This window comes from Perissodus microlepis, chromosome 17 (genome assembly GCF_051167445.1).
Source record: "Perissodus microlepis isolate ML-2025 ecotype Zambia chromosome 17, ASM5116744v1, whole genome shotgun sequence".
NCBI lineage: Eukaryota > Metazoa > Chordata > Actinopteri > Cichliformes > Cichlidae > Perissodus > Perissodus microlepis.
The window spans coordinates 33,737,857-33,809,945 of record NC_140477.1 but is presented as its reverse complement, the minus strand read 5'-3'; the positions used below and the strand labels follow the sequence as shown (position 1 = coordinate 33,809,945).

General features: G+C 39.4%; 1 protein-coding gene and 1 pseudogene across 1 annotated transcript; both read left to right on the top strand.

The window, feature by feature from the left end:
* The first annotated feature begins 5,102 nt into the window (after window positions 1–5,102).
* LOC146369963 (uncharacterized) lies at window positions 5,103–8,829 on the top strand (annotated as a pseudogene).
* Window positions 8,830–33,313: 24,484 nt separating this feature from the next.
* ntf3 (neurotrophin 3) lies at window positions 33,314–70,864 on the top strand. The gene is made up of 2 exons (XM_084910157.1): window positions 33,314–33,434; window positions 68,952–70,864. Exons 1-2 carry the CDS (start codon window positions 33,417–33,419, stop codon window positions 69,813–69,815), a joined length of 882 nt encoding a protein of 293 aa, XP_084766283.1. The 5' UTR covers window positions 33,314–33,416; the 3' UTR covers window positions 69,816–70,864.
* The last annotated feature ends 1,225 nt before the right edge of the window (window positions 70,865–72,089 follow it).

The window sequence follows — 72,089 nt, the reverse complement described above, 5'->3', positions numbered from 1 at the left end:
TCAAACATGTCTGTGACTTAAAAGCTCACTGTTGTTGTTACTGGTGCCATATTTCCATTGTGGTTGCCCTTTGTTTCCAAGATGTGTAATAGGGCCAATTGTAGTTCTAAAGTCTAATGCTGGCTTTCTATGTGATTGGCCTTTTCTAACACCATTCATCCCACTAACACACCTCCGTTGAGGGTAATGCAACAGATCCCAGATAGCTAGTGTTAGCTGGATTGCTTAACTGGCACAAGAATCAGCTTGTGCAGGGATGGATTTGGGATTGCTGTCACTTTAAGTGTTTTGCTTATCTTCAGATGAAGCATGAAAGAAGGAGAATGTGTTTTTCCATGAGATTAGGAGGTGAATTACTGTGAATCACTATGTGACTCTTTAAGCCAATCACCTGCTTTATATAAATGACATTAGCTCTTTTTTGTCTCATATTCTGATGAAGACCACAAGGCCAGTTTTTGTTGACATGGCCAGAACAAATTGGTGATATTGAGATTTTTCAAATTATTCCTTAAACATTACTGTTTACTACTCAAAGAAATGAAACCTTTTTCTCAGGTTGTTGGGAGAGGAAATTTTAATATATCCCTTCCTGTCTGTCCTCAAGGGCCATGGCTACACAACATAATTTAACCTTGTACATTACACCCTTCCTTCTGCATTTACCTCTACTGTTGATTGCCTACTGTTTTGTCACTCTAAATTCCCATTTAATTCTCCACAGACTACACCCTTTTCCTTTCTATTGTATATTTCTCCTGTTCTCAGCAAGTGCTTTGTAGCCTGTTGCTTAATCTGACCCTTTGTGTGAAAGTATGCCTTATGCAGTTAATGCCGTTACAGACCAACGGAACAATTTTATAGTTCTCTTCCTTTTAGTTGCAAGCAGGACTCTGCTTGAATCACGCAGCCCTATCAACCCAGCTACAGCTGCTTTAAAAAAATGCTACTAATATTAAAATGAAAAATACAGCATTAATAATTATTTTTAAAACAACAAAACAATCCAACAGAGCCAGACCTGTTCTTCTATAATGACACAATCAAAATGAATCTGTGTTTGTGCATGTATTAAATGGTCAGCACTGAAGCTACTGTCAGCTACTGTGTTGAGCGTTTGTCACTTGCGTTATGCGAGTGTTAGGAGTCCAATGCAAAACTGGCAAAAGTAAACCAAAACATATTTTTCAGGTTGCAGCTCTGTATTTATAGTAAGTATGAGATGACAGCCACTACACTGATGGAACAGACAGCTGTACAAATACACTTTTTGATAAATCTTACAGTTATGGTTGGATCAGGTGACCCTGAACCCTCCCTTAGTTACATTACAATCGGCCTATGCTTCCCATGATGGACTGCATTTGTCTTCATCCCTCACCTCTTCTCACTCTCTACAGATCTGTACTCTGCATTCAGTCATTAATTATTATTAATCTCTGGCTCTCTTCCACAGAGTGTCCTGTCTTACTCCCCTCACCCCTAACCTAAGCCTGGTCCTGCTGGAGGTTTCGTTCTGTTTAAAGGGAGTTTTTTGTTCCCACTTTCACTAAGTGCTCGCTCATACGGGGTCATCTGATTTTTGAAATTTTCTCTTTGTTATTGTAGGGCCTTTACAATTTAAATCACCTTGAACAACTATCGTTATGATTTGGCATATATAAATAAAACTGAATTAACTGTGAAAAACAGGATTAAACACTCTGTGTATACATATAATTCTGAATACTGCAATTTTAGTTGCAGTAGACACTGGCGATGCCTTGGTGAAAAGACATGCCTATTCTTGAAACCACCAACATGAATTTTGACTATTGTATTTTGGAAATTCTTTTCTGTCAGTTACAGTAATTTGAGATATGTCTCTCAACTTTCACAATATAGTAAAGGTGACTGGAATTTAGTCTGTGTCTAAGCAATATAAAATTACAGGAAATTCAATAGTGATCTCTTTGTAGAAACAGGACTACTTTTCTTCTTTGATGTATTTCCAGAGAACACAATCTCTACAGTTTTTCTACATTATGCTGTCATTAGTGTAGTGGGACTCACCCCCTCACGAAACAAGTGCTCCAACTTATCACGAAATCTAATTAAACCAATGAAACTTGTGTTCACAGTAGATTCCTTGGAAATCCATCCAATAGTTGTTGAGATAATTTACCCAAAGCCACAATGTCATCCTTATGAAATGAGCTTCCAACATTTGAGGACCATGAATGCATCACAGATTTGTGTTGGAAAGCCAACGCTGGTGTATTTCAGTCTGGACTGAAAAGCCATGCAGTAAGAATCACTCTTTATGGCAGTTTTCTTTATGTACTGGTGGTTATCCAGAAATTGTCATGGCTGCTAAGCACAAAGTCACAGAGTCCAAAATTAATAAGTTTATTAGTTACATATTTACTTGGGCTTCTCTTATGAACTTTCATTGCATAACCTCATAAGGAAAAAGTATTTAGAACTCATGTTGCGGCTTGGCTCACATCTCAGAAAAACAAAAGTCATAGTGCTGTCTGACTAATGTATTGGTTACGGTGGCATACCTTTCTTGCCTGTCAGTGTTGGTGCAGTTTTTGCATGTTGTATGAAGCAACAGATCAGGGTTTTGCTTTCTGTTATCAGACTAACATCAGCCTGTCAAACAGTCACCTGAACAAATCTGTGACTTTGTTCTGAAGTATTAAATTTGATAGTTCAGTAAACTGAAACCAAGTGACAGTTTGCAGGTGCAGTACATTCTTTTCCAACATAACCATCATAAACAGGGAAACTGTTTCCATACATGAGAACATTAGAACTTCATTTTTTCATTTGTTTTTAAATGTAAAAACTTTTATATTAATAAAAAAATTAAACATGAATTTTATGTGTGTCTAATAAAAATGACCAGCTTTGATCTCCGTAGCTTTTTCTCAGTTGTTGTTACTTTCCCAGCAGTTCTTCCAGTCAACAATGTGTTTGCAATGTTACACAAGCTGTGATCCATATGTTAACTGAAGTGCCGCCCTGTGTGGGACAAATCGGTGAAATGCCTCAACGGAATAGAGACGACATCTGCACCATGTTAACTTTTTAGGGTCTGATTTTCCTTGTTCACTTTGTGTCACCTGCATGAACTCGAGTAGTCAATTAGTACATCATTTCTCTTTCCCACTAACAGTTAATCTAAATTTCAATCTAATTGTGCTCTTTAATAATGTCACGCATCCTTTGATTGCTTATAAGTTAATATGTGGTGGAGAGAAGGCTGAAATGCCGGACATGGAAGCAGACAATGTTTAAAAAGAGGGGGTAAGTTATTTATTGACTGAGGTAAATTTCACATAAACAGGAATCAAAACCACTAACCACTGGCAGCTAGGAAAACATGCGGAACAAACACAGAACATAAACAAATGGTCTGGCAAGAATAGGAGGGAAGAGAGCGCTATATATCATCCTAGGTGTACAGCAAGAGGAACTAAAGCTTAACATCAAAGTAATACTTAACAAATAAGATCTCTTAGGGGAGCTTTTTGATTAAACTGCATTCTGCACACCTACAGGACACCTGAAGCTTCGTTTGTAGTTACACATGACATTAACAATTGATCATGCATTGTATGGCAGGAAGCATTTTGTGTGTCAAAGACACACAAAAACATGTCATAAACTCTCATTCACTGCGATGTGTGTTGTCTCCATGATCGTATGACAAATGAAGTGCCCCATATTTTTTGACATCATCATTGGGCTCTGTTTTTCAGTGTACTCTGTGCGCATCACTTCAAAATTACTGGTCACCTTGTTGGGAGTATTTTTTAGCTTAGCGTCAAAATACTAAAACCTGCTGAAAGCTTCTTGTTTTTGCAATTTGACATCATCTGTCATCTTGGTGTATTGCACAATAGAGGGATTCTGTTTTTTATACTGGTCCCTTTTCCCAGGAGACCTTTTGTTTAAAGCATATCCAGTATTCCAGGTTCCTCTTGGAAAAGACTGTGACATCCGAGCAACTGCATTCCCTCAATTTCCCAGCCGGTGGTCAGTGAAGGTAATCTAGTCCTTGTAAATCATTGGGACTAGCGAGCAAGATTTGGTTTCCCTGGCACACCCTGCTGTACAGGAGACTGGCATGTACTGGGAATCATTTCCTCATCTACACAGGCATACAGTCTTGCCACATTGAGGGAGCCTTGTTGCAATCTGTTTAAGGTAGAGGTCTCACCTTCCAGAGGGTATCATTCTTTTTCTGCTCATCACAGATATCCCGATTGTTTGTTACTTTGATGGATTGCTTAGTCTCAAAGAAGCTGTCTCGACACATTGAATTAGCTATAACTAACACCCTTATCTTTGCCACCCAGTAGACCTGGATCCTGGAGACATACCTTGTACACAGATTTGCCAAAGAATGCTTTCAGCCCCTCTCAAGTGGTTTTAAGGCTGCTCTGACATTTTTTCAAAAACGTGTGGTGTAAAGTCATTAGAGAGCCTCCAGTCTTGATGATTGTTGCCAACACTGTCCTGAGCGTTGTAACAGGAAGCAGCATCGCTGAGTTTGTTAACCCTGAGAAGAGGGGGAAATTCTGTTGCAAAGTTAACTTAAACTCTGATTCAGTCACTGGGGTCAGAGACTCCTCTCCTGCTGCATCTGAACGAGCTTACTGACACTCCATTTCCATTTGCTCATTCATAAAGTTGCTATCAAAGAAAATCAAATGCAAAATGAGGATTCCAGCTTTATTTAATGAAAATTCAAGTTCGGTGAATGATGACCACAGATATGAAGAATATATAAATAATCTGTATATAAATGCAGCACTTTTGTTTTTGCTCCCATTTTTCATGAGCTGAACTCAAAGATCTGAAACATTTTCTACAGGACCCATTACTCTCAAATATTGTTCACAAATCTGTCTAAATCTGTGTTAGTAAACACACTTCTCCTTTGCCAAGATAATCCCACCTTACAGGTGTGGCATGTCAACGTGCTGATTAGACTGCATAAATATTGCTGTTTGGGGAGGGAGGGTCAGTATGGTATGGTCACCATTTGCCTAATGCAGTGCAACGCATCTTCGTCACATAGAGTTGATCAGGTTGTTGATTGTGGGGGAATGTTTGTCCACTCCTGTTCAATAGCTGTGCGAAGTTGCTGAATATTGGCAGGAACTGGAACACACTGTCATATACGCTAAACCAGAGCATCCCAGACATGCTCAATGAGTGACATGTCTGGTGAGTATGCTGGCCATGCAAGAACTGGGATGTTTTCAGCTTCCAGGAACTGTATACAGATCCTTGCAATATGCATTATCATGCTGCAACATGAGGTGACGGTTGTGGATGAATGGCACAACAGTGGGCCTCAGGATCTTGTCACGGTATCTCTGTGCATTCAAAAATGCCACGAATAAAATCCATCTGTGTTCATTCTCCATAACATACGCCTGCCCATACCAGAACCCCACCGCCACCATGGGCCACTCGATCCACAACGCTGACGTCAGCAAACCGCTCACCCACACGATGTCTGCGTCTCCAACGTGCCAGACGCCATCAAATACGAGCATTTGCCAACTCAAGTAGGTTATGATGACTGACCACACCAGGTCCTGGGCTGGTGTTGTTACATGTGGTCTGTGATTGTGAGGCCGATTGAATGTACTGCTAAATTCTCTGAATCACCTTTGGAGACGGCTTTTGGTAGCGGACATCTGTAGTGTTGTGCTGTGTGATCAAACTGCACATTTGAGAGTGGCCTTTTATTGTGGGCAGTCTAAGGCACACCTGTGCAATATTCATGCTGTCTAATCAGCACCTTGACATGCCACACCTGTGAGGTGGGATGGATTATCTCGGCAAAGGAGAAGTGTTTACTAACATAGATTTAGACAGATTTGTGAAGAGTATTTGAGAGTAATGGATTCTTTGTGTATGTAGAAAATGTTTCAGATCTTTGTGTTCAGCTCATGAAAAATGGGAGCAAAAACAAAAGTGTTGCATTTACATTTTTGTTCAGTGTATGATGATGACAGAATGGCCCAAAGTGATTAAAATGACTCTTCCCTCTTTCTTTAAGGTAAATATCATGTTAGGTGTTAACATGTGTTCTTACTCCCCCAGTCCACTGGATTAAAATGGAGACTGCTCTTGATTTACCCATTGCCATGGTGAGTAACAGCATTGGAGGTGAGCAACTGTTGTGGAACCTAAAACTCAGTTGCTGATCTTAGGGTTAATGAACTCAGTCTTATTTTATGCTTGGAGTTGCTTCTTGGAATGGAGCCCTACCAAATTTTCTCCTTCACAATAGTTGAAACTAAATTAATGAAGAAAGGAGATAGAGCTAGTTTAATAATGAATACACTTCTAGCAAATAATAATTATGTGAATCAACAGGGCAAAGTTTGAGGAAATCATTTTGTATGTCTGTGTTGACTAAAACATCCTTCTAAACTCTCAAACTCCAGAGCCTCATCTTACACACTGCTTCTTTTCTATGATGGGCAGTAGGTGTGATCACTTTGTCCCTGCTCAGACTACCTGAAAACTTAAATTACTCATGTCAGCTATGACCTGGCAAAACAGAACACAAATATTGATTGTGGCTCTATGTCTAAGATTGTTTTTTCTCATGTTTACAGCTGATACAAGCTCCCACATCAGATCACCTTGGCTCTGTAAATGTTTCAATTGCCTTCCCATTTTCCCTTCCCTTTTTATTGAAGAGAGGCCTTTATTTATTCCAGGAGGACCACTTATTCTAGTGTTACCTGTTACCTCCCTACTCCCATATGGGAACTGCAGACTTATCTGACTGGGCAATCTAACCCAACAACTCTGTAGCACTCTTGTACACTCACTCACACACACACACACACACACACACACACACACACACACACACACACACACACACACACGCACACACACTCTCTCTCTCTCTCTCTCTCTCTCTCTCTCTCACACACACACACACGAATAATTAAAAAAAAAAGAAAAACTCTCTCCGTCTCCTATCTGGCAGAGTGATCTAATGCAGCAGCTTTCCTGCCGTCTGGCTGCCATGACTGGTAAACTAAACCTGTGGCTTTGAATTACTCCTCTTTTTACTGTGCCCTCTTCCTTCTCCCTTCCTCCAACTGTCTTCTTTTCTATTTGGCTACAGGTCCCACACATAAATGTTAGCAAGCTGCTCTATTGGTATAGCTTAAACTTAAGCGTACTACTTTATAAGAAAATAAAAGTTTAATAAAAGGAACAAAAAGAGAAATATAGGATCAAGATAGCCACCATTCATAAGGTGCAATACTCAGAGCTACTTCTAGGGTGTGAAGGTTTTATGGGTTGATTTGACTGTGGAAATACAGTTACTGTTACTTTTTATTCACTGCAATTTATTAATTTCACGTAACATCAGAGCTACTGGGACATGCCTGCCCAGAGGACAAAAAAAGTGCTATGGTCCTTTGACCACCAGCAATCTACTGAATGTCTTCAAGTTTAACCAGATAGTTACTGTGCTATTTATCAAGGTTTATTTACAGCTACCAGTTGGTATAGAGCAGGGGTGTCGAACTCCAGGCCTCGAGGGCCGGTGTCCTGCAGGTTTTTGATCTCACCGTGGGTCAACACACCTGAATCAAATGATTAGTTCATTACTAGGCCTCTGGAGAACTTTAAGACATGTCGAGGAGGTCATTTAGCCATTTAAATCAGCTGTGTTGGATCAAGGACACATCTAAAACCTGCAGGAAACCGGCCCTCGAGGCCTGGAGTTCGACACCTGTGGTATAGAGTATGGCAACAGCATGTGAATACACCTCTCATAACTGAAAACTATGGATTATAGTGTCAGTCTTCAGGGAACCAGCTATGGCTGGTGCCTGATTGATAAGCCTGTGCTATAGCCCACTCTGTGCTGATAAAAGTGGCCCAAGCCACAGCCTGACGTAGACCTCTACGGAAATTTAACATCGCTATAGCAATAATTGGAACAACTGTTATTGAGTTGCTAGGAAAATGGGAAATAGGTGTGGTAATTTATTGCTATCTCAAGCTTGAAAGTCAATATTTATTATTCATTTATTATTCATTTATTTTATCCAGGTAATTTCAAGATTAGCCCTGGGTTTTCTGTACTATAGAGGTGGCACACGTCTTACAGTACAGCAGCATGGTCTCTTACACTGTGAACCTAACCTCCAAGTTAGGTTCACATCTGGAACAAGTTAGTTTTGTAGTGTCACCATTACTGAAGGATCCCTCAGACCTCTGTGTGCAGATAGCAGGATGGTCTGAAGCAGGAATGTCAAACTCATTTTGTACTGTGGGCCAGATACAGCCCACTTTGATCTTAATAAGCTGAGCTAAATAAAACTGTCACTTAAACATACATTGTATCAAATAATTGAGTATAATCTATCAGATTCTCCCGTGTCTTAATGATAGAACTGTAATATTGATAAGTCTGTTACCTACACGGTATGCACTCTTGCTGGTTTTCTTTCCAGGCTCCAAATTGGCTAAACCTCATTAATGAAGCTTATGTGTAAGTTCAGTAAGAAAGGTCTCATATCTGTCCACTCCCAGGTGCTGCTGGCTAAATCTGAGCTTTATCACTTCCACTTTCCCATGCTGTCAGGCTGTTTGTGACATCACTGGTCTAGTCCAATCACCTTCTTCCTGCCTTCTCCAGGCCAATCAGCATTCATGCCGCGTACTATAAATCTCACTGTGCTTCTGTCTTTCTCCTTCGCAGATGCCTTTGTGCAACCCATCTCCACCTCCCATCACACAAGCTCCATTCAAGCCACCATCATCTCCACCACCAGCTTCTAGGCTCCGGGTGGTCCTGCTCTAATCCGTTTCACAGCTGGGGTTCTGTCCTGGAAGTGCTGACATTACTGTGAGTTTGAGTCCATAAAAAGTGACAAAAACATTAGCGTGCGCTGTACACTCTGTATGGGAAGAAAACTTCTTTCTACAGCAATACATTTTACTTTAAAAACAGGAATGTGAAATTCACAGAGCAACCTCGGATCCCACCACTGACATAACTGCTCTGGCACCTCCACTGGCCCCACTCAACACACCAACACTAGCTGTGAGCCTGTAACTGCTCAGTTAGCCTGTTTTATTTGACTGCCGTCCCCTCTCCACTATAGAAAAGTCTTGCTAATGTACTGAAGGAGTTATTAATAACTTTTTCACGCTCCATCTTCTCTAAACATGTTGGCCAAAACACTTGTGTTATGGTGCTAAATCACTGAAGCTCATTTACTTGCTAATGCTAGCTATGTGTCCATATAAAGCGTGGCTAGTAACTGATCTCAGAACAGTGAAAGCCGGCCAGTGGCAGCTTGCCACTCTTGTCATTGTTAAGTGGAGACGGACACGGCCTCAGAAGCAGAAACGACTACTGTTTTCTATGAGATGAAATAAGCGCAGCTTTCAGTGACAATAGCTGACTGTGGCCACAAGATGGGAATAATGTAAAGGATACGTGCACATATTACATATTAATTGACAGACGAGGCGTTTCATGATATCGCAGTCTGAAGTGAAAGGAGAGAGATTGTAAGCAAGTAGTAAGTAAGTAAAAATGACTATACAGCACTTTATAAATAGCACTTTTTAAGACGAGAATCTGTTACAAAGTGTTTTACAAGGATATTAAAAATACCTCACACAGAAACATCATAATACACAAAAACATTATCCAAATGCATCTTTAAACAGATGTGTAAGTAAAAGTAAGAGTCATGATTTTAAACTGATATCTAAACCTAACCAGAAGCCAGTGCAAAGACTTTAACAATGGACTCATTTGTGAGAATTACTTTTGTATCTTTTATTTTATGGTTATTTTTAAGTTTCAAAATCAGCTTCTCTGCTGCCAATAATCATATCCATAATTGTGATTGGCCAATGTCACCCCTTAGTGAACGACCAGGAGAAACCCTTGGTTAATTTGCTCACCAGCTTTGTGTAATCCTTTGTTCTGATTGCCAGTGTTACAGTAAGTGAAACAAGATAACGGAGAGATATCCTTTGTATGTTGCTTTGTAGTACAGACCTCTGAACAGTGTTTCTTGTTATTTCTTTAAGCAGTCTTCAGGAATAGTTCTCCAGGGTTCTTGTAGGATGCTGGAAAGTTCTTCTTTGGATGTTGGTCTTTTGTCCTGTTCTTTGTAAGATGATCCTGCACTGCTTCAGTAATTTTGAGGTCCAAGCTCTGGGGAGGCATTGTGTGTTTTTCTATCCAGGTATCCTTTTAATGCCCTGGCAATGTGTTTGAGGTCACTGCCATGCTTAAAAATGTAATAAGACATTTTCCATTTTCTTAATTCATAACTCCATTTTAGTTTTAACAAGATCCCCAACACAAACTTATGTCCTTATGTTAAATATTGGTTCCTCACTCAATAAGCCCTGTTGCCAGTGATTCTTAGTCCAGTTCTTGTGTAATTTGGCATACCTCTGTCTTTTCTCCCCATTTCTCTTCTTTAAGAATTGCTTTGTGACAACATTTTCTCATCAGAAATTAGACTTCAGCAAACAGTAGATGGATCAAACTGAAGGACCAGATGCATCTGTCAAGTGATATTTAAAGTCTGTTTTTCCAAATGTGTCTTTCAGGAACTGTTAATCTCCTGTTAATAGTGTTTTAGGTTGGCCATGTCTCTTTTTGTCCTTTACTTGTCCAGTTTCCTTCATTTTTAAAGGACACATTGCACATTATGCCAAGATATGCCAAGGTTTCAGCTAAACGCTCTTTGGAAATCAGTTTGTGATTTCCATTCAGTGTTCTCAAAGTGCAGCCCTTTGTGTTTCCCACTAAAGGAGAAATGATGTACTACTGTACGTTTCCTTCACATAAATGTAGGGTCCAAAATATCACATAAAAACAATAAAAGTCAGGTGCCGATTTAGCTCAGTCGGATTAACAGGCAATATGTCGCATGGCTGAAAGTGGCCAGCCTGTGGCCCTTTGTCGCATGACTTTCCCTCTGCTTTCCTGTTGATCATTGCTGTTTATATCCAATAAAGCCAAGGATTTAAAAAATTTAAAGGACCAAAAAATATATTAAAAAAAAATAAAAGTGGTTATAGTTTGTATAATGTGTAACTGTAACACATGACCACAGTGATTACGTACTTCTAGGAAGTTCAGGAATCATTTCATAATGTAGGTTTATATTTTTTGAACCACAAGTTTTGATGATGAGTGTGCACAATGCCCAAGAGAGAGTGCTCTGTACAAATATGCTGATCTGAAAGCCACAAAACCCCCATGGGAATGGAAGATCCCTGTGAGAGGGTCATATGAGTAGGTGCCCATTGATGCTTTTGTATGTAGCTTGAAACAAAAAGCTATACAGTTAAAAAAAAAAAAAATTAATGAGTGCCACTGTGTGCTTGAACACTGTGTTCCAGTTCTGGCTTTGTGTGCACCTTCCTGTATAAGGTCGCTACATGATAGACATGCAAACAAAGAGCAAATGAATACATTCTCAGCCTTTGATGAGATCCCAAGTGTTAGCAAGCTAGTGTTTTTAGTCACAGAGTAAATGTTGCTCATGTAAGTGAGAGTATGTGTAGTTAAGTAAAAAAAAGAAAGACTGAGATAGAGAGATAAAGGCAGAGTGTGTTTGAAGAGTGTAAACATGAGACTGAGCCAACTAGTGAGCCAAGGAATTGAGAGGCCCCCGGGGAAAAGTCACAACCTTCTCACTGGGAAAACTTAAAACAGAGCAGCTGGGTCACATTGTATATGCATTTCATTATTGCCTTTTTTTCTTTTATTAATCTCTTTTTCTGCCTCTAATTAGATGAATGTGTTTATAAATTCAAACCATAAACCCGAAGGTCCTTTTAAGTCTTCATCATAATTGTTCTTCATCTTGTTCCTTTCTGCCCATTTTGGCTTGTTAGACATTTGCACAGCTTGTTTCCTCGGTTTCTTATTTATAGCTGACTGTTTTGTCTGCTTGTTTCATGTGAACACACACGTAAGCAATGACCCTTGAAACAAGGCAGAAATCTGACCCACACACCACTAAAATTCATTATCCTCCACTCTTTCCTTTTCTCACCTGTTTTTTGTTCCTTTCCTCTTTTAATGATAATCTTTTCTTTTTACGTTACATGACATTTTGAACCCCCCCGCCTCCCATCTCTTATTCTGTTTTCCCTACTAGCTTCATCCAAGGTTCTCTAACCAGCTTCTTCCTGTTATCTTCTTTATTCTCTCCTGCACGTCAACTCCTCCTGTCCCATTCAGCTCCAGGCTAAGGATCACTGTCACATACATGCACACAGAAGAATGCAGTAACAGGAGAAGAGGGCTGGGGGCAAATAATCTGTAAACTGCTACAAAAAAAGGGGGGAAAAAGCAAGCAATTTCTTCCCTCGGTGGAAAGACACACAATACAGCGTGTGAGGTAAGTCACAGAACTGGTTGTTCAAAGTGCACCCAGACAGCATGCTACTGAAACCAGCTGATAAGTTTAGCTTTGAATGTTGCAAGCCCACTAAATGGCTTTCAGTAGTTGTTCTAAGTAATACTACTATTACAAGTTGCTAGCAGACTGTCTCTAACACTTAATTGTAGACTAAGTGGGCTTTTATTACCTTGTTAAGTGGTGTTGATCATGCATTTGTCCCATGAGGCATGAGTGTGAACTCGAACAACATTTTAACTAACACACACTCAGTGGCTTCATCTCATCGTAGCTCTTTTCCATCCACCACCATCCAATTCCACAACAATCCAACAGGCTCAGTCTATCCATCAAAAATGGTCTGTTTTAGCTTGTTAACTGGTTACAGATGCTGACTGACACAGAACATCTACCGTATCTCTGTAAGTGCAAGATGTTTTCCACAGCACAGGAAGCAAAACACCTACACAAACTTGAAAAATCAGGTTGTGCAGAGCACAAAACTCTGTTCTTGGCTGTTACAGTATAAACACACAAACAGAAACCCATCTGGGCCTATGTGACCCAAACATCCAACCCGTAATTACATACAGAAGAAATGTTTGACAAGAGTTAATCTGGATGAAATTCACAACAACTGGACGATTCCATCACTAAACGAATAGAATTTATTATAATGTCATTCACCCTCGCACCATCTTTGCGATTGCTTACTGAATGTTTATTGGACTAAACAATTTGTATTTTTTCCCTTTCTCATGGGGTAAAAGAGGAACGTATATCAACTGTCAGAGGTATGATCTTTACATTTTCTGCAATACAGCATGATTCAATAAACATGTTAACATCAACAACCACTGATGACATCCAGTTCTACAAAAAAAGGGAAAGGTAAATGAAGATGTAAATATTGTCCAGCTACTTCCTCTCAGACTGAACTGAGTTACTTTTAATATCATTATGAAATTTAGTTTATTTTCTCATTGTAGTCAGACAACTTGGCAGCATTTTATAATAGTACCACACTATTAAGCATTGTTAAGGTATTAATAAGGTATTAGCAAGTTCTTAATTCATCATTTACTCCTCCTTTGTATGCCATTTATAAATACACATATGCTATTGTGACTATGATTATTACTGTAATTATGATTATGATTGTTACTTGCCAGTAGCAGTAGTAGCAGTGATAGCTCTACATGGTATAACAGTAACGGGTAGATAAACATATCAGTATTTATAAATGACATATTAAAAAGGAGTGAAGCTATATACATTATTAATTACGCACTTGCTAATACCTTACACTGCTTAATAGCGTAACATTTTTATAAAGTGCTAGCAAAACCTTTTATTTATTCCAGTGGAGCCTGTGACAGATCGGCGACCAGTACCCCGCCTCTGGACCCAGGGCCTCTTCATAATGTGACAAATATAAATATGAACAGCTGGTGGCTGTTCGGGACTAGAAGGCCTGGACTCTGTTACTCTGAAATTAATTGGCTAACAAAATTAATTGGCTAACAAAAACAACAACAACAACAAAAACATAAGTATTTGTTGGGAGATGTTTTGGAGCACATTTTCGTCTTGTTGTCCTTGGTCCAGCCTTTTTGAAACATCTTTTGTGAACTCTACCAGGTCTCTTCTGTGACTAGAAGGTAAAATTTATCCAAGGAAAAAATTCCTGTGCACAGACACCTTGAAACCCAGGAAGAACCATTAACCAAAAACTATTTCGAGGCTGATAAACAGATCTTACTAAGAAGCAAAGTTTTGTTTTTTTCCTTTGCAAAGAGTGTCTTAAACGAACTTGTCTGACTGGACAAAAGGAGAGGCGGAGCAAGGAGAATGATCTTCCCTTTTTGTTCATCTTTTGTTGCTTCTGAATTGCAGATTAGCTTCAGCATTGAACATGTCTTTTCCTATTGTACAAGGGAAAAAAACACTCCTCTGACACTGGTCTGGATCATCTTGTTTATTTGCATAATTGCAAAGTAACATGAGAGTTTGAAAAAAATGACTTTGAACTCAGCTTTTTCCACCTCACATACTCAGAATTTATGAATTTGTGTTTGAGGGTATGTTGAATTTTTATTTTTTATTCACAGTTACAGGCATTCTTGGGGATACGAGGTGTTTCAGTGGGATATAATAAAACATATGTATTTGAATTTTGCAGCCTATTTAGATTTTAATTTTTTCAAGATGTTTTTTTTTTTTATTTTAATTTAATTTTAATTTTTAACAACTGTGGAGAAATGTTCTGATATAACTGTGAAAAAATTCACTTTAAAACTTTTGATCAGATTGATAGAGTTACTGGCAGAAATTCAAACTCAAATTCAAGTATATTGGAACTGCTTGTTCACTCATTTAGTCTCTGGTTATTCCTGTTGGAGCCTCTCCCAGTATGAACTATAGGTGAAAGGCAGGGGAACACCTTTGGCAGGATTTCAGTTTGCAGAAGGCCATGTTTAATAAGAATCAAGTATGTCAAATGCTTGTATTCAGTTTCACCTGATTACCAATACGCAGACGTGCACATCCACCCAGCCCACCACAATATATATACAGTTGCATTTTGTCGTTTATAGAGGTTTTCAGGACAAAAGTAGCCTTTCCTTTGATTTCTGGTTCACTCTTTGTGTACTCTATATGTGCGTGTGTGTATTTGCATATCTATATTGCATTAAATTAACCTGTATTTACTCAGGGAAGGTTTGTTCAGCACCGATGCCTTTTAGCAACGCCCTGTTTTACATTTGTACATACAGGATGACTAGTGTGACATAACTCTATATAACTGGAGAAACTTCTATGAAGCATTTATAGTGCCTTGTTCATTTGCAGAGATTTTTTTTTTGTATTCATACAGTCACAGTGTAGTTCAAACATAAATAAATATTATAAGTTGTTTATTTCCCAGTTATGAAAAGCCTGATTAAACCAGCTAATAGCACAGTCAGATTCTTACACATTTCTACAAAAGCTTGATGGTGGTGATGGTGGGGCTGTAGTCAATGAGCAGTTCTAGATAAAAGGTTAACAGCTAACCTCGCATAACTGGGCTTCTTTGTAGAGTGTTTGTTAGCATATCCCAGTTTTGCACAACAAGTGGGCTAAAAAAAAGTTATTTGTTTGTTTGTTCAAAGTTTATTCAAAGGCAATTTACATACCACATGCTCACTGCATTATAGCATTATATTTTTTACCAAAGAGTGGTTTAAGTTTTGCATTACATTTGCATTGCATTGAAGTTATATTTCTTTTAGGTATCTTAGCTTAGCTACTTAAGCAGCTATTTCTACGACAACATCTGTTACTACATAAAACTAAACTTTGGACAATACAATTATTTATTATTGATGGAAACTTTAATAACGGCATTGCACAACAGAGGATCTGTCTTAATGTTTTATGTTATAACTGTTTAAAAAAATATTTTAGGAGAAATATAATATACACAGATGAGGACAAAATTATTAGCCCTCTGATAAAATATAATGTTGCTGTCAAAATGATCCTAGGGATTTTCAGCATTTCTAAACATACTCATTTTTTATTTCTATTTACACACAACAACATTTATGACCCCAGGACGAATAGCTGCTGCATTACTGCAGCTACTGGGGATCTTACTAAACTCCAGTGAAACTTTTAATTCCAGAAAAAAATCTGACTATTCAGACTAAAATCTGACTAAAAAAATCTGTATTAATTACATTCAGATTCACTTAAAATATGTAAAAGACCCTGCTGCTTTTGTTTAATATTTATTGGCTCCATTGTATATGACATTGTTTCCTCACATTACTCGTCTACCTTTAACATTCCGTCCTTATGACATTCTTTGGATTTCATGTCAACTGTCATTACAGTCATTACAGTCTAACAGCTGTTAGTGACTCAAGCGGTGACCAGCTGTCCTTATATGCAAATCTAAGGTAGGGCCTTGGAATGCAAAATAAACCAACAGGATTATTTCAGTATTTTCACAATCATCTGTCATTTGAAAGCTGGCATGAGCTGAAACCTAGAAACATTTTAAATACTCCTTAACTTGAGGCCATTTGAAGTCAGTGGCCAAAACGAAATAAACTAGATTCCCATAGACTCCCATATTAAAATGTCCAACTGTACCGCTATATAGCTGTATATAGTTGTTAACAAAAAAAAAAAAAAAAAGGTTTTGGCCAATGCACAGATTCCGCCTAGCTTCCACCACCTACCGTATTTTTCGGACCATAATGCACACTGGAATTATAAGGCGCATTAAGTGAAACAAAACAACTCATTCTTCTTGCTTCCTCCACTTACGTACCATTGATTCATTAATGTTAAATTCTCTCACAGCTGCTCTATTCCCATGTTGCTGCAGTATATTAATGACTAACCTCGTATTGTGGATGGATTATCTCAGTTGTTCTCCTGACTGAAGTTTACAAGCATTTACAAGCATTGGGAACCCTCACGTTAACTTTTATTGAGTGGAAACAAGTTAGCATTAATCCTCCAGCTTCACTGTATTTGTTATGCTAACATAGCTGTGCCGCTAGCGATCACGTAGCACATCATTATATACCAGCTACTCCAACTTCAGCAACCCTACAAATGTCACTACTGTTTAGTTTTCTGTCTTCCTTTATGTTGGAAGTGATAGCAGACTTTTTAATTTTTTTCAGAAATCTCTCTGTCAGAACATGGTCTATCATGTTTAGGTGGAAACTAGCAAGCTAACTTCCTGCTAAGTTCTAACTCTGTTAAATGTAATAAATTCTGTTTTCATGGATGCCTGGATGTTAAACTTAATTTTTGCACCTGGTAAAGCAGCAACACTGATCATTTTATCAAATATGAAAGAATTTAGACATGGAAAATTTTGTCAGGCATCACACCAACCAAGCTGAGTAGGTATGCGAGTCAACACATGATGAAAAGGGCATTGGAAATATTACCAGAGGACCAAAGAACCAGCTACGTGTTGACAAGGACTCTCTAGGTTAACTCTAGGTTAACTACATGAAAGCCTACAACTCAATTCCCACACACGGATACTGGAGTGCTTGATACAGTACAAGGCTAATAGCGGACTAATTGTCTTCATCAGGAATTCAGTGGAGAAGACAATATTGGATGCCAACTCCAAGGCAATCACACAAATCAGCATCAAATGCTGATTTGTCCCTGCTGCTTAGCCCTTAATCCCCATAGCCAGCTTTTCACTAACAGTTATTATGGATATAAATTAAGGAGTGGAGTAACAAGATGACAAAGGAAAGATGCAAAGGTGCCCTGGATACAGACATAACTGTCACGACCCTGGGTCTTATGACCCAGTGTTTTGAGTTTTAGTTCATTTTGATGTTTATAGAATGTTTAAGCTCATTAGGTCTCCTATGTTCATTTGCTTATTAGTTCCCCCTTGTGTTTCCAACCCATGTTAAGGCTCCCCTGCTCTTCATGTGTTTCATGTCTGTGTCTTACGTTGTCAAGTTCTGGTTGTCATGTCTGCGTCTCATTATGTTTCCTATTTTATTTTGAAGAGATCTTGTGTTTTTATATTATGGTTTATGTTTTGAGTCCTTTGTTGTACTGTTTCTTGTTTCCCTAGGTCTCAGTTATGGTTATCATAGGTTTAGTTCTTTGGCTTTGTAATATGGCTTCCCTGTGTTCCATGTTGTGTCTACTGTGACGTTTTTGTATCCATGTTTCAGGTTCCTATGTTCTGTCTCCCCAGTTGCTGTTAAGTTTACATGTCTAGAGTTCAGTCAGTGTGTTTCCTGTTTTACTTTGAAGGTCCGTGTCTCATGTCAGTGTTTCTAGCTTTGCTTCCCTTGTCTCGTCCAGCTTGATTACTCCCAGCTGTGCTCTCCTTCTGTGTCTTGTTCCCTCGTTATCCCTCTGTGTATTTGAGCCCTGTGTTTCTCTTTGTCAGTGTCGTAGTCTCCCTCATGGCTGTGTTTCCCTGTGTGTTAGTCATCCATGTCCCAGTTTAGTTTTCCATGCCATTCTGCAATAAAGCAGCTTTTTGAGTTTAATTTCGTTGTCGTGAGTTTTGCGTTTGGGTCCTTCTCCTGCCTGTACACAGCCGAAACATGACACATAACAGCAAGATGTAAGACCCAAGCTGGGGCTACATGCATTGAAAGGCCCATCTAAGTGGCTTTAATAGTGTACAGGAACATGTGTGCCACATATGGATTTGAAGTTCCCAACTCTATATGGGAGTGGCTTCTCAACCACCACCAATGGTGGTTGAGAAGACAGGGGTAAGGTCCTGTGGGACCTCAAGTTCCAGACAGACAAGCAGGTGCAAGCAAACTAACAAGACACTGTGGTGGCTGACAATGAGCAGAAGACCACAGTTCTGACAGATGTGGCAATCCCAGTAGACAGAAACATCTGGAAAAGGGAGCAAGACAAAACTGAGAAGTGCCAGGAGCTGAAGGAACAATTGAAGCTGATGTGGGAGGTAAAGTCCAAGGTATTCCTAGTGGTAACAGGAGCATTAGGAACTTTACCCCAAAAGTAGAAGATTGACTCCAGCAGATTCCAGGCACAATATCAAAGGTCTCTTTCCAGAAGAGTATAGTCCTAAGAACAGCTAAACAGCCCCATTAAAAGTCTCCAGTCATAATTGTTTTTCAATATCCATCCCATGTTCTTCCTAATGTACAATATGACAGCCTATTTAAATAGAAGTGCCTCCCATATCTCATTTCAGGAAAGCTAGGCTATGTCAGATAGTAGGAATAAATGACCTACATTTAAAGCAGAACAAAGCTTTTATATTGCGACATTAAGCATTAAACTCTATTATCACTGTTGTTTTCTTCTCATCTTTATTTACTTTAGTTTTTGTCTCACCTTCTGCCTCTGTCGTCTGGAACCCCTGACAATCCCTTCTTCTTCCTTGGTGTTCACATTCCTCATTCACTTCAATTTGCCTGCTTCTGCCTCTCTCAGAGCAAGATGTTGTGTTCTGCTCGTATTATCATCATCATGGTATTTCTTTAAGAACTAAAAAACTAAAGCTTGCTTTATAAGTTTGGATTTTCAAGTTGTTAAGTCTACAATTACTAAAGATGGGAAAAAAAGACGGCAGACCATGATGATGTAAAGGTGAATTAATATGAAAGGTAAATTTGTGGTACATATATTTAGATACTTATATACTTATTTATTGTTATATAAGTATTTTTTATGTGTGCTTTTATGGTGCAAGTGTATTTCCCAAGATTTTCTTTTTATATTTCTGTAAAAACAAATGAATATCTTTAAATGCTGTGAGCATCTCAAACTAAATGTCAGTGCCTCTGTCTTGTATTTGGGTTAAGGTGGAAATGGCATGAGTGAACAAAAGGCAGGTCCTTAGCTTTCTGTTCTATTGGCTAACTTCATCAGGTGGTAATCAGTGCCATCCAATCGCTTCTACCTCCCAGTGCTCTTGATTCCCAAAGGTTTAGTAATCTTCCCAAAAGAATTTAAGAAGTGGTTCATTTGCTGATATCTTTGGGTAGCACAGCAGGACAAACATAGTTAGCATGTGCTTTCCATGTGTGGAACCTTCTGGCTAAGCTGGATCCTGAGCATGCTGCCAGTTATGCTTGTTGTGCTTATTCTACTCATTGGGGAACCTTGTACAGCCTTCCTGAATTTCCCAATTGGCTTGCAGCCGTGTGTCATTTGGTGATCATACAAGTTAATAAATGCAACAGATATCTTTCAATCTTTCAGTGTGAACGCAGCAAACCAAAATCCACAGTTCAATACTCTGACAACAAAAAACACAACTTAACTGTATACCCTGAATTCCTCAGCTAACCCCTGCAGGCATGACAAATTGGAATCTCACCAATAACTTTTAATTGCAGTTTGCTTGTGAGCAAAGTGCAGTACACGCCAACTGCAAGTCGCTTACCTCATCTTCTCTGCCTGAAGCTCTAAACCCCTCCAAAAACTGTGTAATTCTACAGAGGTAATGAGCTTGGACTTGAAATCAACACTATCCCAAAGAACAGTGCTACTGGTCCTCACCTTTAGCTTGATGGAGTAGTATTTCCTTGTTGTACAAACTGTCTGCAAAGAGACTGAAACCTTTAACATCTTATCTGCTCTAAACCTTTAAATAAATTCCTTATCAAGGAAGCCTTCACTTCCACTCATCTTGGTTTGGCTAAGCAAACATGTCTTGCTCAGTTATTTTGCTGCTTCCTCTTTAAGCTCCAGAGTACCTACTGTCTTTATTTTAAACCCTTAGACTTCCCAGTCTTTGACTTTTTCCTTATGGAGTACATCATTTATGTGCTATGAACACTACCGTTCAGACCAAGGAGGTTTTCACCCATCTTGACTCATTTGGTGACGTGCGAGGCCACACTCCTTCCCATAATTGTTAATTTAAAAAATTGAAATTATTGTGTTTAGAATGGTGTAAGAAAAATAAAACTAGTTAAATAAATATTTTCTTGTCCATATTTCCTTTACCACACCAAAGACTTCTGATATATTGACATAAAGGGTGGCAAATTCAAACCGCTTACTCACTGACATCACAGTCAGTAAACAGCACCATAGCAACTTTAAAAATGAAACTAAAACATGAAGCTGTACCAAGAATGAGGGTGCAGCAAGCTTTCTTCTATCTCTGCACAGTTGTGCAACAATCTGAGAAGAGAGGACAGGAGTGCATTTTACAGTAACCTTCATAAAGAATTCCTGCCATCTGCCATAATAAGTACAGGGTGGGCCATTTATATGGATACACCGTAATAAAATAGGAATGGTTGGTGATATTAAAGTCCTGTTTGTGGCACAAGAGTATATGTGAGGGGGCAAACTCCTCAAGATGGGTGGTGACCATGGTGTCCATTTAGAAGTCGGCCATCTTGGATACAACTTTTGTTTTTTCAATAGGAAGAGGGCCATGTGACACATCAAACTTATTGGTAATGTCACAAGAAAAACAATGGTGTGCTTGGTTTCAACGTAACTTTATTTTTTCATGAGTTATTTACAAGTTTCTGACCACTTATAAAATGTGTTCAATGTGCTGCCCATTGTGTTGGATTGTCAATGCAACCGTCTTCTCCCACTCTTCACACACTGATAGCAACACCGCAGGAGACATGCCAGCACAGGCATCCAGTATCCGTAGTTTCAGGTGCTGCACATCTCGTATCTTCACACCATAGACAATTGCCTTCAGATGACCCCAAAAATAAAAGTCTAAGGGGGCCATTCAACTGGCCCACGACGACCAATCCACTTTCCAGGAAACTGTTCATCTAGGAATGCTCAGACCTGGCACCCATAATGTGGTGGTGCACCATCTTGCTGGAAAAACTCAGGGAACGTGCCAGCTTCAGTGCATAAAGAGGGAAACACATCATCATGTAGCAATTTCAAATATCCAGTGGCCTTGAGGTTTCCATTGATGAAGAATGGACCCACTATCGTTGTACCCCATATACCACACCAAACCATGACTTTTGTTGTTCCAACCATCTTGGAGGGATCCATCCAATGTGGGTTAGTGTCAGACCAATAGCGGTGGTTTTGTTTGTTAACTTCACCATTCACATAAAAGTTTGCCTCATCACTGAACAAAATCTTCTGCGTGAACTGAGGGTCCTGTTCCAATTTTTGTTTTCGTTGAGATGCTGCAGTAGCTGGAGTTTGTAAGGGTGCCATTTGTGAGTAGCTAATATCCGCCGAAGGGATGTTCGACTAATGCCACTCTCCAGTGACATGCGGCGAGTGCTATGCTGTGGGCTCTTGCTGAATGAAGCTAGGACAGCCACTGATGTTTCTTCATTAGTGACAGTTTTCTTGCGTCCACATTTTGGCAAATCCAGCACTGAACCAGTTTCACAAAACTTAGCAAGCAGTTTGCTAACTGTAGCATGGGAGATGGGTGGTCTCGTAGGGTGTCTTGAATTGAAATCTGCTGCAATAACCCGGTTACTGTGTTCACCAGATATCAACACAATTTCGATCCGCTCCTCACGTGTTAACCTCTTCGACATGTCAATGGCTGTGAACAAAGAGAAACTTGTAAATAACTCATGAAAGAATAAAGTTATGTTGAAACCAAGCACACCATTGTTTTTCTTGTGACATTACCAATAAGTTTGATGTGTCACATGGCCCTCTTCCTATTGAAAAAACAAAAGTTGTATCCAAGATGGCCGACTTCTAAATGGCCACCATGGTCACCACCCATCTTGAGGAGTTTGCCCCCTCACATATACTAATGTGCCACAAACAGGACTTTAATATTACCAACCATTCCCATGTTATTATGGTGTATCCATATAAATGGCCCACCCTGTAATGAAGAGAAATCAAATACAAGGAATATACCGGCACTCATAGTCATGTGATCAGTACATTGATATTGATTGTGACACTTTACAATTACTCATAATTTATGCTATCTAAAGCTCCAACAGTATAAAATTTACCTAAGACAGTTAATTCCATAATCTATGTCAAGTATTAACAAGAGGCTTGTTGAGCCTCACACACTCTACTTTGGAAAGGTGTAGAAGAAGGGTATGAGCAATCAAAACTGCTGTTTGCATAGTCCCTGCAGGTGAAACTACTGCCGATCGAGTACTGAGGACCGTGCAAAGTCACTTTGATGTGTGCCATCTGACATTTCTGACCCAGATCTAGTCATCTGTACTCTCTTTTTCAACAGCTGGACTTGTCCTTAGAGCCATAATGAGACACGGAACCTCCAAACCAAATGGCACCACAGTGAGTGTAGTGTATACTGAATAGTACTAATCGCTGTTCTGTCACACAAAAAATGCATTGAAATTGATTCACTGACACCCCCAACCTTGCAATGTTCAAGATTTTTATGGTATGCTCATATAAATTACAGAGAAACTGTTTAATCAGAGTATATCATCAAATCATTTATCCTTTTAGCATATTGATCTGGTCAGTTATGTATCAGGGGAGGATTTTAATCAGTTTCTGCTGCTGTGGTGTAAATGAAATTAACAACAGGTGCAGTAGGAGAAGCAGCAATGAGACAACCCCCAAAACAGGAATGGTTTTACAGGTGAAGGATGCTGACTTTTTTCCCCTCATCATCTTTTCTGAGTGTTCTCTCACAAGTGTTGCATTCTGCTAGGGTCAGTGTCAATACTGGTAGAAGGTTTGCTGTGTCTCCCAGCACAGTCTCAAGAGCATGGAGTAGACTCCAGGAGACATGCAATTACTCTAGCAGAGCTGGACAGGGCTGTAGAAGGTCCTTAACTCATCAGCAGGACTGGTACCTGCTGTTTTGTGCGAGGAGAAAACAGCATGAGCACTGCCAGAGGTACAAAATTACCTCCAGCAGGTCACTGGTGTGAATGTCTGTGACCAAAAAAGACCAACACCCTCTGGTGGGCCTTGTGCTTACTGCCTTGCACCATGGAGCCTGATTGGCATTTGCCATAGAATATCAGAATTGCCAGGTTCCCTCTGAGCACACGTGACAGACGTGAAAGGGTCTGCAGAAGCAGTGGAGAACGTTGTGCTGCCTTGTTTAGCATGACAGGTTTAATTGTTGGCTCAGATATGGTTTGAGGAGGCATATCCATTGAGGTCCGTGCAGACCTGTACAGTCTAAATGGCACTCAATCAAAAAAACAAACAAAAAACCCCAAACCAAAACAAGCACAGGTTGTTGTGTGCCTTCACTATCTAGCCATCTATAACCTGTCTTCATAAAGACAAACATTAAAGCCACAGCTGGGTCAAATTTGATTCTCTGCTGTTATTTTCCATGAACGCATACACATATTACCTTTTATAGTCCTTAATAGCATGTATTTTACAGGAAATAATGGAGGCATGCTCTTTGTAAACTGCACAACCTTACACACTAAACATGCATTCTTTTCACTTGTCCCTCAAGACCACAATCAGCAGAGACATTATGTCAACACAAATACACTCAGTGTGGGGTCTGTGTTCAAAGTGTTCCACTTTGTCAAAGCCACAGGTTTTATGAAGATTAGTATACACACACATTTTGTGTCGGTAACCTAAAGCCATCACTGTCTTCTTCTGCTGTTTTATTTGTCTACATGTCTGGGAAGCTGTAGAACTCAGTATTACAGTAACTCTCTTCACCTTCTCTTCAGTTCCCTCGCTCCCTTTCCACCTTACCTCTTCTCTCCATTCTGTGCTCAATTTCGTTACTGCCTCCTTTCTGTCATTTAGCTTTCTTCCTCCATCCTATCCCAAACTTGCTCCTTACACTACTTTCAGCTCTTCATCCTCATGCGTTTTCATGTTGTGTTTGCCCTGTCCGCCTGCAGACATCTTTCTGTGTTAATTATGTGCGTGTTTGTCGTCCTATTTTGTTTAAATAAGCTTGCATGTGCTGAATTTATCCCTTTCCATAAATGCATTCATCAGCACTGCTGTTTAATTTTCCATGAAGCAAAGGGTGGCATGTTACCCAGAAGGCTGTGATGAAACCACTGTCCCATCAATTACCTGTTGTTGATATTTTTCAACAGGAGAAGTGTTTGTTGTTGGTGATCAGGACTGTTCGCTGATGCCCTAGCACACTCCAAACAAAAACAAACGCACTGCGCTTAAGAACAGGCTTTCTTGGAGAATTAACTGTGCAAAAAAACTAATCAAGATCATGTAATTTAGGACATTGCTCATGATTGTGTCCGGATTTAGCCTGTCAGATAAGACTGACAGGCATCCCAAAACAGGATTGTGTTTCACCCTCCATGTAGCAGCTTCACAACTAATATCTGGATTCCAGTCAGGTTACAGTTTTTCTCAAATGTTAAAACACAATAACCAATCCTGTAACCCAAATGACCAGTAGTCTAAACACATTTACTAAATGTAGCCACCATATTCCAGTACCATAAACACATGTCACATGAAGACACAATTCACAAAACACAACCCTCTGTACTCATAAATCTAAACACATTTTTCCTTGCTAAAACACATGTTGCAAAACAACTCTGCTCATATTCTCAAATGAAAGCCCATGTGATGCAAAATGCTTGCCACAGTCACCAATCTTTGAACACAGGGAACACACCTGGCGTCAGTCACTACACACAACGACTCAAAATTGAAGACACCTGTTGCTAATGATGTGACCCCACCTATAAAAGCATAGTTTGGTGAAGATGCCAAACAATCACAATGGATGAAGGCATTCGAGCGTGCGGAAGGAGAAGAGCTGCAGGCCAAAGAGGAAGAGGGGTTGAGATCAGAGGAGGAAGAGGTGAAGGCCTAAGAAGAAGAGGAGTTCGGCGTAGAGGAGGAAGAGAAGGAGGCCAACAAGAGAGAGGAGAAGGTCCAGGTGGGAGAAGAAGACAACCTCGCACCATCATAACAGATGATATGCGAGCAACAGTAATTGATCATGTCATTGGCCATGGCATGACAATGGCTGAAGCGGGACGAAGAGTACATCCAAACCTGAGTAGGTTCACCGTGGCCACCATTATCAAGGCATTTAGACAACACAACAGGTATAGTACGCTATTGCTTTCTTTGTCACACTAGTTTTACAGGCCTGTGAAAGTGGTCTGTTACTTTACATGTAGTTTTACATATAAATCAGTCAATTGACAACACATGTTTCTTTCTTTAGAGCTGAAAGGATGCCACATAGAGGTGGGAGGGTTGCCATATTCACAGCGGCACAAGAAACCCTCATTGCAGATATGGTCCGTGAGAACAACTGCATTAGACTCTGAGAGATCAGAGACAAAGTCATTGCAGATAATGTAAACTTTGAGAACATTGATGCTGTCAGCGTGTCCACAATAGACCGAGTTCTCCGGCGCCAACAGATGAGGATGAAACAGGTCTACAGGGTTCCCTTTGAGCGCAACTCTGCGCGACACATAGAACAACGTTACGAGTATGTGCAAGTACGTATACATCCATGTCCACAGTACAGTTAGTGGACATACTGTGTTGCTTAGTGGCCTACATTACTTCTGGACAATACTGTGCTACCTGATTGACCGTTCTGAACACCTGTACGCTTTTCCATGTTCACAGAGGATAATGCAGTTGGACGCGATGGCCAGACCCCATGAGTACCTCTTCCTGGATGAGGCTGGCTTCAACCTCCAGAAACGAAGGCGAAGAGGCCGTAACATCATTGGCCAAAGAGCCATCACTGAGGTTCCTGGCCAACGGGGGGGTAATATTACTCTTTGTGCAGCTATGGTTACGGAGGGGCTTGTCCACCGGCATGCTGTCCTTGGGTCTTACAACACCCAACGTCTCCTCACCTTCCTAGAGGAGCTAAAAGACATCCTCCTGGACCGTCAACACCATCCTAGGCTAGCACATCACATGTATGTGATCATTTGGGACAACGTCCGCTTCCACAAAACACACCAAATCAGAGAGTGGTTCACCACCAACAGTGACCACTTTTTAAACGTCTGTCTGCCACCCTACTCCCCTTTCCTGAACCTTATAGAGGAGTTCTTCTCATCATGGAGATGGAAGGTGTATGACAGACAGCCATACACAAGAGAGAACCTCGTACGGGCAATGGAGCTGGCCTGTGCTGACATCCCAGTGGAGGCCTTCCAGGGATGGATTCGCCATTCCAGGGCGTTTTTCCCGCGGTGCCTAGCAAGGGACAATATAGCCTGTGATGTGGATGAGGTGATGTGGCCCAATGCAGCTCGGCGACATGATGCCGCACAGTGACTGTGTGTAATACTGTAAAAAGACCGTGTAGACAATAAAAAAGACTTCACACCCTGATCATGTTTCCGAGAGTACTGTTGTGTGCGACTCTGTTTTTGCATTGAGTTGTGTTACAGTAGTGTACGTACATGCAGGATGTTTTTATAGATTTAGTCTTTATGTGAAACTCACAAATCTAAATGCCTAATCCTCTGCAGGGTTCTATGACGATCCGTTACTGTACAGTTTATAAAAATATGCATTGGCAGTTATGAACCAAAGAACCTTCTCACAAATTGAGCATTGTGTTTTCAATTGTTTTGCTGTAGTGTGTAATGCTGTGTATAGTGTTTACAGTTTTGACAGCTTCGAGCTGCTCTCTTGGTGTGGGAGTTTGAGTTTTGCAGTGGGAAGGTGTGGTTGTGTTTATGTAGCTTTAGAGAAGGGTGTTGTGTTTGGACATTGGGGGACCTGGTGGTAACGTTTGTGACATGTGTTTTAGCATTTGAGAAAAACTGTAATAATAATAATGAGCAAATGTGAACTAACATTAACACAGAGGAGAGGGTGGAAACTTCCTCTCCTGCTGCAATAGTGGATAATTTGTGCAGGTCAGATGACGATCTTTTACGACATCACACAAATGTCTGACAGACATTTCTGAAAATATCTCAAGGTTACTTTTCACTCTGTGCCTCATCTACTTCTCCTCCACTTTCACATAATTCCTCTTCAATAGATTCTACTTTCACTCAACCCTTTCTTCCTCTCACCTCCTGTCCTCACTTGTGCTTTTCCTCTTTTTCATCAGCCCCTCTTTTCTCTACTGACTCCTTTTCTACTCTCCATCCATGTCACTCTTCCAAATCACCCAACTTTGTGCATATTTGATGATTTCACTGCCATCCAGGATAATTATTACACAGTTTTCATGTCACGTGGTGGGGCCTGTGGGACCTGCAGGAGATGTGTGTTGCCACCGTTCTGATTAAAAATTTACAGACTGCTTTACAGTGATGATGCTGAACAAAAGGGACTTCTTGTGATGTATGACTAGTGCTTAGTCATACAAAGGAAAAGCACACACACACACAGTATAGTCATAATTTTGCTACAGCTCTCAATTGTGTTATAAAATCTTTAATTTTGCTGACATGTAATTGTTTTAACTTAAAATAAGTAGAGACCTATTTTTCCCTATTATCCTCAACAAAAATGTTGTTGCGTGACATAAAACATACACGTGGTTTAAAGAAGTTATTACATCACCTGTCATAAAAACAAAAAATATTAGGAATTGCGCTTAAAACTAAAACTGACATAGTTATGTATCGGGCAAATAACAAAGTGAAGTCATGTTTTATGCACCAGTTTGAGCCGGCACACTGGACTAATTTTTCTCTCCAGGAATACAAGTAAATGTGTTTTTACTATTTCTTCTGCTTTCTTTGTGAAGCAGAAAATAAACATAAAAAATGTCTTTGGTATTCACCAATCCTGTTACAGTAAGTAGAGCAGCTGTGTGTCATCATCTACAAGGTTATCAAATCGCAGGTTTTATTATTTATTTTCTGCTTTAATATTAAGTAAAAAGATCATCAGTTTTAAAACATATATATGTTGGCATCATTATGAAAGTGGTGTGGATATCTAATGCGTATTTAAAAGAAAGATTTTCAAATTTAAACTTTAACATGTTACAAATTTGCCTGTGTACAAGTCAAGGGTCAAACTCCAGGGCTGAAAAATGAAGACACGGTGTAAGTCTGAACATTTGCATTTCCTTAGGTGGACACTAGAGGCTAACTCCACAAATGACTTAATTCCCCCAAAATCTTATGTTAAAACACCCCAATTTATAGGAAAATAAACAGGTTTATGAAGCGGTACAAAAATTGTTTTGCTATTTATCATTTCTGTTTTTTCTCAGCAAAACAACTGTACACATTTTGATGTAACTCAGTCATTCTTAAGTCTTAACAATAGACCTACTGCTGCTTTGAGTGACAGGTGGATATGCTAGCTGTTTCCTCGAACTGGACCTCTCAATCAATGGTGCCTTTTGAACATTTTGATGTAAATATCTAAAAAATAACTTGGATGTACAGTCACCAACCAACTCTAGAGTTTACACATAGTCCAAAAAAGAGAAAATATTCAATGAGTGGAAGTTGGAAGTGTTTTGTTGATCAGGGTCACAGGTAGGCTGAAACCTATCCCAGCTGTCGCAAGTCAAGAGATGCTCTATGCACTCTCTGTACAGCTCAGCAGGGCTAACACAAAGATAACCACTAAAACACACATTTACACCAATTATTCTAACCCAATCCATGTCTTTGGATGCACTGTTCCAAAAAATAGTAATGTCAAAGTATCTTACTGTATATTTTACAGTTTTGTACTGTCTTTCTAGAATATCAATAAATTTACATAAGTAGACTGTGATTTTACATGTCAAAGGTAAAATAACATAACATCACTGTAAATATAGTAAAACACAATTTACTTGTTTTTTAAATATTTTTTTTGTACATATGCATATTTAGATTGTAAAAATACATTCAGAAATGTATCATAATTTCACAAATATTTGTCTGTTATGTGAGAGAATGATCTGTTAAATCCAAATGTAATACTATGGAAAAATATATAAAATGATCGAAAATTAATGAGAATAATCAATAATTAAAGGAGTATTTGAATCATAATTTTGCTGAAAATTTCATGTCATCTAGGTCTGATTCAATAATTCAGAGGTAACAAGTGAAAATATAATTAATAGGAATAAAAACTACAAAAAACATATAAAACATTGCACGGCCACGCTGTGCTAATTATATATTTTAAAAAATAAATGTAGAGGTAGGAATTGCAATTAATATAAATCTCAGAGTATTCACAACATTCCTGAACAGAAATAGGCCTCTGCACCCGGGGTGAGGGTGTGGCCATGAAAACAATGTGACATGCCATTGGATGTTGGGACACATAATAACATGACGCTAAGCATCGGCCAATGAATGTGAACTAACAACCACAAGGTTGCGGGTATGGCAGCACTGTAGGAAAAAATCCTAATATAAAAGTATTTTACTGTGCATTTTACAGTTTTGTTCTGTTCTTCTAGAATATCATTAAAGTTACGTAAATAGACTGTGATTTCACATTTCAAATGTAAATTAACGTTAAATCACTGTAATGTAATAAAACATAACTTTCATGATTATTAAATGTATCTGTCTGTACATATGCATATTTAGATTGTTAAAATACATTCACAAATGTATCATGATTTCACAAATATCTGTCCGTTATTTGAAAGATTGAACTGTTGAATTCAAATGTAATGCTATGGAAAAGTATATAACATGATTCCTATAAGCTTGTGTTACATCACATAAGTATTATTATCATTGCTGTTTAGGGCGATCGTGGCTCAAGAGTTGGCAGTTCGCCTTGTGATCAGAAGGTTGCCGGTTCGAGCCCCGGCTCTGACACTCTCTGTATTGTGTCCGTGGTCAAGACTCTTCGCCTACTGGTGATGGCCAGAGGGGCCGATGGTGCAATATGGCAGCCTCTGTCAGTCTGTCCCAGGGCATGCAATCCATTATTATTTAAACCAACTGTTAACTGTATATTTCTGTACATTTATGTATTATGATTCATATTGCCACATTCATTGACCTGGTTTATAGGTAATTTCATTGTTTGATCACGTTAAAATGTTCCTAATTTAATGTCTAAACGCACTTGGAAAAGGCAGAATCCCATGTAAAATTAGCACAACAAACTCTATTTTCATTACTGAAAATGACTGTATTTTCATGAGAAAGTTATTTTGTTATTTTACGGTCGTATTTTGGTGCCCCAGCTGCCGGAATATTACCGTTTTTTTAAGATGTTTTTTTTTAACAGTGTGGTGGAATAAAGTTGGAGTACCCGGAGAGAACCTGTAAGCTACAGAAAGGCCTCAGACTGGATTGAAAACCATGGACCTTTTTGCTGTGACGTGGCAATGCCGCCATAACTAAATATGCTGTAATGTATCTCTATTTATTCATTTCTATTCATCTCCTAGTTTTTGTTAATGTGTTATTATTATTTCCTAAACAACCCGATGTTATTGGTCTGGTCCTTTAGGATGAGGATGATGTACACAAACTCCTTGAAGACAAAATTACGCTTAGTTAGCTTGCTGGCTAAAGCTGAAGATAATTTACCTGTTCTGGGGTTAAAATAATCTTGAGCGATATTATCCTTCTTTGCCAAAATGGAGAGCAAAACAGGTGTAGCACCAGTTACTGGGTGGGGCAGGGCATTGTGAATGGTTGCTTGAATTAAATTACAAAGTAATAGTGTAGTCTACAGCCTATTTGGTTACAGTCAAACATCCACTGAGATCCTTTGGTGTCATTGCTGGCAATGCAGGGTAGCATCTTGTCGAATGAGGTTGAATCTATGCAGGTGCAAGTTTGATTAACTTTGTAGTAGACTGGTGGACACAGAAACTACAACAAGCCTTTAAGTAGAATGCCTTATCCTACAGACACTGAAGCTAGGAGATAGCCAAGGCCTAATCCAACTCTGAGTTTTATTATTTTCCTCATTTAAGAATTATTTTTATTTATATTAAGCTGATCTCTACAAATGCATAGCAAAAATGCTGAAAGCTATCATATTATACTGATAATATTATACCGTGTTCACTCAAGGTAAACATGACAATGATATAACAATAATATGTGCAGTATATGAACAAAACTTCACACCTACAGCAGCTGTTCAGCAGTGCCATCAATGAAGCTCCTGGCACACAGTTTTTGAATTGATGTTTGGCGGTTTGGAACTCTGGAGTTATTGACTTTTATACACAATGTGCTACAGCACTCTGTAACTTGGTGGTGGTCTGCCACTTCATGGGTGAGCTCCTGTGGTTCCAAAAGGTTCCAATAATAGCACTTACAGTTGATCATTCTATATCTATGAGGGAAGAAATTTTGTAAACTGACTTGTTATAGAGCTGGCATGCTAATGCTGTACCACGCTCAAATTCAGTGAGCTCTGTAGAGCGGCCCATTTGTTTCTTTAGAAATGTTTGTAAAGGCAGACTGCATAGCTAGATGTTTGGTGATTTCTTTTTTTAGATTTACTTTTAGGCTTGTTGCCTTTATTTCATAGGTCAGCAGTGGAGAAAAGAGGGGGAGAAAGAGCAGGAGAACACACGGCGAAGGCCCACAGGTCAACTTTAAACTGCATTTTAGCCACAGGACATATGAGTGATGCTAAGCCAGTAAGCTAAACTGGCAGCTCTGGTGATTTATTTCATAAATCTGTGGCAGTGGTACTGAAAACACTTGAATTTCAAGATTAAGCATTGTGTCCCGATATCGTTATCCATGGTGTCAGGAGCCTATCCCAGCTGCCACAGGATGAGAAGCGGGGTACACCTTGGACAGGCGGCCAACAATAATTCTCCTGTGAGGACTGACAGGACTTTGTCCTCTTTAGCAGAGTCTGATGTGTTTTAAAATTAAATAAAGTGCTTGAAACTGACTCTTACAAGAAGCTGAGTCAGATTTTTTAGGAACTTGCAAATAAAAGTTTGACACACTAATGTTGCCCAAATTACAATGATTTACCAGTTTGTATAGACTATAAAACAATCTGAATGAAATTTTCTGTCTAAAACTTGTACTGTTACTCAGACTGCAGTTTAATCTTAGTTTTAGGCTTTGAAGAATTTGACCAATAAAAGCCAGAACTACATACAGACAAACTGAAAGAGAGCATTAATCACACGCGCGCGACACGCACACACATACACTCACACGCTCCTAATTCTGTGTCCTAATTCATGTCAGTAGGCTTGCTTCGCTGACAGACAGTGGCCGCATGCATGCATGCAGGTCTTTGCTCTTTGCTGCTGCATGCGCCAAGAGCCATCTGTCCTGTAACAGAAAGAGCGGCGTAGATTATGTTGTCCAAAGAGAGAGAGAGAGAGAGAGAGAGAGGGAGAGAGTGTGTTTGTGTGTGTGTGAGAGAGAGAGGGGGGGAGAGAGAAAGAAGGAGATAGAGCGAGAGTCTGTGTGTGTGAGAGAGAGAGAGCGAGAGAGAGAGAGAGAGAGCATTACGCACACCCTGATCTTGTCCACACAGAACTAGTGTGGCGCACAGACAAGCGGCAGCCCTCACAAAGTGGGAAGTTTTCGCCGAAGGATTCAGTGTAAAATTAATCACCTTCATGTCGACTCTGTTGGATACTAACCCGCCGATGCTATGGTTACCTTTATTACGGTAGGAACAACTGATTTCATTTAACTGGGAACTTAGTGGAGTATTTTTGTCGCTGCAAAACTCTTTGGTTCTTTGACACCAGGTATAAGCCAAAGTGTGCGACTTGCTCAACATTATTTAAACGATGGTAACAGACTCAGATGATTTCTTATGAAGTGGATTGGGTAAACGGCTCTAGAGCTGCTGGATTTACAACTTGTACAAATGGCTTTAAAAAGTTTCAGAAATCCTGAATTTGGTAGAGAATCGCGTATAAATATGTGCTGAAGATTTCGTATTTAGTTAAAAAAAACTGTAATCTATTATTCAGTAAAACCAAGTAAAAAGGGAAACTACCCAGAATGGACAAAGTAACGTATGTTGCACGTTTTCCTCGGAGTTTGGAACAGGTAGACTTGAAGGTTGGCTATTTACAAAGTTGGTTTACGCATACAAATGTTTGGAACTCCTGTTGTTTAGTCACACGCGGGAGTTTTACCAGCGGATCTGGCCGAATGCGCACGAGAACGATGTGCCTCTGGATTACCCACGCGCTAATTGCTCCTCAGATCGCGGTTAGTGGCTGTGAAAGTTGATGTGTCACGGATGACTCCTACAATAAAGGTGTCCTGTGCGCACTGCTCTCCCTCTTTGCTTTTTGCTCGTTCCGTGTGTGTGCGTGCCCGTTGTTTGTATACGCATGCAGACTAAAACCTGTTAGACCTAAGAAGAAAAAAAAAGAAAAGAAAAAGTGAGAGCTCTCCGGGCGCAAAGATACCATCTCCAGAATCTTCTTACGTACTGAACTTGAGTACTGTAAATTAGTATTTTGTTAAAAATGCGCATGCAAGAAACATTCCCAACTCGTTTAAAATGAATGTGAAAACATACTTAAAATATTTGAATTGGAGTTGGAGTAGGTGCACGTGGGTACATTGTATAACCTTGTTCCCTTCCATCAAACCACCTCAGACTTCAGATTTCACTGTTGGCAGGTGTTAAATGAGTCGCATAATCCTCCCAGAAATACTGATGCTGTTAGCGGGTGCGTGGACTAACACGATGGCTTGATGAGGCGTGTGTATTGTAGGATCTGTGGTCTGGGCAGCTTTGTGTAATGGCGCGCATCTGTGGGCGTATTCAGCCTTTTTGGTGGATGAGTCCCTGCTGCTGCTTCTCGTACACTTTTCTGAGTACGTGCGTGCGTGCGTCGAAGTGTGTATGCACGCCAAGAGGCCGCCGGAGCAGCTGTTGCGGTGGCGGATTTGAGCCTTTCCTGACATCCAGACACACAGCAGGACGGGGAAATTAGGACACATGGAAGGAGGCGAGAGAGGGAGACACCGGCTCAATTCCGTAACTTTATGGGCACTTGAGTCAATGATGGCCTCCCAGGAATCCTGAGAGAAGCTGCTGCTCCAGCTGTGAGCTGTTGCGTGCGGGCATGCCATGCAGCTGCAGTTTAACAGCGTTCATTTTGTGCTTAACTGCAGGAAGAATGGAGAAAAAATAAGGAGTTAGGGTTGTGAACAGCGTAGGGGCGGTGCTCAGTGTAAGAACATGAAGTACAGTAGATATGGTTAAAAACACTATAATTTTATTGTGGACAGTTTAACTTCTTTCTCTTGTTTATGCATCTCATCTCATAACTTGCTTGTATAGTTTTTGTTCTGCTTTCATTTCTTGTGGCAGTTTTTCTTTTAAATTACCTTGGTTTAAATTCCAAGAGTAGCTTGAGAAAACATGTCGGGAAATTATGAATGCGCAGCTATCAAAGGACTGCCGCCAAAAACACAAGAACCAAAGATCAAAATCAGAGCGAGCTTATTTCAACAGAAACAAACGTAATGAGGCATAAAATCAACTTTAACGAATATGCAGAGTGAAAATGGCAGAGATCGTGCCAAGAAGCTTGGAGGTGTAAAAATGTGCGACTGTAACCTTATACAACACCAAAAAGTGTGCTTAGTACATTTTCCCTCACCAGAAACTTAAATAAAGAAACAGATGCAATCACTTGTTCTGTTTAACTGGTCTCTTGTTGACCAATGGAGTTGGATTGGAGCATCAGCCAGGAAAAGGCAGTCTGGGTGGGTCACCAGTGTTATCCCATCACAGATGTTTTGTGACATTTCCAGATGGACTGACCAGAAGCTGTAGTGTCCCCGAACCCCCTTCCTCTTCTGGAAATCTGTTCCCCTCAACATGCGATGTTTTTTCACCTCTCCTCGTGCTGCAGCATTATGTATAATTCACTTTACAACTGACATTTTTCCACATATCCAGAAACTGTACAATTAAATCTTCCCAAAAATGGCAAATTAGTTTTATTAGATCACAGAAAACAAAAAATCCAACAGATGTATGAGGGAAGGATAAAGCGAAAACGTATATATCAAAAAATGCAACCCTCTCAGGCTCAGATTAAACTTTTTGTTGCTAATGCACAACCAAGTCCTGCAGTGGTACTTCTGAGTAAAAAAAACCTCATAAAATATGTATGTGGGGTAATCAGGTTGTTAGTTTTTAACTGTTGCAAATCGGCAATGCCTGCCTTGAGAGGGTTAACAACTTTTACCATGGAAATGAAAGTAGTACATTACCTTTTAAACGCAAGCAGGCTTTTACAGAATCAGTGTTGGGATATTTTTAGTGGGACAAACCCAGAGAATCAATCTTGGATCCCAATCTCAGCTTTTTGTGGCTGTAACAAATTTCAAAATCAAGTCCTGTGCTATTAACATACTTTGGCTAAAAAAAAAAAAAATTTTAAAAACATGTATAGTGTGCTCATTTGGTATATTTTCCTGAAAAAAACTTGTTTTAATTCAGTTATTATTAACTAACAGTGATGAGGGTATTCTTTCAGGATAGGCCTACTGCTCGTACTCAGCTTAAGGTCCATGCAAAATCCACAAAGGGTGATGGGCAGCAGGAAAAAAAGTAATCATTATATCCATCATGTTTCTTTTCAGTACATTCACATGTGAGCTGAGAGCACAGAAGCCAAAATGCCTTGATGTTCAAATATTCTTGTTGTGAAGTTAGTTAGTTTAAAGCAGTGGTTTTTAAACTGTGGGTCCCACTAGTGGGACATAGAGGACCAAAAAGGAATATCAACAGGTATCTGCTTCTGTACTCGGATACGCCACTTTTCTGATATCTAGCGTTGGAAAATGTGCTAATTACCAATATATTCACAAAGGCATTTATGTGTGCAGCACAACCTCCCACACTGAGGGGGAAAAACAATTAAACAATTAAATCATGAGGGTACAAAGCCTGTAATATGCGATGGTGCCTGTGGAAAAACTAGCAAAAGTCGGCTAGCTTATCTAGCATGGGACAGCTTCCTATCTTAGAACTTTGTGGGATTATGGAAACGGAGATTTCTACACTAGCGCTTTGTTCTCCAGTACTCAACTTCTACCACACAATAGGAGGCCATTACGACATACGCTTCGTCAGTGTCTGTGTACAACTAAAAACTCTTGTTTGGGCAGCAAATAGGAAAATGGCACCACCTTATGGAGCTGTTCAGCAACTGCATTTTACAAGTTAATTATTAATTGAGATAAATTCCAAATAAGGCAGACCCCTAAATCCGATAGATGAAACAACAAATAAAGTCACAAAAAATCATGCAAAGTCCTTGCTCAGGTTTCTGACTGTTTTTTCCAGTTTCTGGTTCTGTACTAAAAAAAAACATCTGAAAAGGTTCTGTTTGGTCTGTTTGAGCCTGTTACTGTTCGTAAATTAAACTTTCAAAATAAAAAAAGATGCAACAAGAAGCTGCAAATTAAAACAAATGAAAAATATTCAGAAATTATGAATTTAATTTCTCATTTATTTTCATTACATCGTGTTCTGTAATCATCTTTTCTACATTTTTGGTCAACCATTGAAACTTTAATGCAGTATTATGGACTTGGATTAAACAGAAAGTTGGCAGAACATGTTCAATCTAGCATTATTATTCCATAAAATACTTGGAGAAGTGAAAGTGAAGAAATGTCACCTTCACAAGGACCAGTAGTAACTTTTCTGGTCCCAGAGGTCCATCTATAATGCCGACATCCCCAAAAGCCCTCGACTATGTTTCTAGGTTTGAGATGCTTTTTGAGTGTTTTGTAATTAAAGTCAAGTACTCGAGACTTCAAGCACTTTTCTTAAAAAAAATAGAAAAGATTTCTGGTCAGCGAAGACCCATCAACATGCAGTTAAAGCCTAAATGTCAAGCAAATGAATCAAGAGCAATCTTAATACCAAAAGGGTGAGGAAAGCAAAGTATTAGTGGGTTTACCACGATCTTTAATTTTCCTCCTGTCTTCCCTTGCTCTTTGGTGTGGACCAAGCTGATTCTTTCATCCTATGGTCACAGATTCTCAGCCTCGCCTGCTCTGACATGGTTTACACATTTAGCAGAGTGTTTACGCTGCACATTCTTATGGCTAGTTAGAGCAAAACATACTGTAAGGATGGGGATTAGGCAGCTCTGCTCTGTAGAACAGAAACGACACAAAGCAGGGGAGTTGCAGACGCATGCACGTATACATCCTCCACAATTCATTTAAGACGTTCATTACTTTGACCTGTAACCTTGAGTCTTGCTGTGATATAAAAGGCTCTAAATGGAAATCCTCATTAGCACAGTTATGTTTGCTTGTCTATTTTTTTCCTTCATTTTCTTTAACGGTAATTCCCACAATTCCCAGAGAGTCAGAGTAGATAGAGATCATGAGGTTTCAAGGTGAGGCTTGGCCTTCCTTGCAGTGCAGTCATATGACAGTCCAGCTGTCCTCTTTCTGTTAGTTTTGAGACGGTAATCTTCCTCCCTGTCTCAACGATTTTCTTTATCTCCCTCACCTCCACTGTCTAGATCGTTATGTCCTTCATTCTTCACTCTTTACGTCTCCTTCCCAGACATTTTTCTTTCCACTCACACTATTCCAAATTAAGAGGGAAACTCTGTGATGAATTCCCATAAAAAGCTTTTTAAGTGGTTATTTATGTATATACATAAAACCTGCCTGGCTAAACATAAGAGAGCCAGTATTCTGCTTTGCTGTCTTATGACCTTTCAAAATGTCAGTTTTTCCAGAACAAATTAATATCTATTTAATGGAGTTAAAACAGTAGCAGAAGTACCTAAATACCTCACTTTTTTGTCACTAAATTTAGAGACTGTGGCTGACTGAAAGCACTAAATGAAATCCTTTCAAACATCTCCTAACGCTCCTAATCTGACCTTGCACACAGAACATTTATGGGAAGTAGGTAACTAATCACAACGACTGCTTCCCGTTGGACTTGCAAGGTTAATTATTTGACTTGTTTATTTATTTCTGGCTATGCAAATTTGAGACATAAATCTGAAACACAATCTTAGCTAATATAGCTTAGCTCCTCTCTGGAGGTCAATGCCAGCACCAGGGTGACTAGATCCCCAAAAAACAAATGTGGGCCAAAAACTGTTTCTGTGGAACAATGTGGGGCCTGTTACTAATGCTGGGAGGTAGTCTGAAATTTTCTTATCTGACTTAGAAATAAAAATAGAACTAAACTGTGCAGACGCACATCACACAGAGCCAGTCAAAATGTGGGACATCGACTCAGTTTGTGGGACAGGGGCAAAAGGCCGTATAGTCCCACATAAAGAGGGACATCAGGTCACCCTAGTCAGCACTGAGGGGTAACATTTGCATCCATATTTTTTAATTTTTGTTTAACTTTTAGTGTTCCTTATTAAACAGAAAAGATTATGAGCTTTTCAAGTAAAAATTCATATCATGTGGAGATATGCTCTGCTGAATAGCTTAGATTTACCAGAAGCACAGATATATCGGCATCTGTAGTAAAAGTACTCAATAGGGGATGCAGGGGTCGGATTGAGGGGCAACCACACAAACACAAACATTGGTTAACCAGTGACTTTTTTTAAATGCCAGATTGTTTTATGAAACCATTTGTCAGTGTTGTTTATCTCACAGGGTCAAAATAAATAAATAAGACTAAAAAAATGAACTAAACTAAAAATAACAATTCTATGCTATATTCTATATCTTTTGTATTTAGCTACTCAACTATTCCCTTCGTCAAAAGGAGTCTGACGGTCAGATGGTGTCTAAAAAGATTATGTACACGTTTTCATTATTTTTGGTCACACTAATCCAATTTGCAACCTGATTTCATTTAGTTGTTATATCAGATTAAGATCTGGGGTCTTTCACCATTAAGATGATTATGGTTTCCCCGCTAAAACTATAAAACTGCAGGCAAAGTCGGGTCACATTCTCTTCCAATCTGTCAGTTTCAGCAGAGATTTACAGCACCCAAGTGGCCCATGCGTAATCTATGGTGCTTCTCACATCTGCTAAATTAACAGTCATTATCTGATTTGCCAAGACATGACATGGAGGTGCTGCTTTTACTACAGATTATGCTGTCTTTCATTTCTTAACGTCACTTCCATGAAAAATGACTCCCTTGGAGGAAGAGTTTTGTGTTTTTCTCTACTTTTTAGCAGCAATGGGATCCCACTCAACTTTAATGCTTCATTGAAAAAATGAAAAAACAAAAAGCACACATGTCCAATGTGTCTAAGATGATGTGCAATCTTCTTTTTCTCCGTATAGAATGAAATGCCTATAGGTGACGTCTGTGTGGACTGATGTGGCCACCTTTGATATTTGAGCTGGCAGTTGTTCAGATGGCCTCGGGGAGAAACCTGCTGCCTGGTGTTTTTAAAACAGACTCATAGTCATTGCACACAAACTCAGTCCCCTATACATGTCCCCTCATATGGTTTAACTCTAAACCAAACATAATACTAATCCCAACTAATGTTTATCTCAAAGCCCAGAAACCCCAAATTTGGGGTAATCATCAAAGAAATGTTTCCAGTGGTGTGAAACACATTGGCACTAACACTAACATGTTTTGCCATCTTTCTTTCTTTCTTTCTTTTTAAAATTCTAGGTAGCCATCATTAGTGTATGACATAATATGAGTTTTGTCACATTTAAGCTAAAACTAAGTAACAGACTAACAAAAAGATAGAAATTAAGTCAACAAAATTTATGCACAGAATTCTGGGGTGGTCTATACCAAAACAGTAAGCCATAATGTTAGTCAAATAATCCATTAAAATGCTCCTGAAGGTACCAACACTACGTACAATTAGTGAAGAGGTCTAATTCAATGTCTGAGGCCTAGCAGACGTTGGCCTGGCTTCCAGCTGCCTGTGACAGGACTCCCGTAATCAGTTTGGCCACACCTCTAACTCAATAATCTAGGTGGATGACTTAAAAACATGCAACTTCCTCAGAGTTAAAGTGAAGCTGTTCATAGAGGCTGAAAATGAATACTGTCTCAAGTGGCTCAAGAGGAACTGGAGTTTTTACCACTTCCACAGTGGCTTCATTTTTCAGCATTCTTCAGCTGTCCCTGGATTCCATTGTTGGCCTATCCATGCTTTTATCACTCAGGAATAAAGGACTGATTTTACAGATCTCTCTATTGCATTAGTGACATTGGCTGGGGGCAAACACACCGTGTGGATACATTTCTGACTGTATGCTAAATTAGTAATTCAAGTTCCTGTTTACAGGGTACGCCTGAATGTACAGGCAACTATGATTTGATTACTTGATAGGGAAGAAAAAACAAAAGCATAATCATTCTCAGCCAAGTACTGAACTATGTTTTGTTTCTGTGATTTCCAAGTGAAGTGCATTTTTGATGCAAACTATAACTCACACTGAATGCGATGTGTTTCCTGTCTGTGTGTCAAGATTTGACTGAGTTATGATGAATGAGGGAGAAGAAGAAGCTTGGATTTATGACTTGGGTTTACCACACACATTATGTTTGACTCCCCAGTATAACTGGTCAGTAGGTTCATATTTGTGTAGCATTAAATCCATCATTCAAACATCTGAGTGAAGTAACAATAATCAAAGCACACTTTAAGTGAAAGGAGGCTTGTATAAATGTGGGGTGGTAATGCACTGGAAAGGCTGTTTGAATGATGTGTTTATGTGGCAGTTGGAAACATGAGAGCAATGCACGCTAACCCTATCACCAGACAAGGACGCTACAATTGGACTATTCTTCAAAAATCTGCATTACATATTTATGAAATATATGGAGCTTGGAACTATGGTGCTGTTTGTATTAAATCAGAATGAAACCAGCCTCCATACCCTTGTCTTCCACCGTATTACTTCCACTGATGGCTGGCCTCTTATGGTCCAATGTAGTCATAATTCTAGTACTAGTTGCACAGGCTTTGCATGCTATAAAGGTGACTTACTCTTCGTCTGTGCTTTGCCTGGTGGTTTGCCTGACAGTAAGTTTATTTCCTGAGAGTCCTGTGCAGTGTTGGGGAGTAACGGAATACATGTACTGCTGTTACATATTTAAAATACAAAATATGAGTAACTGTATTCCGTTACAGTTACCATTTAAAAAGGTGGGATGTAAAGGGATTACTCGGCGGTATTTTCCTGTTTCATATGTTAGGCTATGCCCTCTCTATTTTTGGTTTCCACGCCCCAAACAAAACACGCATTAAGAGGCTCTAAATTAGAGGCTCTAATGCCTGTGTCTCAATCTCGCGGCCCATGTCACCTCTACTTGCCGCCCGCATAATGATGTGAAGAAATATTTTAAAATAATTATTCACAAAAATTTTTTAATATGAAGACAATAGCAGAGTGTTACAGGCATCGCCCTAAAGAATGTAGCCTCATGGGCAGTATAGTCCGTGCTGCAGGGAGAATGGACCGCCATACCCGTTATGTGTCTGTGAGCGGGAGGAGGGAGAAAAAGGAAATGTACGAGTTGTCACCGAGCAGAAACAGGAGGTGGACGCATGTAAATACAATAATAACCACTGCAGCCAAAAAGAGTGCCTGATGAGCCCAGTTGTAAGTAAGCTATTAAGACTCGACTGTACACTGTGTTTGTGTTTTCCTCCGAAACAAAAAGTTCCGTTGGAGCAGCCTTTCAACGCCTCTCTCTGTCTCTCGCTAGCAAAGTTGACCCAGACAACAAAGTAAAGCTAGTTTTCAGCTACGAGCCCGACACGAACCCGACGTATTAGCCAGAGGTCCCTTTATATACACGCGGAATAGTTTTCTATACAAGATCGCTGCAAAAAGTGCAGCCTTACCTAATGTCCACACTACTGTTACTCATTTATATTAAAATGTAAACATCTAGTTGGTATTGGTATGGCAAGTAACCTTCAGTAATAGTAATAAATCACACAGCAATAGTACAATCATGTAGTTGTAAAAAGCATGATAATATATTAAGTAATCCAAAGTATTCAGAATACGTTACTCTCATTGAGTAAAGTAACGGAATATGTTACAAAATACATTTTGGGGCATGTATTCTGTAATCGGTAGTGGAATACATTTTAAAAGTAACCTTCCCAACACTGGTCCTGTGTTCCTTTTCAAGACTGTCTGGATGCTTAATCTGTAATCTGCACTATATCTGCTGCAAGTATTTGAGGCCTTTAATCTCACTTGTATTTCTATTCCAAGACCATTTAGTGATTTTACAAGCTACTTCACTTTTCAGTTGTTTCAGTTTAAGATCTGAAACACAACATGACCTGAACTGATTCTGCAATACTATTCATTTTTTCACATTTAAACATGAACAGTCTGAGTCATGTCTGGATAATGAAAGATAAACACATTAAAGGAGTTGCACTTACCCATCTCAGTTTTTGGGTTTAGTAAAACCAAAGGGAAAGACAGCCCAGCTGATATACCGTATATCATTTGGTATCTAATATCATGACTTCTTGCTGCAAGCATGTGGAAGGACAATAGTGGTTAATTTGCCTGCATCTAATAAGCATTGCAAAACTAATGATAAAACAGAGGTTAGGCAATGCCTAACTTCCCCGAGAAACATGTTGCAAGTGATGTGGTGTGCTGCAACCCAACAGTCAATAGATGTGTGAAGGCAAATTAAAGCTTCATGGGATATTCAAATGACTCAAATCTTTCAAATGATAAAAAACAGTCATTTGTCATAGTGTTTTCCCTGAGTGTAAAGGTCTTTATATGACTCTCAAACTCTTTTTCTTAATGTCAGTAACTTGTACAATTAGTGGCACTATGCTTTTTGCATGCCAGGTGTGACCATATTTGACAGGAGTTATCATTTAAACACCACTGTTGGGTGTAACACGTTACAAAGTAACACATTACTGTAGCACGTTCTAGAGCTGATATATATACATTGCATTTATTTTTTATTACACATTAGGTTAAGAGCAGATGGCAAATGCAAAGTGTGTCCAGGACAGAAACAGCGTCATTATACCGCTAACGCAACTTCAACTCTTTGCTGAGATCTGTATAGACAGGATGCTAATGCTAATCTAGCCCAAAGACAAGCGTGAGTCTTAAACTGAAGAGGTAACAAAGGCAGTGATCAGTGGTCAGGCTTGCAGACTCTGTTTGGGCTGGTTTTCATCTTTTCTTTGTGTCATCAAGTTCTTGTTCATATGTAAAAACTAAAAGAAAGATCATACGTGTGTCCTTATTAGGATAGGGATTAGTGTTGGTTTGTGGGATTGTAGCCCCAGGGTTATATTGTTAACTGGTTATTATGAGATGCGTTTTGGGCCAATGTACAGAACAACAAGAAAATAGTGTAACGAGTAGTGTAACAAATTATTTCCTCTGGAGAGTAATTAACTAATGTGCCTCATTACTAATGTGTAATACAGTACTTTTTTTGAACAATGATCCCAGCACTGATTAACATGAGCCAAGCCTGGTTTTTGCAAGCTCCATCCATAAACATCATGGGTGAAATGCACACACACACACACACACACACACACACAAAGACCATGCGGTAAACGTGCTTTCTAACACTGCTAAGCTGAGAATTAATGCAAATAAATGGTGAGTAACTCACTTTTGAAACCAGGTTCCCGTAATCTCTGAAGGAAATGCAGCTTGTTTGTTTTTTTGGCACTTCTACACTGGCTTCATCTTTCTGCCCCAGTGGTTTCCTCTTGCAAGAATCACACCAAAAATCAGTTGGCAGCAGCAGTGTTTTCCCCTGGTACAGTATTACCATTGTGCTTACAAAAATGTAGTTTATCTCAGTTATTTGCATTTGGAACGTGATAACTAATGTGACAGAACCACAAGGTAGAATGTGTTAGATTTGGCAGCATGCAAAATTCAGTCAGCTCAGACCAAGAGAGAAGAGAAAAATGAGTAAGGCTTACTCTTATTTTACATAAATCTGATAGTTTTTTAAAAATATATATAGTGTTTGAAATGTTTTGTTTTAAAACAATTAACTGGAACAAGCAAATGATGAAATTTTCCACTGTAACATTTCTGAAAATAAGTTATTACTGTTGTTGTCAATTAATTTTCCTACCGAGCTGAATATTTCAGTGGGTAGTCTGAGTGTGTGTTATATATCCAGAGCATCAAACACTATCATTTTATCAAATGCCATTGGCACAAGGTGTTGTTTGGTGTTCTGGTCATATCGTAATTGGACACCAACGGATAATGATTCTGTTTTAAAGAAACATTCACAGCAAAGTCACTGTCAGAAGTTTGTTTTTTAAACATTTATTTTTCTGTTTTGCTTTACTTCATCTTTTCTGTTGCTCTTAGTTAGGTTTCTGAATTAAATTATGTGGTTTGATTTATGTAAAAATACATTTCACTTACACATCCTCAGTAAGCACTGATAACAGTCCCGAAGCGGTAATGGCACCAAGAGAGTACTTTTGACTGCTCAAGGCATCTGTTTCAAATGTTTATCTACTCCTATTGGTGCTATCAGAATACCGCTATATTGAAAAATTATCCTAACGGGTTACGAAGTGTGTTGCAATGTGACACTCAGGAGTCCTGAAGAAGCATCCATATGTGGTGACTTGGGAATACAAACAGGTTGAGGAGACCAAGGTTAGAATTTTTTTCACATTCACCAAAAACCACATGGTTTGCAGAATACGTTTACATTGCATGTAAATGTGACTTTTTTCCCTAAACCACATTTAAGCAACTGCTTTGCCATTCTTAGTGGTGTTCAGGTTGTGTGTCAGGTTTCAGCTCATCAGCACTTTTCATTCAGCACAATTTTTTTGGCAGAATGAAAGAATTCAAAAATAAAGAAAGACAGAAAATAATGTGATGAGCAATTAGAAATTCTACAGTCCGGTTAGATTGCCAAACCACACCAAATCCACACCCAAAATATTGACAGGAGGTAGTTAATCATTCAGTATGTGGTGGTTTCTGCTGTCCTAGAACAACAGCAGTCTTATTTGGGCAAGAAGAGGCATTATTAGGCATGTGTCTTTAACATTTCAAATCCTTTGAGCCAATATTACTTTGTTGGAAACTGTAACCTCTTGGAATACTAATAAAATGATTTTTTCTGTTTTTTGTAAAGGGGTTTAGGAATGCTTGTGTTCAAAGTGCCTGACAGCAGAATAAGCACCGGCACCCAGGGTGGAACAAACACATGATGAATGACTATACTTACGATGACCTCTAATGACAGCATTCAAACCCTTAACTTTACATTTACCAAAGTTTAATCAGAACTCTGTAATCTGTACACAAAACTAGTGAGTCTGAGAGAAATGTGTCATCTGTGTCATTTATTTGCTCAGAAGTTACATAACCTTGGATCACGTCTAACAAATCAATAAACACATTCACACAAGCCTGCATTGGTCTTTCAAAGAAATAGGGCAAAAACTAATGACTGTAAAACACAGTTATCAATTTAGTTATCAGTCTGGCTTTAACTCCTGCCAATTTTCCTTTAACCACGGGACACACAGCCAGCAAAATACTCCTATTTGGATCTCAAGTCAGATGACAAATAGTGCCTGCGAGAACAAAACAGCAAAGCAGGTTCTATTGTGAATAAACTCACCATGGCTTTTGTCAGTTTGTTGTTGATTTTGCTGGCATGCTTGAAGAAATTTAGAACAGCTCACCAAGAGGAAGGCTGATCATGTGCGCCGAATGTGACACACTGCCTTAATGACTTATCTAATTGTCGTCTGTCCAATTTATCATGGTTTGAGAGCTACTTAATGATAATTACAAAAAAGGGAGAGAAGTATAGATGCAAATCTGACTTGGCAACACTAATCCGACTCACATGGTGAAAAGGAGGAAAAAAGGTGATGATTTTAAAACTGTGATGTCACTTAAAGTTAAAGACTGATAGTTGTGCCTTTTACATCTTTGAAACAAGCAGACAAAAAGATGGGAATTAGAAAATCACAGTATGACCAGAAGAGACAGAACAGAGAGAGGTTGAAGGCATCAAGCTCAATCGACAGCCATATGTAAAAATAAGAAAACAGCAGACATAGATTAAGGAGCAAAAGAGGGAATGCACTTGCATTTGGCATCTCAAAACACTTAACGATCATCCAGTTGAACAGGAAGCCTTGGCCCAAATATTGTCTGTTGGAGGGCCCTAAATAACAATAATGATAACTTGCCATCATCTTCAGTGTCTAGCAGGCTGTAAATCACAAACTAACACAAAAGTGCCAATTACACCTGTAACTGCTGCTTGTTCCAGGGCAAGTCCCAGACCAATTTAGGGCAAAGAAGAGGACACGTCTGCTTTTGATTAGGGTTCAAACTGGCATATCAGATGAGTCTGCGTGCTTGAGCAGGCTGAGACATCCTGTAGTGCAACGATGCCAAAACTCCAATTGCCCATCTTACACGAACTGAAGAAAAACCATAGAGGCATCACAAAACTTGCACTTTTGCAGATCAGGACAAGTCCTTTTGTTTGAGGAATTCCAAGATGACGTGATATCAGCCAAAGTGCTTGACACACGAGACAGCTTTTCAGATACAATTGCAGACATATAAAAAAGGCAGAGACATGAAGGCCACTGAAGACACGGTTGGCCAAACAGACAACTAGAGAGAGAAACACTGAGAGAAGTCCACAATGGACTTTCACAGCAGGTAGACTAGAAGCAAAGGTTACTATTTTTCTTGGATTACTCTATTCTTGACATGAATTATCATTACATTTGTTCAGTACAAAGGGGGGAATGAATCAAATATGTTGATTGTGTTGGTAGTCTGGATTATGCTCTAAGTAAAGCTTTAGTGCTATAAATCTTTAAAAGCCTTATTTTAGGGGAAATCATGCAGTTGTTTTTTCATCTTGGTGACCAGTGAAATGAAACCCGCGGCTCTGCCACAACTTTCATATAGATGTTCTTACTCTGACCCAGAGACATTAAAAAGGCAAGACTTGCTTCCAGTTAGACTCGGATAAGATGCAAGAAATCAGGAAATCACAGTGATGTTAAAAGATGGAGATTAGGAAATTGCAGACCGTGGGGTCACAAGCGATGGAGAGGAGAGAGGTTGAACTCATCAGTCTCAATCAGCAGCCAGTAGACAGACTTCTTAATCTAACCAAGATAATCTTACAACCATTACAGCTTGTTGGCAGTCAGCTGTGCAATCTGTGCACTCCTACATCTAAATGACAACAAACATTAACAAAAATGACTTGTGGTTTGGGTATAAACTGTATATTGAAAAATGGACAAAGCTTTCAGTTTCTAGTTTACACACCAGACTTGTAAAATTCGTACAAATATTTAGTGCGTTAGAGATCTATCTTAATGCAGGGGTTTACAGCGACCACATAATTTTGTAGCATTTATATTTTTGGATCAAGATTTTTCAGATTTTTCGCAAATGCAAATAAACAGATCTGACCAATCAGACCACTGAGTTTGACAACAATTGCGCTTGTAGCTCAAAACACACACTGGTTCTGAATAATGATATGAAAATAGTAAAATAATTGTATTTTATGTCGGACACACAGCTAGAGGCTGCTCAGGCTCACTTGGCTGGGATACAGCTTCAACTCCTGGATCACACCATGAAATTCTCCCTGCTGCTGCCTTCTTGCGACAACTGGAAGAATTCAGGATCTCAGTTTCTCCCTTTTCTTGCTTACAAATATCAGGATCACCGCATCATCAGTTGCTGCTGACCATTATACCCATATACAGGGTTTGATTGTGTTGATTCTTCGGTTTCTCAGTCTGAGCCGCCCTCTTGCTTGTTACGTTTGTTAAAAAAAAAAAAAAAAGCTATAATGGGAACACCCAAAATACTCAGCTTGAAGCTCTGAGATGGTACTTCACTAACTTGAGGGTGATGTCACAGAGGCCATGTCTTTTATACACAGGTTTGATCAACAAAACAACTCATCTGCCACTCATACGGTTCGCTTGTCATTGTTAGGAACCGTATGCACATAGCTGCGCATTTAACCTGTTTTGCTGGTAGTCTCTCTCGCCAACCATTAATCCAGGGAATACTTCCATTATACACTGACACATGCACTCTCACGCACACAAAGAAGCCAGGTCTAAGCCACCGTTGAGCCGTTCAGTCTATTCCTGTGTGATTCTATTAGGCTTGGCACTGGATTAGCTCCCTTGATCTCTACATCTGATTTGGATTGGTAAACTATTACTGCTCTCGCTCTCTTACTATTCTCTCACTCTGTAGTTTCCTGACTATCAATCTACCGCATACACATACAGTATTTTTCTCAGTGAAGAGATCACACAGTTCTCAGCTGTCAGGCTACTCCTGTGCTCAGTCTTTGTTCACTCTTCTCCTGCGGCTTGATGCCAGGCATGCGGAGAAGCTGCGGATTTAGGTAAGTGTTGGATATGAAATCTACTTAAATGTAACTCTGGAGTCCTTTCAACAAACAAATGTGTCACAAAGTGCTCAAGAGGCAAAAGGGAAAAAAAAGCAGAAAATTGATTTTTAAAAAATGGGTCAGGTGTAGAAGAGACCAGAAACACTGCTCAGTCCGTGAGTGCGTTTGGCTGTGTGTAATTCCAGCCAAAGTGGACTTCGTCAGATGTAGGACACAATGAAAAACCACATCAAGGTAGAAGAGGATTTTTCCTTCCTTTACTCTTTGGGTAAACCACAGAAATCCAACTCTGACCATCCCTGTTGTGTCTGCATGGCCTGTTGTGTAAAAAAGAGATGGCTAGAGGCTCTCTCGTTCCATTTGTTCCTCTCTCTTTCACACAAGGACTAAACTGTCAACACTGCAGCACTCGTTTATTCAATGGGGTAGGGAGGGGCAAACGTACCACTGAGGGTGAGGAGTTTGCAGGTTTGCTTTGCTACCCAAACACTCCAACAGCTGCTTTCAATCTTTATTTTTAAGTTTGAAAGCTCTGATAAACTGAAGCATACTTTAGTTACACAGCACTGTGTAATGGTGATACTCTCATTCTGGGAGTGCATAGTAACATTCTGTTTCAGTGCTCCACTCACATTTATCTGACATTTAATGCAGTCTTAATGCTTCACTTGGCAGGGCTCTAACAGGACATCATCAGTTTTACAGGTTTACCTATTTAAAGCTTGCTGTTACAAACTAGACAGGATTTAAAAGACCTGTAGGTTCACCTGATGGGCATAATAAAAGATGACAGGGATTTGCATTTTGGGGATTGTGGGATCTCGCCACACTTAGGACTAAATAGCAGGTCGTCTAAGTGCCTACATTTTCACATTAATGTCCTACAACCCTGCAACTTTCTGGAAGTGCAATAATAAATCAGTGCTGAACAATCAAGCTAAATCACAAATAAGATGTGCAGCTGAAGAAGTAGTCACAGGAGCACTTTTAAAGTTTAAAACTTTCAATACATCCTAACACTTATCTGGGTTTGGTTTGTGGCCGGCACATCTGCCTACCTCTTCCAGCTCATCTGGGGGGACGCCAAGTCAGCCAACATATATAATCTTTCCAGTGAGTCCTGGATCTCTGCCTGGGCCTTCTTCCATACCCCCCAAAAAACCTTACCTAGGAGGTGTCCAACCACCAAGCAAAACCTCAACTGGCTTCTTTTCAATTCAATTCAATTCAATTTTATTTATATAGCGCCAAATCACAACAAAAGTCGCCTCAAGGCGCTTCATAGATACAGAGAAAAACCCAACAATCATATGACCCCCTATGAGCAAGCACTTTGGCGACAGTGGGAAGGAAAAACTCCCTTTTAACAGGAAGAAACCTCCGGCAGAACCAGGCTCAGGGAGGGGCGGCCATCTGCTGCGACCGGTTGGGGTGAGAGAAGGAAGACAGGATAAAAGACATGCTGTGGAAGAGAGACAGAGGTTAATAACAGATATGATTCAATGCAGAGAGGTCTATTAATACATAGTGAGTGAGAAAGGTGACTGGAAAGGAAAAACTCAATGCATCTTGGGAATCCCCCGGCAGCCTACGTCTATTGCAGCATAACTAAGGGAGGATTCAGGGTCACCTGGTCCAGCCCTAACTATATGCTTTAGCAAAAAGGAAAGTTTTAAGCCTAATCTTAAAAGTAGAGATAGTTTCTGTCTCCCGAATCCAAACTGGAAGCTGGTTCCACAGAAGAGGGGCCTGAAAACTGAAGGCTCTGCCTCCCATTCTACTTTTAAATACTCTAGGAACAACAAGTAGGCCTGCAGAGCGAGAGCGAAGTGCTCTAATAGGGTGATATGGTACTACAAGGTCATTAAGATAAGATGGGGCCTGATTATTTAAGACCTTGTATGTGAGGAGCAGGATTTTGAATTCAATTCTGGATTTAACCGGAAGCCAATGAAGGGAAGCCAAAACAGGAGAAATATGCTCTCTCCTTCTAGTCCCTGTCAGTACTCTTGCTGCAGCATTTTGGATTAGCTGAAGGCTTTTCAGTGAGTTTTTTGGACATCCTAATAATAATGAATTACAGTAGTCCAGCCTGGAAGTAATAAATGCATGAACTAGTTTTTCAGCGTCACTCTGAGACAGGATATTTCTAATTTTAGAGATGTTGCGCAAATGGAAGAAAGCAGTCTTACATATTTGTTTAATATGTGCGTTGAAGGACATGTCCTGGTCAAAAATGACTCCAAGGTTCCTCACAGCGTTACTGGAGGCCAAGGTAATGCCATCCAGAGTATGAATCTGGTTAGATACCATATTTCTAAGATTTTCAGGGCCGAGTACAATAACCTCAGTTTTATCTGAATTAAGAAGCAGAAAGTTAGCGGCCATCCAGGTCTTTATGTCTTTAAGACATTCCTGCAGTTTAACTAATTGGTGTGTGTTATCTGGCTTCATGGACAGATAGAGCTGGGTGTCATCTGCATAGCAGTGAAAATGTATGCTATGTCTTCTAATGATGCTGCCTAAGGGAAGCATGTATAATGTAAACAGAATTGGTCCTAGCACTGAACCCTGTGGAACTCCATAATTAACCTCAGTGTGTGAAGAGGACTCTCCATTTACATGCACAAATTGGAGTCTATTAGATAGATATGATACAAACCACTGCAGTGCAGTACCTGTAATACCTACAGCATGTTCTTGTGTTGTTGTGGAGGAGCAGTGGCTCTACTCTGAGCACCTCTTAAATGCCCAAGCTCCTCACCCTATCTCTAAGGACGAGCCCAGCCACCTTTTGAAGGAACTCATTTCTGTCATTGCATCCATGACCTCATTCATTCGGTCACTACCCAGACCTCGTGGCCATAGGTGAGGATGAGAAATGCTGATTGACCAGTAAACTGACACCTTCACTTCTCTGCTCCACTGTCTCTTCACCACAACAGATAGATTCAGCTAACCACTTTCATTTGTGTCATTTTCTCTATGTACAGCAGTGAAACTCATATGTACTCTCTAATGGTTTTAGGTGTTTCTTGGGTGATTTTCCTTTTTTTTAAATTTGTAAGCAGGTCACTCTGGCACTTATGTGCTCATCCAGGGGAGCAATCTGTCAACAGCTTGAATACTTTATTGCAGATTTCAGCCAATGGATTGACTTGCTGACAGACAGCCCAGCAATGACGGGATTTCCAGGATGTCTGCTGTTCATCCAGCAGTTCTAACAAGAGAATTTAAAAAACAATGAAAGTATAATTTACATATTCAATTACATTTATAGCTTGGCTGTGAAAAAAATCTAAGACCAAAGACTAGTAGGGTTTCCTTGCCCCACAGTCTCCATGCAGTCGTCTGTTTCGGTAGAGTCACAGCCAATCTTTTTTCGGCTTTTATTGCTATCAACATCTAATCATGACAATTTCAGAAACAGTTCTAGCTGTTTTCTTCTTGACCCTTTTTGAACAGAAAGTGGGAAAAATATATCACAGATGCAGCACGATTGTCCTCTGAGTTATGGCGAATTCATTGGCACGCTCAGAAAGTCAAGCTTTGAAAAATAAGGTTAATATTCATTAACCTAAACCACAATCTCTTTTACAAACCTGCCCAAACAATGGAAAAAGAGCAGGAGAAGTTAAAGGAAATACTATGTTTGCCCTTATTTTCTGTTATATATAACACACAGTTACAATAGTGGATGCTCATATTAAACATGACAAAAGTTTTAAATAAGACTTTCAGTGTAAGTCTGAGTAATCCCCAGAAAAGCTCAGGATCAGTTTTTTCTACTCTTCACTCTGTATGCCAGTGAAAGCTGATATCCATCATATGGCCCTTTCTCCTCTCCTTTAGTTTGCTTAAGGAGAGGAGAGTGTGCCGTTTCAGACAGGCAGTGAACTGAGGAGTTGCACCAAGTCTTAGTGTAAGATAAGCAAGCTATTCAAGACCCAAAGATCTCTTTTAAGCCTAAAAATTAATACAAAGAAAATTAAAAGTATTTTTTCTAAACATGTTGCAGTTCTACCTGCAGTTGAGGTGCATTCGTGCACTCCTAGGCAATGAGTGATTTAGCTTAGACGTAAACATCACTGCGGTGCTGAAATGGAAATGTCAGCACTGCGAGAAATCATAACATAAAAAGAAAACACTAGTGGGGTTTTCTGTGGAAAATCTTATCTCTTTCAAGGGTAACAGCAGCCTCCCTCAGTGCCGCATGGGAATCTCATGTTTGCAAACACTGACCCGTTCGCACACTTGTGCCTGGAGCCTGGCCATGCTGCAGCAGGTTACCGAAATTGGAAGGTGCACAACAAGCGTAAAGAACACCAGAGCACATGCTCGCAAAGCATGTGCTCCAGCAGCTGTCATGTCATTTTTGGTCCCCAAGGCAAGCTGCAAGCACTGAAACGACTCTGTTTTGTGCCTTTATTGTATGAATAAGTGCAAAATCCACAACAAACAGTTTACTACATTGCTGTGTGGTTAGAAAATCACGAGCAATAGTCCGTCTTTCTCCTGTCTGTGGTTTATTTTCTCGAGGTGTGTGTTCAAGCTTGTTTTTTCCTCTGAAAGGTAAAGGAATGCCTACCTGTAGGTATGTACATGTGTACGTACATGTACTCTGAGTTAGAATTCACACCCGACCTGTGTGTGCGCAGACAGCAGACTTTCCTAAACACACAACACTTTGACCTCAAAATGCTTTGAAGCTTTCCACTCCCTCTCTTTCACACAGAGCTTTTATAACCACACACACACACACACACACACTGACATCACTTTCCCTCTCTTGAACACACACAAATACATGCTACAGCAGAGCCATGGAGTCTACAGCGGCCGTGTCGCTTGCTTTTGCATCCACGCACGGGCACAAACTAGTATTCTTAAGAGATAATCATTGTGAATGCGGATGACTCACCTGGCTCATGGCAACAAAACATTCAGAGGGTAATTCACTGTTATGATTGGAATTCTGCCCTTCCCTGCACTTACCATAACAGCTCAGAGGCTTGAAAGACAGCGAGGTAGGAGGTGGCAGAACGTAAAGGGCAAAGACAGATCCTCACAGCATAAATGAGTGTGGGATCTTAAATTCGCTTTGTTTGCACAGGTAGAATGTACTGAGAATTATGACAATATAGGAAGTTTTAAAAAAAGCCCAAATAAAAAGGATAGAAACTATTTAAATATATTTACATTTCAGGAAATACATTTTTGCTCAGATACGTCAGCACCAGAGATCCTGGCGCGACCTTAACACGTCTTTCTGTTTTCTGTTATCAAATGGCTGAGTTGGAAATCTATTTTTCAAGATCTTGTTTTGCGATTAGTTTTGGAATATAACAAAACCCCCAAGCCTTGATCATCACAGGCTTGCACCACAGCTTTTAGCGTATCACGGGTAATGCTTGAAAATTGTGGGACATTTCAGGTATTCTCTTGTCACTACTCCACTTGCTAACCCTCTCTGGCTGTTTAGCATTTTCCTTGCTTTTGCCATGCTAGCAGGCCAGATGGTAGGGAATACGAGTTTTTAAAATAAAAGTCCTGGTGTATTAGTTGGAACATTCTACCAAACATTCCACACGTTATTCGTGTTTTATTTAAACTTTTTTTGCTTAGGCTTTCGGAGCTCCAGATTACTCTTTGAGCCTTTTGTCATAAATAGCTCAGTGATTACACAGAGCTTTTCATAGCATATCTGCACCTATGTAACAAATGGGAATGGGATTTTCTCATCCCCCTCCATGTCCACACTACATTTTGTTAAGTTTCTCTGCGCTGATGAACACAGAGATGAATAAACACTTGAATGGAAGTTGAGCGGCAGACTGGACTGGATGCCTCTGTCACTCTGTGTGTGTGTGTGTGTGTGTGTGTGTGTGTGTGTGTGTGTGTGTGTGTGTGTCCTGCAACATCTGGAGTCAATTGGACAGCATTAGGGCTCAGACATTGCTGGGTGAAAATCCCTCTAGAGGATTTGCTGGTTTGGCACACTGCTCCACTAAGTCCCATCAATAAGTGTCCCTGACTGCAACATCACTGGGGTCTCCACGGTGACTACAGGTTTCTAACTGGTTCTGATTGGAGCCCCAAAGGTGAAAAAGTTCTACTAAATGCATTAAGGGGGTTTATTTTAGCTAACAGTTTGCAATGATAATCAAAATGGACTTGGGACAATACAGCACTAATGTGGAAAAATGATAGTTATCCCTTTTGACTCATTTCATTTTTCTGCATAAAGAAGCTGAAGCTGTTTACATCAAAGTTCCAAGAAGCTAAAGTTGAATTCAGACAACTTCAGGTAGTGATGTTTGCATTACTGTCAGAACCTATTCTTAGATCTGACGACAAGTAGGCAAAACTTACTGGTTAGCCTAAGGTTAAGCTTATTTCTGGTTTTATTTTACTAACTTTTGTTCGTGCACTTCTGCAGCTAGTTCAGGTGTGTTTATATCAAGTGTAACTGCACCAAGAAAATTACTTGGCGATGCAAAGGGACTGCTCATGTCTTGCTTTCTCAACTATTGGCTCGCTCAGTACCTGTGTGAAGTGGAAGAATGATGTTCCTTGTATTTCATTAGCTCTGCGGTCTGCCTCTGTATTTTTCCTATTGAGTTGTGTAGAAAAAAACAAGTGTAAATCCAACAAATCCTACTGCTGCTTTTGTACTGTTGGTCGAATGGCTTTTTGCTTTCCTCACTATCATGCAGGGCCTTAACTTCTCAGTGGCTCAATAAGATATTTTTAGAATGTCTACAATTGTGCTCCTTTAGTCCGTCTGACTGTATTTTTGGATTTACACACTTATACAATGAACTATATCGCTCATTTCCAGCACCGTAGTTTTTATTCTTGGACTTCAATAGAGTAACATTGTCACAGTTCAAAAATAATCTTTCTCTAATACTGGGCTTCAGTGCTTCCCCTTACAGTGGTTCATCCACTATCTCAAAGCTGCTTTTTCCTTCCTGGTTCTTTGTCTTTCAGCCAGTTTTATTTTGATTGGCTGCCACTTCTAAACAATAGGTTTGAACAGTAAGTGGGTGGGACATCTGAGCTCGCAGCGCTGTGTGCTTTAGATTGCCAGACTCCTTTCTCACTGACATTACACAGAGCAAAGAGAAGAAGAAACTATCTGAATATGGGACTTTTGGCTCAGAGGGGTACATACAGTTCTCATTCTCATGATTTTTTATTATATGCTTAATTTGATCATCCACAGTATATTTGCAAAAGTGTATCCATCCATATTCTTCTGCTTATTCATTCTGGTTATAAGGTTCACAGGAAGTAAAGGTTTAGACAGAAAATGTGTTAAAATAGAAGAGGTCCAATTTAATAGAACATTTATACCTGTAACAAATCAGTTATGTCTAGCATCCAATACTTACTGTCATGATAAGTAATTCTACTTTCCACTACATTTTGCAAAAATAATGCGTCCGTTTGTGAGCTGTTTGATGTTGCAAGCAGCTGGCTGTAAGCACCTTCATACGGTTAAAAATTTAATAAAAGAAAAATATTCATAAGAACAAACCACACACAACAAAAACAGTAACGGCAGAAGTTGGCTGAGCCGCTGTGCAATACATATAGCTCTACTTCACAAATAACACAGTTGTAGGTCCTTTTAGTAATCTGGTTGCTTTGTTGACAGCATCTGTTGTGTAACGGAATCTAAAGAACAACTGAGCACATAGAGACATTGCATCCACCTGAAAATGCAGTGAGAAAGGACATCAAATATAATTTGGCATTAATTAGGTGTGAGGATACTAAACACCATGCTGGTTTTATGTGCGACATAGGTGCAAAAACCCTGAATGGAGGTTCTGGTCAGGACATTGGTGTTTCCCCAGGTCCTCATTTTACTCTATGACTCTCAGTAAAGAGCTTTTCTTTGCTACCCTGTTACTTCTCCACAAACAGCAGTTAATCACTAATTAGTTTAAAGCTGGCGTCCTTACATTTTTAACCTGTCAGCCAAAGCACAAGTTTAATCACTTGAGTGGATCAGTCGATGGATCTATAGCAAGATAGTCGAGTCTATACAGGCAAAAGTATTCAAACGACTAATTAAATCAAGCTTCATAAGAGGCTGAAAGTACAGTGCATGACTGATATTTTCTCTTGTATTCCATTCTGCCTGGAGAAAAAACGTTTCAGTCTTAAATGCTTGAAAGTTGACTGAAAGTGGAAAATAAAACCATAAGAGAGTAAATTAGTGTCAGAAAAATATCTGCTGTTATGCCTCAAAATATGCATGTGAAATGCTTTTGGTCTTTGTTGTGTGCGAAGTTAAATTTGACCCAATATGCAAATGTTTATGGGTTTATGATTTTCTGTCCTCTGGTAGCATTTTAAAACAGTTCAGGCATTCTTTCTTAAGCATCAGTGTCAGCCGATCACTAAGCAGATCACCCTTCAGTTCAGAGGTTACACAGTGGGCCCTACTTTCCTTTTCTGTCCTATTTTCTGGAATCCTGGGACATGGGACAGGTAGACAAATCGTCTTGTGCTTTTTTGGGCACATAAGCACACATCCACATACATACACTATTTCGAAAAATGAAGGGAACGTGTGATCATCACAGTATAATGGAAATTCAAACTCCAGGGATCCCAGTCTGTCTAATTTGGAAGCATAAACCACTGTGAATCTGTTTCTCCTGCTTTGATGAAAGTGGCAACAGGTGCACTGGAAAGGTAGTGACCTCAGACCACCACTCTCTCCTCATCCATTCAGATTGATTTTTGCTAGTGTCCTTAGCTAGTGTTTGTATTGGTTCCTCTGACATGGCATATCAATATATACTATGCCTCTGAGCACAGCCTCAAGACTGTGGAAGAGATACCAGGACACTGGACATTACCTGGGCATGGAAGTCATCCTATCAGCAGGACTGGTAGCTGCTCCCTTGTGAATCACACATGCTGTCATTTTTAATACAAACTGGGAACAGATGTCACAAGGGGAGTATCTCCTCCTGGTAGCTTCTCCACAGAAGGAGCACTGCCCTGCAAAATGACCTCCAGCAGGCTACTCATGACCAAACTGTCAGAAACAGTTCCTGGAAAACACAGGTGGGACCTGTGCTCACAGGAATGAATGTGAAGCAGTGGAAATGAAAAGAAAGGCCTCTCGTATACAAGTCCTCTGGTTGTCTTAAAAACCTGATTCAGAATTTGTTAAAGATTGTGTTAGATTTTACTGATGTTGGTGCATTTTGATGCTCTTATTTTTAGATTAGTTTAAATTTTTTGCTTTTAATGTATTTGCTTGGTTTCTATTGTTGGAAAACAAGGCACATTAGAGTGAAGTTTCTGGGCTGGGAAGCCAAAACAGCATGCTAAAAGAAGCTAAATGGCATCTTTAATTTTTCCGTCTCTCTCTTTGCTCATCCTTCTGTTGGGACGATTCTAGCTTTATTTTTTGTGTGAATTAGACATATTGCAATCTCTGCAATAGTACCATCAGTAGCTTAGGTGAAGATAACTGTATTATATTTAGTTTGTAGTGTTTTCAGACCTCATGTCACAATAAATGCAATAAATGTTCAGGGATGTGGTTTATATGTGTAAATGCTTTTCAAAGGCTGTGTTTCATTACAGAATATTAGTTTTCAGTCTTTTCCAGCAGTGAGGTAAGTTTTGTGTTTCATTAAATAAATTTGCAGTTCGTCACGGTCCATGTCCTTCATGAACCTCAATGTAACCACACACACACACACGAAACACCAATGAACACATACTAGAGACCATGGAGAAGACAAACACACTGACAGTTTTGTGTTGGACGATCGTGTACACACACGCAGTGTATTTATGTCTGTGGTTAACTTGGCACAATTACTGGCAAACAGTAGACTTGGATAGAGGAGGTGCACATAAACAGGCTTCACTGTCATTTGCCAGTGAGCAACAAAGAGGTGCATGGACACTTTAGATGCATGTATTAAGATAACTGGTGACACTTTTTGAATGTTGTACTTGTTTTGCAAAACCTTTCATTAGAAAATCAAAATGAAAAAAAAGAGAAATCTGAAATCTGAAAACAAGCTGATAAAAACTCTTCAAATTCAATATTAGAAGTGCGAGAGAAGCACTGGAGCTTTATCTTTGCTCTTCACTCCGTGTGTTGTTTCCACACTCAAAAACAAAAGCTGAACAGACCACCTTGTATGCACAATCACAGTCCGCTTCTGTGTACACTAAATTCATCCAGCCCTCAGACTTTTGTCCAGGCCAAAAAGGAAGTGCTGCCATATTTCACAGTCAGTGGTGAGCTGAGCAAAATTCAGTAGCAGATAAAAATGTTGGTGAACATTAAGTTACAGGACATGTAGGTGAAGGTAACACGTGAGACAATCTAAACACAGAATGTAACATTTCATTAACAAGGGGATGATGAAATGAACATAATACATATAAAACATTTGGATTCATAATAAAATCTTCTTTTTAAAACATATAGACGTTAATATTGGCTGTATGTGTGATGTTTGTGCAATGTTTTGTTCAGGTTGGCCCACTTATTAAGGAGACGATAGGGTAAGATTTTGCATTAATCTAGGCAAATATTAAAAATTTGTGTTTTGCCTGGTTTTTATCGTGTCACTGAAATTATGCAACTGTACTTCCCTGATGGCAAGTTTCTTATCTGATTCATCAAGTATCTGCAATAATACAAAGCACCGGGCAAGAATTATCATTGCCTGATGCAACAAAACACCATATTTATGAGAGTCTATTACCCATCACAACCATTGTGACACAGTCAAACATCAACACACAAAACCTGTGTGTGGTCTTACTAAGATGCTGCCAGCCTGAGGCTTTCTGAATCAAAGGTGTGACAATTTCAAAAGCCATGGGCTTTTGCCTTTGCACTGTCAGACTGTCTGCAATCATGCATCTTTTGCAAAATCTTATGTACCTGTCAAGATCTCTAAAGTTTGTGCATGAACATATAAGCATGTTTTTCTGTGTGCAGCATCTTCCTGTTTCAACACAGGCTTGTTCCAGATTAACAGCTTCAGTGAGCATGAAGAGCAGGAGAAACAAAGATCTTGGCAATTTCCCCCACTGTGTTTTCTACAGGAATGATTAGCTTAGATATTTCACACACATCAATCTATGGGCTTAAAGTGCCAAAACTTTTACATTAGGTATAGATCATTTATGATATTTCTTGCTCGTCTAAAATTCCTTGCTAAAGTGAGTGTTTGTCACTTGGCTATGTTTGCTAAAAAAAACCCTTTTCCTTACCATAGAAACAGTTCTGTGATCACCTGCCGCTGTTTTCTTCCTTGAATGCTTACTCTTTTTAATATTGCCAAGCTAAGCAGCATGTTTCTGTTTTGTCACAATGTACTAAATCATTTTATGATTAATTTATTTTGTTTTTATAATCCAAGGATGTTTTCCACTTGCGCTAAGGTCTCCTTTAACCATGAAGTGGTTAAAATCCACCTACTCAGATTTATTCAGATAAATCTAATTTTCTAATTTTCTCTACATTTGGACATGAAGTCCCTACAGACGTCTTGTATAATTGTTAAGATTTTTTTCTTGAAAAGTTTCTGAGTTATTTGTTTGTATAAGTCTTGTGATATAAGTGATGTCTTGTGATTTCTGTGTGTGTAACAGGTCATTACATTCTTCTATCACTGCTATAAAGAGAGAAGACATAGGTATTTAGATAGCAAACAGAAACCTCATACAACATGGTAGGAAGCGACATCAATCACACAATCCTGGTGCTAAACTTACAGTCACTCTAAAAGCTATTTTTAACAGCTCATTTGTTGCAAAGTAGCTCCGCCTGTTTTATTTCACATCAGAAACCCTTCCTGATGCAACCCCAGGGAATTTGTTTCTCTGGCTAGAATCAAACCAGCAACCTTGTGTTTTCCTAGCCACTGCAATACAAGGGCAAGAGTCCCAAAATATTCTAAATTCATTGAAAGCAAAAGTTCATTTATTTAAGTTTATTTTAAGTTTATTTTTATTCCAATTTCAATGGAATGTTTTGGTGTTTTTTTGCTGCTTTTCTTTGTCTCTTGAAGCCACTTACGATTCATTCAAGCATACAAAAGTAACCAGACTCAAGAGATGAACTGGTGTTGTGTCTACACACACCAGACTGATTAGCAAAGAACCAATTTTAAATTCTGACTGAACTTTGTCACAAAAATAGCAAAACATAAATCTATTCCCACTTCCAAGATGACAAAGTTATACAGATATAAAATAATGTTTTGCACCATAAAGGCTGCTCCCAAAGAACACAGTACATGTCTCAGCATGTTATGCAGTATGTCCTTAAGCTTTTCAGGAAAATGGCACCAAATGACCAGAATCTGAAAGTCGCATCCTTAAGAAATAGGAAAAGATTCAGGACCGACCTGACACAGAACATGTGACTCTTCAGCTTGTCTATCACCAAAGCCTCATCAGAAATGCTCTCAGTAGAAGGGTGGCTGACTTTTGTACAATACTGTATGTGTGAGGGCAACTAATACTCACACTAATACCTCATACGACAGCCAACCTATAGAGAACTCACTATCAACTGCATATCTACTTGGCAGTCAGGGAAGAATAATAAATCATTCTATCTGGCACACATAAAAAACTACTCACATTTTTTGGCTTTCTCCAAAATCAATAAATCCTTTAAAAAAAATCTCCTGTCATTTCACATACTTTAAACCCACAACCCCACCCCATTTTTCTTTAAAGGACGTTAAAGCTCACATTTGTAGATTTGTCTTCATCAAGCTCTTACCTGTCAAAACTTTGACTTGCGTGTCAATGACCGCAAGAAGCAGAATAAAAAGCTTGTGGAATAAAGCACTGGTGCTCTGCAGTATGCTGATGATGTACTTGGCTCACACGAGAGCGAGCCGCTCTGAATGCAAAGGGTAAGTTGCTTCTTCAGGTGAAAGAGTTCAAGATTTGCTTGAACTGATGTAGCATCTGAAACGATGCCCCTTTATCCAGCCTGTTTAGGTGGATAAATTGGCGTCATTTCTGTTAAGAGGGACTGTAGTATAATAGGATCTTAAGGCTAATCTAACAATTTACTGCTCAGGCACTCAGTTATGGTCATGAGCTGTGTAAATAAAAGGGTGAGACAGCAATTAAACAGGCTGAAAGATAGGCCGAAGTTCTTCACAGGGTGTCCAACATATACTCTTTCTCCAACAATGTCAATAGAAAATGTTTTGAATTCCTTCTGTAAGAATCCTTAAATCTAAGATCTTACCTTCTATAGACCAGCGAACTTTCTCTGGTATGTTGTCTTTTTGTCTGTGGTGTTCATTTTTAACCTTGAATTACACATGTCTGCCTTTAATGTCAGGTCTGCTAGCTACTTTTGCATATAGGGATACTGTATGTACTGCGTATAAAATCACAAATCTCCATGATGACTAAACAATTCTCGAGCTGTTAGACGTCTACTGTGTAGCCTCAATGGTGTTTTGTTTCATTTCTTCTCATTTGTTACACCCTTTCTTACTTCGCAGCCTAGAGGTTATGACAACTAAATACAAAACAAGCTGATAATCATTTGTTAATTTACTCAGAACAAACTCAGATATTTAAACCGTACTTGATCAACATCCGTTCAGTAACTGTGACATTGGCCTCATGAGTTTATCCTGCCTCAATTCAGACCCTGCTGACTTGGCATACTGTGATTATAAAAGCTTTAAAAGGACATTTGGAAAGAACTACTGCACAGACTGGCCTAACGACTATGAGCACTTCCTTTGTCCATCTTTAGAAAGAGGAACCAATCGAAATAAAGCCAGCTGTATCATGTTTGTTGGATTCTGAAACTGTCTGCAAACCGAAGTTTAATGCCTTTTATAATATATTTTGATCATGAACTTTTAGACAAAATAATCCAGCACCAAAAGCAATATCCTGTTTTTCCATTTTGTTTGTGTCTTTTAAAAACACATTAATTTATTTTATGGTTCCATTTATCACTGAGACTGATTTTTGGCTCAAGCATTATCCTAGAATACTTATTTAGGATAAGTGGCCTGGTTCACAGACAACAGACCATTTAGCCAATATTCATTTTAAATTAATGTGAATCACATGGGGTTTTTGTGGTTGTGCAGGGCAACAAGGCCCCAAAATCCTGCATTCCTGTTTTACCCAGTTCTCTGACTATATTCAGGGCACAGTACCATCTGAATGTCACATGAAAAATGTATTTTCGTTGAGCAATTATCCATTTGAGTGTGAAGTACAGTGCTCAAAGGCACATGGAAAATTTCTTGTAAACATGCTACGTAGAAGCGATTCTCGTTTAAGGGGTGAAGGTTGGGCTAAGAAAAACTGCAAGTTTACAAAAAGATCCTCATGATAATCTCACCCTAAAACAGACTGGTAATGAGCGATGGCTTTGTCACAGTGACACAGAAGCTCTGGTGACATGTAGATGAATGTGAGGGTTCCTCAGAAACTTCCCCGAGGGCTTAGCTATTTCTTCTTGTCCTAACATGCTTCGTTAATAATTTAGAGCATGTACACAGTGCAGTAACTTGGTGGTAACCAGCTCACAGTGAGTCAATAGTTTGGCGATTATGCCCACCAGCTGAATGATTGCATCCCTGGGTTCTCACCTTCTTAGCAACTTAGGCAAAAAATGTAATTCACAAGAAAACCTTCAGTTTGGTCAAACTGCAATATATGAGCAGTACTGCTTTGATACAATAAAGGAAAACTGAGTGGAAATTAAGACTCCCGTATTAACCCGTTCTCAAAACTCTATGGGACAATTCGTCATCACGTCACACATAGGCTATTCTAAACTAGTAACCAAAATTGATGGCCTATTTGAGTTTTTCATACACTCCTTAACTCGCTCATCATTCCGGTCACTACATCGGTCCTATGTCACATGCCAACATATATCAATTTCCTGTCCTCTGTGAAAACAGACAGGCACCAATGTTTTTGGTAATCTATACGAGGACGTGAAAGTACAGTGACCCTGAAAATTCAAATGCGTCATATAATACTGTTTAGTGTTAGCTTGTCATGTCTGCAGCTCGTCCAGTATGTTACTGTTTCCCCCAAAACACTTCCATTGTGTCTTATGAGGTTTTCTTTGTGAGATTTTTGTTTTACATTTGAGCTGGTGCAGTGAGTTAGCAAGCAGCAGCAGCAGCTGTGTCCACAGTTTGAGTCCTGGTTCTGTTTTTGGTGGCTTGTGCAGGACTTAGGTCCCATTACCCATGGTGTGTGGGGTGTGGGGTTTTAAAGGGTCTAACCTTGCCTGAACACACTGGTGGATTAATTCAGAATCTGTGAGTCGCATTGACAGTGAAACACGGAAAGGTGAGTCAGATAATAAATGACACAACCTGAGTCAATGCAAACACAAAACCTGTATTTCACCAAAAACAGGGCAAATGACCTCAGAATTCATATGTGGAGTAAAAGACAATATAACAGACAGAATTTTATTCATTATCAGAGTTTGTCAACAGAGTCACAGATGGATTTGCATCTGCACAGTCTGTGGCTGCGGACCAATAGATATTATTGGATATTATTTTCGGGGAGCATTAACATTTGTCAGCCTGGTTCTATTTACTGACTTAAGATTCTGTGACCAGAGCCACTATGTAACAATACATATAACCCTCACCACAAACCCAAGTACTCAACTAATGGTACAATCTTGTAGCTGTGAGGACATGCAAAGTTTTCTCATAACGGTCTTCTATATTCATTTGTTCTCACACCTTGCAAAAAGATATAGAGGAGCACAGAGCAGACACACAGTCTCCATATCAGTCCAGCAGCTGAAAAAGTGGTCACTCACTGACAGCACCTCATTAAAGCAGCCTCATTTACTAGAGTCAGGGCTTTTATGGTAGTCATTATGAGAGCAGGGGTAAGATTAATTTCTCACATTCATTTTTATTTTTTTTTATGCACAAGTGTTTACAGGCCAGTCACACAGAGTTTTGGTCTAATGAAAAGTGGAAGAAAAACTCAAAGGTTAAGTGAATGTCATTTTAAGGAAGTGATGTCAAATACCAAATTGCTGTGGTTTTGACTTGTATAAACAGTTTCATTTTAAAAAAAGGAGGCCAGCAAATATTACTGTATAGAGTATCCAGATGTGTTATTAAATGGTGTTATCTTTTGGGGGGGGGGGTGTCTTTGCAAGCTCTGGATCTGCAAGCCACTATACAACCCACATCACCCCCAGCTTCTCCTTTTCATGCTGCTGTAAACAGAGCCGTATGGCTCTGTTTACAGCAACATAAATTACTACAGATGGAAATAATAATCTTCTTGTAATGATAGTCGTTTTAGCTGTTTCAGTTTGCTACAGCATTAAGAAGTGGGAGACTGATGGGAAAAGGCTGAACAGCTTCTTAGAAATATACATGTTCTATTTTGGAGCCATAGCTCAAGGCTGTGCAAGAGCTAAAGGTTTCTTTGAATAAAGACTCCACTTAAGTCATTAATGAGCATTTCAGATATGTTCCGGGGACACAGGAATATTGTGATGAAGCTCTAATAAAAAGTGTTTGCTGTTAAAAACAAATATGATCATCTTTGTCCCCACATGACTGTCATCTGTGTGTGAGTTTGCAGCAGCATTGCAGTGATACTTTTGAATGGGCCTGCAAACAACTGCGATGTAGTAAGAACAAAGAAATGTGTGTGTCAGTTCACGTGCTTGTCTTTTCTGAGCCAGTGATTACAAGGTGACATTGCTGTGCGTCTTCCTCCCCACCTTCCAACAGCTACATGAACTGGGCAAAATACTGCTGATGGGAACATGTCACCTCTTTTTGTTTGGGTCCACCTGTCAGCTAATTACTCTCTATTCTTTCCTTTTCCTCTTCTCCTCTCCCTCTAAGACATTGCAATATTAGCTGATGGCTTAGTGAACATGCTTGTGTCCTGTCGGCAGCACTTGCATATATAAAGAAATATCTAGACATGTCCTTCAAAGTTTTGCTTAATCTTAAAGATATTAATCGCATTCTCACAATCACACTGTAGCTGATGAGCATGCAGCAAGTTAGTTTAATTGCTCTTTCTTCAGCCACTCACTACACACAACTTTGGTATTTATGGTCATTCCAAAATATTTTCACTTTCGGAAAATGTTAAATTTTAAATTCTCTCTTTAAAAGTTTTTTTTTGTTGTTGTTTTTAAGTTTGATGGATCCATGACTTTACAAAGCAGAGCTGTGGAAATGAAAAGCTGAAACGTGTTAGCTAAAATTTTGCCCAACTGCTAACGACTGTGGCTGTAGTAGAGCGCTGTTCATATGAGGAACTTTATTAATACTTGTAAGGGTCTTTCAGCTTTGTTTGTAGAGAAAGTCATGTGGTGTTGAAAAATCTGCTTTTGGTGCAAATGCATAAATTTACACACGAATTTTAAAAATATATAGTCCACAGTCGTAGTTAATAAAGAAAGACTCCAAGAGATGACAGAAAACAGAGTTCTGTCTTTTTATAATTTGATAATGAAAGGCAACATCATGACTAAGTTCACTTGTTTCTTACAGCCAAGCCCTCTGTCACATAGGCCTAACCCATAATTAAGTATAATTATGGGTTAACAATTTGACCTTCAGGATCTCTGTAATTAGTCATCAATATTAGTATATGACAGTGATGCAAGACTGTTTAATAAGCAGCAGCGTGTTCTCTCCTGGTAAAATGTTAACCATCCAATTACAAAACTGCCTCTCCACCAAATAACATCTAAACGAAATTTTATTCTACATTTCTGCAAAGCAACTGATAGTTTCATGTTTTCTTTACATGATCGTTATCATTAGTTTAATGTGTTTATAAAGGACAAAGACACTTTTTGGGGACACAACCATGAATGCATGTATGGGAGTGAGGTTTTTATTATGCAAATGAATGTTACAGGCATTTATGTCAAAGGAAAATTATGGGTCTTCTAAAAAAACATGTTATACATGCTGCGGCGTGTTATTTCCCGTAATGTGCTCTGTCAGAGACACGTACATACATGCACACTGGCTGTTATTTACACTGTTGAAATGTTCAAGTTTTCACAAACATTTTTAACTAGTTAACGTTAGTCTGAAGTCCTAACATTCCCCCAAAGAAAACTACACACCCTTTCCCTTGGTGCATGTTGTCCATGGAGACTTTTATAACCCCTGTCTATTTGGAGCTAGGAATAGCCCCCAGCGGTGGTTTTTAAAGATTTTGTCCTTCTCTTAATGGCTGTGGTTCAGGAGGTAGAGCAGGTCATCTGTTAAGAAGGTCAGTGCTTCAATCCTTGACTGCTCCAGTCTACATGCCAAAGTATCCTTGGACAACATACTGAAACCTTAGTTATTGCCAATGTGTTCACCATAATGTGAATTTTAAAAAGCAGAACTCAGATTTGGAAAAAAGTGCATGGGTTAATGAGACATCGTAGAAAGCACCGTGAGTGCTCGAGTAGAAAAGCATTATAAAAGAACCAGTCGATTTGCTAGTGTTACATAGTATTCAGGTCGTAAACCTGCCAAAGTGTGAATTGGTTTTCAAAAGGCATCATGGCAAAACTGGCTCTGTATAAATAGGAAAGAGGTTGTTGTTAGCTGTAGGGTATAACTTGACAAGCTTTGTGGAAAAGCTTTTATTATGATTTCTAACCCAAGTTTTAAACGCAGGTAAACATTAGTGATAACCCTTATAGCAGACAAGTCTGGCCCGGATCTGGTGTCAAGCTGACACTGCTGGCTGACTTCTGGCATGGTAAGTGGTATGTCATCCAGATGGGCCAGGCCTGGCGTAGGTGGCACTGTTTATGTGATGACATGCCACATCTGCCCCAATTGTGGTTTGATTTATGCGGCCCAGGCTCATAGAAAACAGGTCTGGCCTGGATCCGGCATCAAGCTGGCACTTCTGACTGACTGGTGTCATGGCAGGGTGTATGTCAAAAAGATGTGGGCCAGGTCTGGCAATGATGGCAATATTTATGTTCCTATTTTCCCATTTTAGTTAGACAACCCAAATGCCAATTTGCAATACTATACTGCTATGCTAACCAATGTTTCAAATGCAGGTTTGACAGATTTGTGAGTTTACACTTTATCCAAAACCTAGTGAGGGTTTACTTGTGGTTACCACTGGGTGGCTCTAGCTCAGGCGGTAGAGCAGGTCACCTACTGATCAGAAGGCTAGTGGTTTGATCCCTGGCTCCTCCACTCTGTATGAATATAGTTAGGAAGCACTCAGTTTAAAGAAAGTGTGTGATTGGGTGAATGTGGCATGCTGTATAGAGCACTTTGAGTAATCTGCTAGAGTAGAAAAGTGCTATATGAGATTCACTGTCTGAACAGAGTTTTGTCATGTTACTTTTGCACTACTATGTTGTTATTACATGGCTTGTTTAAGGTACACATTAGGCTGACATCTGGGGCCAGAGCTGAAACTGTTCTGGGCCAGCGCAGGGCCAGCAGTGTGTCTGCAACTGGCTTTGTGCTGGCCCATGTGTGGGCCACCTCTGGCAAACCAGATCTGGGCCACCAAAGGGCCGTCATTCTTTGCGGTATGTGGGCCATGTGTAAGCACATTGTGTGGGCCAGATCCGGGCCACACCAATTTTGCTATGTGGGATATATTTCTGTTTGACTATCTTTTCACCCTGAAGAGGAATAAAACTTCAAATCAATCAAGTCCTGAGTTTTAGGAGGACAGAACTTTCATTTATAGTATCTTCTTCTTCTTTTTCTGTCATTGCAGATCTTACAGGTGAATCTAGTGATGTCCATCCTGCTGTATGTGATGGTCCTCGTGTACCTCTATGGTATTCAGGCAACCAACATGGGTAGCAGTCAACAGCAGCAGCAGCCAAGTCCAGACCCTTTAAACTCTCTCATAATCCAGCTGCTTCAGGCTGACCTAACAAGGGGGAAGACCAGAGGGAACCAGAGTGAGCAGGGGAAAAGCAGAGACACTGAGCTGCGGGACACTCTGCCTCCCGTCAAGATTGAAAACTTTCCTTTGGAGGACAAAGGAGATGCAGAGGAGTGGCTAGAAACGCGTCACAGTGATGATTTTCTGATGGATCAGCCGGTGATGCTGTTGAACTCGGACATCCTCAGGCAACACAAGCGGTATAACTCGCCGCGAGTGCTACTGAGCGACCGGCCTCCACTGCAGCCACCGCCATTGTACCTTTCTGATAATTTTGTGAGCAGTGTACCGGTCTTAGGGGCAGCAGGAAACAAGACACGAAAGAAGCGTCACACTGAGCACAAGAGCTACCGGGGGGAATATTCTGTTTGTGACAGTGTGAGCGACTGGGTGATGAATAAAACGTTAGCATACGACATCAAGGGACAGCGCGTGACTGTTTTGGCCAAGTTTAAAACCAGTGCCACAAAAGACATCAGACAGTTCTTTTATGAGACACACTGTCGGACCTCCAAGCCTGTCAAGGATGGCTGCAGGGGCATTGACGACAAGAACTGGAACTCACAGTGCAAGACGGCGCAGTCGTATGTTCGAGCACTGACACAGTTTCAAGATCAAGTGAGCTGGAGGTGGATACGCATAAACACTTCCTGTGTCTGTGCATTGTCAAAGAAACGTCGCAGGACGTAAGAGACTTGTTGGGAATTCTACTTCCTGTATAGGATTTTATTTCCTGCTCACAGTGCTTCCCATCACAGGATTATGTGTCATGTCGGTGACCAGCAACAATCTGCTATAAAGTGATGCTTCTACTGAAGAATCTTAGGTCCATTTAAATGATATTTCAACATTAATGTGCTGCTCTAAATCCAAACGCTGGTGCAGCACTGAGGAACTCACTTAAGGGGATGGGTGGGGGTGTGGGGAGGGAGGCAATAAGTGTGTGAGAGAGAACTGTATATATAAATTATTTAAATTATAAAAAATGCATGTAGTTTATACATGTTTATCTATCTATATGTGACCTATGACTATATTTGTGTTATTTATTGAAAGAAGTCTTCTTCAAAAGGATAAAATGTTTATAAAAAGGAACAAAACAATCTAGGAACTCATTCGGAGACTGTAATATTGAGATGGGCTGCAAAGGTGCTTCACAGTAAGACTTTATGTGTGCCTTGACCAGTGTGGCTCCAGAGCTGAGCAATAGGACGTGGTAACTCACAGACAGCATTTGCTGCAAATGGTTTGGTGAGTGAACCTAAAAAAATGACAGAACAGCAGGGACTTGTCCTGTCCTACTGACCAATATGGAGCCCAAATTCTGACCGATTTGACATTTGTGATCATAGACGTGTACACTGCATTCACAATTGTCACTACTTTTATGATGTAACGCACAGCGAGCCCATTCTTTCATATGGGAGGCAATTTTGACCAATAAAAAATCTTCTTGTGGAACCTGCTGGCAGTGACTGGAGATTCAAGATTCATAGACCACCTTGGCTTTGTTCACCAATTTTTAATCTCAACTGGTATCTTGAGCTGTTTTTGTTTCTTCCTTTTAATAAAAATGTATATTTCTTAAAGTTGGAACATTTTCATTATTTAAATGCTAATATGAAACGGTTCCAGTTTTCCTGACTTATACCATTATTTACCTCTTTACAACAAATGCAGCCAATTCCAAACTGTTAGTTGTAAACCAACAGAGCTAATAAGAGTCTATAATTATCCAAATAAACATTTCCTTAATTACTTCAATTTAGGGGGGAAATTGAGTTTATTTATTTGCTAATAAATAAACTCAATTTCCCTTTTTTTTTTATGCATTATATGTAATGTCTCTAAAATTTGATAAAAATAAAAAGATTCAGTGTTATAGTTATTCAGTTCACCTTATAATGCCAATGATCTCATAACATAACCCTGCAATATTAAGAGAAACTCTATGAGTTTGGTGATTGTGGGGAGGAAGAACACCCTCTTAAGAAGAGAAGCCAGAAAAGAAATAAAAACGTGGCAAAAGTCTTAATTATTTTCATCTTTTACATTTACATGAGAGTCAGAAAACTGAAGTTCAGACTAAACAGACTGTTATGTTTATTCACTAATGATTGAAGATAGAGATAGATTTTTCACATTTTAAAAAAACGTTTTGTTACAAAGACAAAACCAACAATGGATTGATTCCAGTAAAAGGAAATGTCTGTGTCGCCAAACCAGTTATGGCTCCCCTGGATCTTTATCAGATTGTTACATTGAGTAACATTGTTGAATGCAGCTGAAACTATGGTGAACCACTGTTACAGACAATTATTCAGCCTTTTTTAAAAAAAAAAAAAAAAAAATTACAACATATTTTTTGGACACATTTTAAGGATGATTGTCTTAAGTTAGCTATTGAGTGTCACAAACTGGAACCTAAAACACATGTATGATTAGCTTTTGTATTGTCTTAATAAAAACAAGCATATAGATTTTTACTATTCTTGTCTTTATATCAGAGCTATTTTGCAAATTTTCCAGTTCAATGGATATTTTACTCTACTACAGTAGCTTGAAATGACTCGAATTTCAAAACGATCAGCATTTTTTAATATATACATTTAAATTAAATTGGTGCAGTTCATCAATTGTATGAAAAAGAACAAAAAAATTATTATTTTATCCAAAAACAGTCTGATCTTCTTTTTTTTTTAGTTCTAACCTGATCTGATCGTCTTTTTTTTTTTAGTTCTAACCTAACTAACCTCAACTAATTTGTTTTTAATGCCAGATTCTAACCAAGTTATTGGTAATGCCTAAACGTTTTGTTGTTGTTGTTGTTTTTTAAGCATTTGATTAAAAAATGATACAAAGGATATGTTAAAATGATCTGACATGTATGACTCAAATTTTGGTATCTGTGTATCTAAACTGCAAAACGACTGACCAATCCCTCCAAAATGGAAAATATGCATT